This window comes from Chinchilla lanigera, unplaced genomic scaffold, assembly GCF_000276665.1.
Source record: "Chinchilla lanigera isolate Chin_1 unplaced genomic scaffold, ChiLan1.0 scaffold00035, whole genome shotgun sequence".
Taxonomy (NCBI): domain Eukaryota; kingdom Metazoa; phylum Chordata; class Mammalia; order Rodentia; family Chinchillidae; genus Chinchilla; species Chinchilla lanigera.
Window position 1 is genome coordinate 11,229,550 of NW_004955436.1, and position 72,089 is coordinate 11,301,638.

General features: G+C 40.2%; 1 protein-coding gene across 1 annotated transcript; it reads left to right on the forward strand.

The window, feature by feature from the left end:
• Positions 1 to 27,479: 27,479 nt before the first annotated feature.
• On the forward strand, positions 27,480 to 38,618 carry Tmem200a (transmembrane protein 200A). The gene is made up of 3 exons (XM_005389197.2): positions 27,480 to 27,562; positions 36,588 to 38,135; positions 38,249 to 38,618. The coding sequence occupies exon 2, from the start codon at positions 36,603 to 36,605 to the stop codon at positions 38,073 to 38,075; it is 1,473 nt and encodes a 490-aa protein (XP_005389254.1). The 5' UTR covers positions 27,480 to 27,562; positions 36,588 to 36,602; the 3' UTR covers positions 38,076 to 38,135; positions 38,249 to 38,618.
• Positions 38,619 to 72,089: the final 33,471 nt, after the last annotated feature.

Genomic DNA, 72,089 nt, shown 5'->3' on the forward strand with positions numbered 1-72,089 from the left:
TTGCCAAGCAGGCTCTGTGCCACTGAGCTATCTCCCTGGCCCTGAAAAATACAGAATGCTTCATGAATTTGCATGTCATCCTTGCCCAGGGGCCATGTTAATCTTCTCTGTATTGTTTCAATTTTTAGAATATGTGCTGCCAAAACAAGCACTAACGACTGATTTTAAAGACTTCTGTAAATCAGAGGATTCCTTTGCCTGTCAGGTAGATTATAATTTGTCTCTGTTGTCTGTGTTCCAAACTGGACTGTGGTGGGTTTGCTTCACATGTTGATAGCTACATCAAAATGTTAATGGCTTTTTTTTTTTTTTTACTATGACTAAAATTCTCAAAAGAAGGAGGTTATAAAGTGTTTTGATCAGAGAAAAAGTTCTCATTTTTTATCAGAGTAATTTATGTAATAAGTAAGTGGAGGGTTATACAAAAAATACTGTTTCCCAGAATAAATGAAAAAGCCTACATACTTAGAATAATAAAATGATGAAAACAATAAAGTGAAAGAAACACAGCAAGTTTTCTAAGGATAAAATTGAATCACTATATATATAATGGAAAGATTGCAACACTGTGCTTGAAAGTGGAAATACATTGAGTAGGAAGTGATAGATTTAGTAGATCCTAATGAAATAAGCCTAACACTACTGTTGATTTATCTATGTACATATTACTAAGGATTTATTATTAACTAAGTAGGATCTACAAAGGCACTTTTTATTACACTTACGAGAGTTATGTGGATGACCTAATGAACCTAAATAAGCTTAATATTTGAGTTCACTACTTATGTGAACTCAAATATATTTTTATGTCCCTGTCAAATAATTCAATGGGACTAAGGGTGTATGTATTTTTAAGGATTGGATAAGTATTGCAAAGTTGTTTCATGAAATGATTACCTATTATATCTCAAATGGTAATTTGTGAGCAATAATTTTGACTTATTAGATTGATCTGTGCAAAATAGCTGATTTTTTAAAACCTCTTTGAAGCTGCAGTTTTAATGATTTCATCTCGTTCAACCTAGTAGCAACTTATTTTGATCTTTTTCCTGCCTTCTCTACCCACATAGCTCCTAGGAGGAGCCATGGTTCATTTAACTGCCTCAAGAGTCCATAATTTCTTTTCCCTCCTGGGCCCCGGCTGTGTTAATTATCCATCTTTTTGTAGCTTCAATATTTTCTCTTTCCTTTGGCTCCAATTTTTCAGCATAGTCAAGACTTTTCTATTTATCTATGGAAATATACTCCAGAAGCAAAATTGAAATGTACCATGTGGAATTCAGAGGACTCATAACAACTCAAGGAATTTCTGTAAGGTTTAGCTTTTCAGTTTATCTCATTTTATAGAACGTTGACATACAAAGCTTATCATGTGTTAGAGGAAGTAGAGTATTACCTTCTGCTACTAGAAAATTTATTTATGTAGTATATTCTTCAGTTATTATAAAAATACAACCTATTCAAATCATCTACGAATAGCCAAAAGTATTCTCATTTCTTTTCTCTATCCCCACATCACTTTTACCATAATTTTTCTGTCTTGGTTCTTGTTCCTACTCTCCATCCTCTGACTCTGCAGTGGCTTAATTTTGTATTATTTCCTTCACTGGCAGTCTTGCTACTCTCTTTATATCTCTGAGTGCAGCGGCCTTGTGTAAAACCACTTGGGAAAAGCACCCCCCCATTCGGAGAGATTTGTGATGTGACTTCTTTAATGATCACTAATTACTAAGTTGAACTCTGTGGATAAAAATCTAACAAGACATTTACAAAAAGCCATTTAATTAAGTTTGATGACAGATCATAGGGGTTTTTCTTCCTCGGATGTTTAGATAGAATATATGACCGGAAAAGATAACACTGTCATACCAAGTGTCTTAGTTACTTTTCTCATTGCTGGAACCAAATTCTCAACACCTACAAGTTAAAGAAGGAGAGGTTTATTATAGCTCACAGTTGCAGAGGTTTCAGTCCATAGTCTGCTGACTCCAAGGCAGGGCGCCATGGCAGAGGAGAAATAGCCCATGGCATGACAGGCAGGAGGCATCAGAGTAGCAGCACCAAACCTCCCTTTTCTTTTTATCCCATGCAGGCTATAAACCTATTGGTTTGGTGCCACCCATATCCAAGGCGGGCCTTCCCATGTCCATACCCAAAACTGTACGAAACCAATTAGTGGACTAATTTAGCTATCACACACTCCTAACCCATATTCACACATCCTGGATCTAGCCACCTCTGTGAGCACATGAAGCTTTGAGGGGACACCTAGATTGCAAACCGTAAGGCCAGGTGAACTCTAGATACTGTACTGAAAGACTTTTATTTATTATTTTAATTTTGATAAATGATATCCGTAAGAATGTCTTTTTAAAAAATTTTAAAGTGATCATTATTTATATAATAAGCATTAGTAGCAGAAGCAAATTAAATGCTTAACTTCAGAGAAGTTGAATAAGAAATACATAACCTTTGATAGTATATATTTTTCTAATAGAAAGGCATGCATCATTCCATGGTTTTTACAGTAGCTCCTTATTTCAGAAATGCTTAGGAATTATTCTTAGCATTTAAATCCAACTGCTACAGTAGTTTTGTTTTGGTTTCTTCTTACAATTTTCTTCCCATTAGTTGACTTTATGTCAGTCATTCTAACTGGGAGGGAGTAGTTACATGCACTCTAGCCTCACACACAGGTCACTTGCCTTTTTTTCCTCAGCCCACTGCTTTGCTCTGTGCAGCTGGAGGAGAAAATGGTCCAAGTCGGTGAGTTGGTGCCATCACCAGGGGTGTCCAGTCCCTAGTATGCTGTTTCCAGGCCCCAACACTGCTCAGCCGTATCCCTCTCACCTCCTGCTCCAAGTCTCCTACCTCACTGATGAATGGTGCAGACGGAACGCATCCCAATCAAGATGGCAGACACTGCACAGTCACAGCCTTCTACCAGGCTGCTTCTCCACGTGTTGAATGCACTCATGAAATTACCAGTGTTTGATTTTTTTATTAGAAAATGGTAGTTACATCCACTTCAAATGGATGCAAGCTTGTCTTCATCTTTGAACAGTCTCTAATTTTGGGAGTGGATGGCCCTCATCTCCAAAGTTAACCCTTCCCCTCAGAAGCTGTAAATTATTTCTCTTTCAGGATCTGGCTCTATTAGATCCGTTTTTTCATATCTCTGTTATTTAACATTTTTTCTGGGCTACCTCCCATTACTATATAATATAGCAAGTCTTTTTCTGTCTTATTTATATTTGACTTTTAAAATTATATCCAATGTTCCACATATGTAAGGGCTAAATATCAGGTATATGTACAATTTAAACAATAATAAAATAACAAATACTATCCAGCTTAAAACTTCTTAAGCCTTTATGTGTGCTGATCCTCTTTCCCTCCCCCAAATAATATGCTGGGTTTTTATCTATATCACCTTGCTTTTTACATGTTCTTGTCCACTAAAAATCTTTTGTGTAGTCTCATACTTTTTTCCTATGATTAATGTTAATATAACCAAAACTAGGTTTTTCACTCAACATGCTGCTTTTGATATCCATTTCTGCTAATGTGTGGCAATAGTTTTTTTTAATGTGGTGCCCACTTTCCAGACATGCTCTTACAGACTCTACCAGATGTATCATGTCTTGAGTTCCAAAGAAATTCACTTCTCAGTGTCTACTCCTCAGAAATAGTTTATTCAGCCTTACGTTGCTAGCCTTATTGCCAGAAACAAAATTCTTTCATCTTAAACAGAAAAATCAGTCCCTTCTCCTTAATTGTGCATCCATCTCAATTAAAGCCCTTTCTCCTTTCATTTAAGAACAAACTAACAGAAAGTGTCCTTTGCACTGATTGTCTCTGTGTCTTAGACCCCCGTGGGCATTCTTTGATATCTTGAAGGCTGGCTTTCTGTGACTGTTAAACTCTCTCTTGTACTTTCCTTTTTTTCTTGTTTTCGTTTTTAATTTTTTATTTTAAAAATCTAAAAAACTGACAAAACAACAATGAAGACAAACACAAAATGATACATGACCTCACAACAAAATAATAAAAATTTACAATGGTTGCTGTATTACATATTGTTATCTCCAACGAAGTTGCTCAGTCCACTAGACATACGAATATAAGCCTGATCAAACAATCAAAGACAGTAACAAGTAAAAAAATAAAATAAAATAAATAAATAACATTGGAAATGATGCAGAGCTTCACCACAGAAGATGATAGGAGTTCAACAATGGTTCTTACCATGTTTTGAAATTCTGTACCATTTTTATTGCTGTCTATATTGTTTTGTCTATGTATTTGTTTCTGTTATTTTGGTTTTTTTAAATGAAAAACAAAATTTGTATATATAAGGAGAGCTGGAATAGGTGTATTGCTGATTTATGAGGTTTATCAAAAGAAATGGTCAATACTTAAAATTTTCTTTTTTCTTGACCAATTTTGCACGCTTGAATTTGGTAATCAGAATGACTTGTCTGAAAACAATATGCAGTATAAGAGCCATCATTGTACTTTTCTTAACGAAGGTCATCCTGGGCTCTTTTGTTCTCCTCTGCTAGGTGTTAAATACAAGCCTCAAGGACTTTGCAGTCTGATTTTCTTGGTTTTGAGCACGTTAGACCTGATTTTAATGTAGTGTTTATGTTTTTATATAGAGAGACTGAAGCATTCATTTCATAATGTAAAAGGCTCTCAAAATTATAATTATGCTCTGGAATTCTCATGGTGCTGTAATAAACCTGTGCTGATGATGGGATGGAAAAGGCAGAGAAACCTCACCTCTCATCTGAAAATACAGAAATGTATTTTAAACACCTACTGAATGCAGCAGTAGAAGCAGACTTAAGTGGAAGAAATGCAGCCTGATGTCTTCTTTTATCCAGGGATTTGGTTCATGTTGGAATATAATTCGAAATGAAGATAATGAAATCTCACCCTTGCTCTGCGGTGTGATTAATAGCTTCTCATTTAGGCAAAGGGCTTGCTGTAGTAGAAATGCTAATGGTCAGGAGATATATTTTGTCTGCATTTACAAAGTTCAAGGAAAATTTAAATAATTACCTGGGTAATTCAGGACCAAAACTTTTCCTCAGTTATCTCTCTTCAGAATAGTTGTCTCAGTAATTTAGCATTGTTTATCTACACCCCTTTACATCTGTGTCCATGAAGATACTTGATTTGATCAATATCATGAATGCCAGCTATACTTCAAACACTGCAGAGATTTAAGCCTTCAAGTTGCTGTCCATTTAGGAGGGAAAAAAAAACCCAAGTAGACAAGTAATTTATTTTCCAAATCAGACTGCAAGTAACATTTAAGAAATGGAAAGGGCATATAAAGAATCCTGTGAAATTTATTCTCTTTTTAAATTTTTATTGGTGCATTTTAGATACACATAATGATAACATTTATCATAGGGAATTTGTACCTGTACATGGTATATTTTGCTACTTCCTTTTTTTCCCATTCCCCTCCCTTCCCTTCAACCCCTCTGCCCCTCCTTATTTACAAAAGCTTTGTTTCCTTTTTTCCCACTATTCTCTTTTTTCTTATATTTTCCTGCCTTTCCCCTTCCCCCTCCTTTTCTCCCCTCCCCACTTACACATTCTCTTCCCATTTCTCAATATCTATTACACAGTTTGGTCCTTATTTACACTTTCAGTTTTTCATGCCAGAGACATAATGCAGTATTTAAACCTGTGTGTCTGATTTATTTCGCTTAAGAGTATGTTCTCAAGGCATATCCTTTTAGCTAGAAATGTTTCAAGCTTACGCTTCTTCATGGATGAATAGTACTCCATTGTAAATGAAATTTATTCTCTTTGAAGCAGGTTTAGGAGCCTGCATCTCAGACCTGATTTCTCACTTTGCTACCTTCTATCTTCTTTATTTTTATACAACAGATTTACTCGTGTAGTGTTTACATGGCTTGTAAAGCCTGACGAATCATGACTAAGGAGTATGGAGCTATAAGGAGGCAGAAATATAAAGAGAATTCCCAGAGTGGTGTGCCAGGTGGTCCAGAGTACGTAATACAGTGTACCTTCATGGCCTGGAGTTATTAACCCTGTTCAGTGGGGCAGAACAGACTGCATAGGCTTCAGAAACCAGTGGGGGTGTTGAAGGATGAACAGGAATTTTCCAGAAGATTCAGGTGAAAAACATTCCAAGTTTTCTGCCCCATGAGACCCTTGCCCAAGTTTTTCAATAACTACTCTTGGAGGTAGAAAAAGTCTGTAATAAGTCTCTTCCTAGACCAGTGAGTATCTCCAGCATTGATCCTGCCTCTGCCCTTTGTCCTCTAAGCTCAATCTTCTCCTGTCTATTTCTGTGACTGCTGTCCCCAGCCTCTGTATGGCCCTAGAAGCCAGAAGGGATTTTGCCAGTACTGCAGCTTACACTGATTGGGGAATCAGATGCAGACAGGCAAAGAGAGACATGTGAGGAATCCAAAAGGGATGAGGCATGTGCGGAGTTTGAGCTGCTGTGTGGCCTGAGCAGAGGCAGGTATGTGTGAGAAGAGTATGCGATGGTCTTGGCCAGAAAGTCAGGCTCCAGACCATGAAAGGCTGCATGTGCTGGCTGGCAGGCTGGACATGGGAGAACTTAGAAAGACTCTCAGGTAGTCGTAGACTGATATGAAGGACAGGTGTGGTGTGCACATGCTGTTTGCTGGTTGTTTCTGTGTTGGAGCGTTGATGGGGGAATGCTGTTCAGATCTCCCTTCAGGACAGAACCTGCAGTAGGAGGAGCTGGCCAACGGCCTGCAAGTGCCACATGGTCTGACCTGTCGAGCATTCCCACAGACTCACAGTGGCCCTGGGCTGCTGCCAGCCGGTGACTGAGCACGGTGGATGTCTTAAGTCACTTTTTCTGTCTCTGAGACACAATGGCTGACACCCACAGTTTAAAAAACAAGAAGTATTTTGGCTCACATTTCAGTCCATAGTCAGCTGGCTCCAAGGCAGAGCACAATCCAGAGGGGCATGGCGGAGGAGAGCTGCTCACAGTACGGCAGACAGGAAGCAGAGAGGCTTCCTCCTGGGGAGGAGCCAGGAAGAGAGATACAACCTTCCGGGTCGAGCCCATAGTGACCTGTTTCTTCAGACCAGAACCCACAGCCTAACAGCAAGTCAGCTTTAAGCCCCTATCATCCAATCACCCCCACCCGAGGTCCTGTTTATGATTGCATGGGGCTTAGGGCAACATCTAGATATAAACCGCAACAGAGGAACACTAGGGCCAGGCCAGTTCTCCCCTCACAGAACCCTCTGATGGGCCATCTTGTTTGAGACGTTCTCAGACCTATGTGTCTCAGAGGCTCCTCCTCCTCAACTGTTTCTTTCCTGGGTTCCAGGCCTTCATGATGGTCTCAGACTTCCTCAGCCTCTCTCTCCGTATCTATCCCAGTGTTTACCCAATAATCTCCTATTTCTAATTATGTCTTCACATCTGCTTTCCATAAGACATGAAATGATACATGATACCTTGAAGACTATTTTTAATATTTAATATTTAAGTGGTTATTTATGTTTCAGCTTCTCAGCTAACATACCTTCCGCTGCATGAAGTACACTCTTTTATGGAGTCAGAAATCATTTTAAATAAATGAGTTCAAGACAGGGTGGACCCCTGGGCCATGCCACGCTTCTCTGCACAGGTTTGTCACTTACAGCTGCTTGGTCTGACAGGCTTCTGGAGCCAGTGCAGAGGTGCCAGCCCTGCTTAGTTCCCCATGGTAATGTGCCTCCTTCATCCCGTTTGTGGCAGAATTGGCTCAAGTTCAGAGAGTTGATGGACAGGAAATGCCTCAGATATCTCATGACTAGCAGGTGGTTACATAAAAGCATAGGATAATTCAGCATCTTAAAAGCCAGTGACTTAGCATTTGCGAGGCCAACATTAATTATAGTGAATCACTATGTGATTTCTGAGGCAGTGTTTCTCTGTGAAATGTTATACTTTATGTACGAAAGGGTCTCTTTCCCTTTGTTTTTGATAATAACTCACTGCTTCTGTAAAAACAATAAATCATGTTCTGGAAGTAGATTGTAATGTTCAAATATCAGAAAAGTATGGAAGTTAATTTTTAATTTTAGGTTATATCATAATCATTGCCATTCATATAGTATGACTGTAACAGCGAAATTATATAATACATTTTCTTAAAATGCTGCCTGAGTATCATGTATTTCGAAGCTGAATGTGTCTCAGTGAAGTTCAGAGATTGAGTTTCCTCTTATCTCTGGGACAGACTTTTGGGTGTTCCTGGATCAGAGCCTCTGTGTGAGTCCTTCGCGAGCAGGAATTCCCTGGGTGGTCCACACAGGTTAGAGAACAGCTGGAAGCCAACCTTGTGGTTTTGGCATCCCCACTTGGCTCTCATCTTATACTTTAGAAACTCTTCAGTAAGAGACATCTAAAAGCCCGGCAAAAATTCAAATGGACGGGAAAAATGTGTGGAGTGACATAAAGTCCTTTATCATTAACTTTTCATTTTTTTTTTTAAAAGAATATGTTTAAAGTCCCAATGATACTGTGGTAATTCTGGGCATTTTCTAAAGGTTTACCTCGAGAGGGAATACATAGACATCGCTTAAATATAGAAAGAGTCATGCAACAAAGCCTCAAATTTCTATGAAATCATATCATCATCCTCCTCCTCATCATCATCATCATTGCTGGTCTGTTTGGCAAAGGATTCCATGTGCTGTGATGCTGTGGTGTTTAGAACCCATTCATGAGTGAGATGTTGCTCCCATTGAGTGGGCAGGTCTGGTGTTCGAACAAATAATCACCAATATGACAAAAAAGATTACTCCAGAAGCCCAAGTGAAATGTAATGAACTTACATCTTAATTGTGATAAGATTGACTTTGGAGGCCATGACCTTCTTATTTAATTAAATATAAATTAGTAACGTTCTTGTAGTTCTAGGGTGCAGGGATTATAAAATGTAGCTATGAGAGGGAAGCTATCTGCTTTAAGTGGACGCTTTGGAAAATCAATGTTGGCTGCTATTGATACTCAGGTTTGTTCCAAGCCAGTAGTTGACAGTGCTGTGATGAGTGGGTTGAGGTTCTGAGATAAATCAATTGCATTTTTATGTCATGGTTACAGAAATTTTGCAAGCGCTGTACAATGTCTGTTTTCCTAAACCACTTGAAAGTAACTTGCCCTCACTTCAAAGTGTTTTAGTGTGCATTTCTTACAGAAAGATCCTCTATGTAACAATATAACCATCAAATTCAAAACATGTACACTGGTACATTGCTATCATCTAATCATTAGATTCCACTCAAACTTTGCCAGTTGTCCCAATAATGACCCAGCCCCAAGTCATCCTATTTAATGGTCATGTTTTATTGTTATCCCTTAAATCTGGCGTGTTCCTGCTGTCTTCTCCACTTCATGAACTTGGCAGGCCAGTTGTGTCTTAGAGTACCTCTCAATTAGGGTTTGACTGACACTGCCTTGTTGTCAGATTCAGGTTTGGCAGGATGGTCATGGAAGTGGCACTGTGTTCTCATTAAGTCGGGTAGACCATAATACCCGATCCTCCCTGGCCAGAGATGATGTCTTAGATCATGTGATTAAGGAGTGCCTGGCACTGTAACATTTCACATTGTTTTCCGTTTTCAACCACTCAGTGCTTTTGTGAGGGGGTCCTTGGAATTTATGTCCGTATTTCATTCCTTCTTAAGCTTTCAGTTTATACATTGGTTAGTTTATTTGATTATGGCTTCATGGTTTAATTATTTGATGCCTGGTGGCCCCATATTTGACCAGTGGGAGCTCATTGAAGCTGGCCACAGTGACTTTTCCACATACGCTGCCATTCATTATTCTTTTTCATTCTTTGAGCATTTCCTTGCCTGTTTGGTTGGTTTGGTTTGGTTTAGTTTGTCTTGTCTTGTCTTGTCTTGTACCAAGTTGTGAGCTCATCTGTTTTTTTTTTTTGTTTTTGTTTTCCTAATTTAGCTCTGAACTTGCCTTTTTCTCCCAGAAGGCTTATTCCTTATGTAAAATGGTATTTAGAACCCAAAATCTGGGTGACGGGTGTGCTTATTGCTATCAGCCTGTGGTGTTGCTGCTCAGAGGCCTCATCCCACCCACGCACTTCAGGTGCTGCCATCCCTGCTAGGATGCTCTGCAGTGCTGCGCCTTCCTTCAGCCCACACAGGCCACCTTGTCCTCCCCCTTGGGGAATCCATCTCATACCCTTAGCTCCTGACAGCTTGTGCTGGTCCACAACACTATGCAGAAGCACTTCTTACTCACCTTGGACTTAAAAAGCTGGTACTTAGGCACCGTGAAACCCCTCCCTGTGGGAGTGCCCTGTTCCCCATGCTCAGACATGAGCTGAGGACACGTCCCCTCTGAATGGACATCCCCCAGGTGGTGACCCTCCACTCTCAGTCCCTGGGCTCCCTACTCTGCTGTGGATTCTTGTTTCACTCAGCTCCATTAAGTGGCGCCAAGAGTGAACTGTGCCTGAAGAGGATGAGATTCAGTGTTGGCTGTTGGTTTAGAAGTTCCCTGTAATTCTCCACACTCAGAAGATCTGTAGTCAGACTTCTAAACCAAGATTCTGGAACATATAATTAAAGATAAATGGTTTCTCAAGTGTCTTCATGTCGATTTTTTAAATGTGAAGATACATATCTTGAGGCAAAACTTTGATGCTTCATTCATTCTGCATTCAGTGAGAAGTGAACACCTATTTATAGCTTATCCTTTGTACATGTGCATAAATTACTTATGAATAGTTGTCTTCAGAAGATTTTGTTTGCAAAGTAATCCATGATGGAGATTTCAGAATCACATACCAGTAGTTCCTCATTTACATTCCAGGATATCTGTGACCAAAGGCTTAAGGTAATTCCCATTTTGCACACGGAATGTAAAATATAGATGGAAAGTAGAATACCGACGCCTCTGAATCTATATTCCAGCGAAGATCTTGGCCTTGCACTTGCCTTCAAAGCCCTGCACTTTGGATTTCTCTTTTATCTCCGTTGTGTTAAAAATTTGTCATTGCAGTGCCCATGAGACATCAGAACAGAGATGTCAAGTTGGCATTCCTTGGAGTGCATGCTCCCACAGCCAGTGTCTATCTGACTTCTGCAGTTTTGATATTTCACAGGCATCTCAAATTCCACATCCTCATGTCTGGATTCCTGGTTCCTAATACTGTCCCCCAATACCTGTCTTCCTCCTCTTGGTCATCCCTGACCCAATAAATAGCACAGCCATCCTCCCAGCCAGAGACGGAACTGTCCTCCATTTTCCTCCTTTATCCCTTCTGTGGGACATTTTTACTGCATCCAGTGGTCAGTACTGTTCTGTTTTCTTCACAACCTCCTGTCCCAACTCTAGTCCAAGCCACTGATGTCTCTTACCTGGTCCACATCTTACTTGCCTCCTTGTCAGTTTATGGTCCATCATTCTCACAGCTGCCAAAGTAATATGTAGATATTAATGATCACAGAGTGTCATTAACCTGATGAAAAACGTACCGACCGCATCATTCTTCTTTATTTTTTTTTTTTTCCGCATCATTCTTAAGTAGGCTCCACGAACAGCCTCTTGACATCTTTCTAGTCTCCCTCAACTCTCTGTGTCCCGGAAACCTTGGCCTCATTTCTCTATGTGGCCAAAAACCTATCAAGCTTTTTGCTACCTTACAGCTTTGGAACATCAGCTGCTTAGAACACCACTGTATTCTCTCTTCCAATGAGAAACTTTGCATCTTCACATTAGAATCCAATGCTAATTAATGAATGTAACTTGGGGACTAATTTGTGTTCTCTTACAGCATTGTTTATTTTATGCTTCTGGGAGTAGTTCAGTGGCAATAAGTATGGAAAAAACTCTTAAATCTAATTTACTATTAAGAAAGCAATAAGAAATCTTTCTAACTGCTTCTAAAATAAGTCATAATAAAATTAATATAATTATGATACTGGAAATATAAAAAGGCCACAATATCTGGAAAACATTTGCTATATAGACACTTTGAGACCCTGGGAAAAAAATTCAAAGTATTATTATTATCAGATCATTACCAGGTTAATTTTCAGATGACTCATTTCAGTAAAGATGATGAATTTCCATTAATGGTACTTGTAAGTGTTACAATAATTCCTCGCATGCACATAGTACAGTTCAGCATAAAACAGCGTACACATGCACTGTCTTTTGAGATTTCACAAGCTCATGAGAGAATAGAAATTTAATGACTTGGGTAACCTCACTCGGCAAAGTCCAGTTCTCTTGGACTTCACCTTTGTTCAGTAAATACTGTTAGAGTGCTCATTGTGTGCCAGTCACTATGCTAGGAATTTGTGAGCACGGCTGTTCCGCTGGAGTTCATAGTCTAATCAGGAGACACACAATAACTAAGCCAGCAAATACCCATAGGAGGCTAGAAGATATTTTGCTCTTACTCCTCACACATTTTTTTTTTTTTTTTTAGGGCTCCAAACATACTGAGTTTCTAATCCAACCTTTGGACTGAAATATAAAGGAAACAAAGTCAGAGACTCTTTAGCATGTTCACTCGTAGGAAGTGATTTAGTTGGGACTATATAAAAAAGATTCTGTTGCTTTTTTAGAAAATCTACCAGAACTAAAAGCCCTTCCTTAACATCCCATCTAGAATACAATTCCATGGAACAAAAATACTTACAAATGTAGCTCTAGGGCAAGTGGAGAAAAGGTGTTACCCTACAGGAGAGAGCCAGGGAGTTGGGGACATAAAGAGACATAGAAAGAAGAAAGCCTTGGACCCAAGGGCTTAGTTTAATGCCTACCAAGCACAGAATAAGGTGCCATAAAGAGGAGGTGGCAGGATCACAGGAAAAATGACCACCTCCCTATGTATCTGCAAAGACAAAGGTAAAATTCAAACCTGAAGGGATGAATCCTGCCCTGCCCAGTTCTGTATGCTCAGCTTGCCAATAGGCAGCCTCATTACTCATGAGTCACACCATCCCTTGAGGAAGAAATAAGCTCCACATAAAGAAACAAGAACTGTGTGTCAGTAGTTGGTCGGGGGGAGGACTAAAGTCCTCATAACTTGATAGATCTTTACATTTTGAAAAGACATTGGGACCCCTTGGACCCTTGCTTTCACAGTGTATTTAATTATGAGAAATCTGCCCAGGTGTCATGAGCCCCCTCTTTTCCTTTGGCCCACCAGGCCATTTTTGGCAGTACTGGTGGTTGTGCCCATACTTAATTGGAACCCTCTGATCTAAGGTGTAGATGAGTTACCGTGCTATGTGTAGGTAGGGGATATCACAATATTGATAAGCATCATTAGTGAACATCGTCTTTACTAAAGTGAACCATCTGAAAACTAAATTAGAAATAATTCGGTAACAACAACATCTTGAACTCTTTTCTCTTCCAGGGTCTCAGAGGACATTTTCTACTGAATATGTTTGTAGCTACTGTCACATTTTCCCCATTTTACACGTTAAATGTCATAATTACACTGATTTTTGTTAAGACTTTTATTTTGGGATCAGTCTTTTTGTTAATGATGCTTTCTTAGTGGCAAATTAATTAAGTTTGACAGTTATTCCCTATTTGCTACCACAATGCTTTTTTAAGTTATAAAGTAAGTAATACTGTAAGTAAACAGAAATTACTTCTAAAATCACATTCATCAGTCAGCAACTGACTCAAGTGTGAAGATTCAAATATTGCATTTCCCCGAGAAAAACCACATTATTTTGTTTCATTGTCATTACAGCTCATACTTTTTTGGATTAAATGGATTAAACGCTTAGCTTTCAGTTATAGCAGTGCTGTCCTGTGCAAATCTATACATTGCTCTGTATCTTATGTGTATATATATATATGTATATGTGTATATATATATATATATATATATATATATATATATACAATCAATTAATAGTAAGTCTCTAGGAATAAGGACCAACAGTATTCAAAACTAAACTCTTTCTTCAAATAGCTCTGAAAATAAAGTTCAGAGTCCTTGATATGACCTGAGGACTCTCGGGTGACCTTGCCCCTATGACCTTTACTTTCACGTCTCTGTTCAAGCCTCATTGGTTTTGTTCAACTCTTTGAGACCGAGTACTGTATCATTTGAGCCTCGGCACAGCTGTCTTCTCACCTTCTCTAGTTGCTTCCACAATCCGGCGTACTTCCAGACCTTTCTGATTTTCCTTCCCAATACCTCTCACTTCTGTAGTTATTTTTTAGTGTCTGTCTTTCCTGCTCAGGCTTTAGACCCAAAGAGTTGAAGATCAAGTCCAAGTTGTTCATCATTTTACCCTTGGCCCCCTGGGAGAGTCCTTGACCAGGGCAAATAGTCAGTAAATATTTTACCATATGAGTGAAAATAAATAAAAGAAACAAACAAGGGAATGAAGGCAAGACTGATTTGAATTTCACTCAGATACTTTTGATGGTGAGTTAGTCTGACAACCTGACTTTGAAAAAAAAAAATCGAAAATGTGAGCACGAATGATGGTGCTTTTTAAATTAGTATGAAAATATCAACCGTTTTTATCTACCCAAGTTGAAATTGATTTGTCATTGTGTGAGTGCATGTAGAAAGAACGATTCAGATGTGAAGGAATTTAAACATACTGGCAAGTTTGAAATAAGAAAAAAAAAGACTTCATGAAGCTGTATATGGAATATAAAGTCTAGAACAGATATTTTTATTGTATTCATACAGGTCAGAAAACAAGTCAAATAGATGGATTCCCGCAGGCTTCATTCTAACTTTGATGGCTCTTCATTTGCCCAGGATATCAATAAACTTGTTTACTTGGTCATCTGATTTCTAGGGCCATAGAAAAATTAGAAACGTCAAATAAGACCTGGAGAGGGAAGTTGAAGTAGTCCTCTACACTGATGGGGGTGGCCCAGAGGATTCCTCTGTTCCTCCTCTGGGCTCCTGTGGACCTTTGTGAAGCAGCTACATTTGCTTAGTGGCACACCTGCTTCTAAGAAGTCATTTTTTTTTTCCTTCCCTCCTCTCTCCTCCCCTCCCCTCCCCTCCCCTTCTGTTCCCTTCTTGTGCTGGGGGTCGAACCCAGAACCACACACATGCTAAGCGCACACTTTACCACTGAGCTACAATCCCAGCCCAATTTCTTATTCTTGATCATAAACTTCTTCAGGAACCTTGCTTTTCACACAGCTGTCAGAGTATTGCATAAAACCATGTCATAGTTGACATTCATAATCAAAACAAAGCAAAACAACTCTGAGTCATCAAGATAAAATTAAATTAGTGTTTAGTACTGTTTGAAGAGACTGGAATGAAGCATTCCATTCTAAGGAGAATATTTTTAAAATATTTCCATCCCAATTAATGAAAATGAAAGCTTTTCTTCTAAACAAAGTGAATACAAATTCTTGCAGCTTTTTTTTCCTAGAGCCACTCATAAACCAGGGAGTGCCCCAGAGCTGAGGTTTTACTAGGTACTAGTTTTAATTCTATTTATGTATCATTTGCAAACCTTTTAAATTCAGTCTAGGTCATCACAACCTGTGAGGAAGAGAGGACTAATAGTCTCACTTTAGAAAGAAAAATCTAAAGTTATTACAGCTGTTAAGAGTAAAGACCTGAACTCTTAGTTCACGTTTCTTCTGGTCATATTTTGAGTCACATGAGCAATATGTGTAATCTCTAGATGAGCCCAGTTTCTGATCAATTATTAGTCATGAGACATTATTGTGAGTTAATGTGGTGAAGTATGAACTGGAGTGCTGGGAGGGACTCTTTGTGGAATCAGTTAATTTAATTTCCTTTGGCTCTGAAGCAGGAGGACCAGACAATAAACAGAAAGACATTTCCCCAGTGACACCACCTGTTTTAGGACTGCTCTTGCTGCTATAATAAAATACCACAGACTGGGTAATTTATAAAAAACAGAAATTTGTTTCTTACAGCCTGGAGGTTGGCAGGTCCACAACTGAGCGATGTCAGATTCAGTGACTTGGGAGGGCTTGCTCCGTGCTTCCATTTTACTTATGGAAGAGTACAGACATGGCAGAGTGCAGAAGGGCAAAGGGACAAACACTGTGTGAAGCTTAAAGATGTAAGTCCTGTCCATGTGTGTGGAGCCCTCCTGATCCAGCCATCACCTGAAGGTCCCATCTACCAGTACTATCAACATTGGCAGTTAATTTCTATCAGAGTTTTGAGGTGATACATCCTAGCAGCACCTTGCTGTATTTTTGTAAGTTATTTTAACTTCTCTTTCATTTCTTTGCACACAACATTCATACAATACCAGGACCTGTCTGTGTCAGGAAGAATGGGAAATATGCAGGAAGAAACAGCCCTCAAATCGCGGTGTTCTCAAACCACAGAGATGTGCTTCTCACTCATTCCTGTCCATTGTGGCTTGGCCGGTAGCTCCTCTGCTTTGTCCTCCCACGAGTACGTGAGATGACTGGCTCTTTGCCTTCCAGAAGGTTGCTGGTCACCGTGGGGAGGCTCACCTCGGCACATCATTCGCTCGCTCCTGGATGTCTTTGCCAGGAAAGGACCCGTGTGTCTTCACTCATTTCACTGACCACCGCAAGTCAGCTCTCTGTCCCTAACATCACAGCTTTGGGAAGCATTTGTTTTCCCACCTCTTTGCCCTCCTCCCAGAGTCCTTCCTGGATCAGAAGCAGCACACTCTGCAGTCGCCTCCGGCTCTGTTTCATTTGTGCGAGGCTACACCTGTGCTGAAAATTTCTCCAGCTCAGTGGCTCTCGCTCTTCAGCAGCATCAGCATCCCCCGGAGGACCTGCTGCCGAAACAGGTTGCTGGATGCACCTGGGCCAGGGCTTCCGACTCAGTAGGCAGAAGTGGGCCCTTGACTTTGCATTTCTGATAAGCTCACTGGCTAAACCAGCTGCTGGCCCAGTGGTCACGGTGAGCAGTGCAGCAGTATCCAGACTCTTGTTTTCCTTCCTCCCTGCATCCCAGGACTTCCTGATGCTGGTTTCTTTTCAGGTGCTCATTTGGCTTAGCTTTGTTTCTTTGTAAATTGACATTTTATATCCCCATGTGCACAACGTATGACAGTGGCCACATAAAATTGTAATGGAGCTGCCGAGGTCCTATGGCCTGGTGACATCATGTGTTTGTGGTGATGTTGGTATAAATAAATCTACTGCACTCGTAGACATAAAAATAACACATACAACGGTCATGTACAGCGCATCATATGTGATGATAAATGACTTCTACTGATACCTATAGTAACTATAATACACTTTGTTTCACTTTAGAGTATACTTCTATGTGGTTTTATTGTTTTTTTCTCTTTAAAATTAAAAAGTTTAGTCTATAGTATGCCACGTTGTGCTGGAAGCAGGCACATATATCTCCTTTTACCAGTTTTCTTAATTGTATCATTTCTCTTGTGCTTGATTTAGTCTCATATTGTTTTGTTCTTACAGTCCTAGGAGGAAAAGTCTCCTGTACATACCATATATGTGTATATGCACACCATATACCATGTAGGTATATCATATGCATACCGTATAACTACATAGAACCTGAAGGTGTGTCCTACATATACCAGGTTTGTAGTCTGGGTGTGTAGTAGACCATGTCATGTATAGGTTTGTGTCAGCGTGCACTACACTGAGGAAGCCATGTCATAACTTTTCTCACAGCATATGCCTGTCACTGAGTCACTCCTGTATTTCAGGTGCCCAGCATGGTGTTTTGATATATATACACACCTGCATATTGACAGCTCTATACAGTTAAGTGATGTCTTCATAGTTACCTTGTGTGTGTGTGTGTGTGTGTGTGTGATGAGAACATTTAAGATCTACTTTCTTAGCAGATTTGAAGTATTGTGTGGGTCAGGGATATCGCTCAGTGGCACAAGCTACTGCCTGAAGTATTAATAACGTTAGACGCCCTGCTATTTACCAGATCTCTAGAAGGATGATAACTCATTCTACATAACTGAAGCTTTCTGCTCTCCGGAATCTCCAGTTCCCTGTCCCCACCACCACTATACTCTCTACTATGAATTCAACTTTTCCAGATTCTATATGTAAGTGAAATTATGCAGTATATCTCTTTCTGGTTCAGATTTATTTTGCTTAATATGATGCTGTCTGAGTTTATCCATGTTGTAACAAATGGAAAGCTTTCCTTCTCTTTTTTAAGATTGTGTAATATTCCTCTCTGTGTGTCTGTGTACCATATTTGTTTTCCCTGTTCATGTGTCAATGGGTATTTCATTCTATATCTGGACTACTGTGGACAATGCTGTACTGAACGTGGGAATGAAGTTAGCTCTTTGACATAATGATTTTCTTTCCTTTGGATTTATACCCAAAAGTAGGATGGCTGAATCATACAGAAGTTCTATTTTTTATTTTTCAAAGACTTTTTTACTCTTCTTGTAATGGCTTTGCTTATGTCTATTTTCACCAGCAGTATACCAAGGTCCCTTCCTTTCACACCCTTCCCAGCCCATCTTTTACCTTTTTGGTAATAGCAATCCTAACAGCTGCAAAGTGATCTGTTTTGTTTTGTTTTGTTTTGTTTTGTTTTGTTTTGTTTTGTTTTGGTTTTTCTCTGGTACCGGGAACCGAACTCATGACCTTGTGCTTGCCAGGCAGGCGCTTTGCTGCTGAGCTAAATCCCCAGCCCCTCAAAGTGATCTCTTATTGTGGTTTTTAATGTTGCTTCTGAACTGCTAGCAGGATCCTGATTATTCTTCCTTATGGTATCATGATACTAATGTTCTCTTTTATGTGTTTCCCTGAATGTTGTTTTGATTGTTTGTTATGGAATATGAATTCTTGGACAGAGGAACAACTTCAGACCGGAAGAACTTACAGAGAAGACTGAAGGGGTTTCCTGCCTGGGATTTATAAAGACTATTTGAGTAAAATAATAAAGGGGTGGCTTCCTTTGTAGCAAAGAAATTCAGGCTCTTTTAACCAGTTTTCTTAAAAACTTACATGAGTGTTTTTATTATGCTCCTGGAACCTAGTGAACCAGCTGGCTTTTTGAAATCATTAAAAAGTTACTTTATGTGTTAATAGGAGAGAAATTAATGAATCTATAATTTGGCATAAGGAATTTTATCATTTAGCTGATTGACTCAAGCTATAAATATATAATTTTAGCTCTAAGATTGATCTTGACTTAACAACAAAGTAATTTCATCTTTGAGAATAAAGATATACGTGGTTTTGAGAATAAAGATGAACAGGGTTATATTTTAGGTAATCTATTTTTTGATGCTTCATAGATGAGCAACATTAAAATTATATTTAGTTAAACTCAGAGTAAAAAAATAAATATATACATATATTTAGCCTTTATTTGCATGTAGTTAAAATAGGGACATTTGTGTTACTGAATCAGTACTAAAACATAGACAACTGCACCCATACTGGTATCTATTCTGTTCAAGTGTGTGTGTGTGTGTGTGTGTGTGTGTGTGTGTGTGTGCCAGTCTCAAATACATGCAGTGGCTTATCACACTGTGGTTTTTTTTTTTTTAGTACTGAGCACATTTATTGAACATTTTCTCCTGTCAATAGATGATTCCTACATCTTAAAAATAATTACACCATATTCATTTATTTGAATATACCTGAATTAGTTGGGGAAACATGCTATATAATTAAAAGGAAAAAACGAAACACATTGACAAATTACTCTGTAAAAAGAGAAAAAAATTTACATAAACATTGTTAAGAGGATATTGCATTTCCTTAGATTCATCTCCTCATATGACTCTTAGGGGAAAAAATGAAATGTTTGAAACGATTGAGTTTAAAATATTATCAGCCATCTTAAGATTATGTCACTTTTTAATTATTCTCTTAGCTTTAGAGATAGATGGTCCAATCTGTAGCAATAGATAAAATATCAGAAATTGTGTCTTGAACTAGGAAAATACACAAAAAATTTAGTAAGTTGTGTTGCCATCGTCACTCGCTTTTTGCAGTATCTGACTATTCTCTGTGCATTGGGCGGCGTGTGTGTTTGTGTTGTTGTGAGATGTTTGATTATTTCTCACATACAGTTTTGATAATTTTTATAGAACTGAGTCCCTGTAAAGGTTAAAAGTTGAGCTCATTTTCTCACTCTCAACAGTAGCGAGCTATCAAGGGCATGGCACTGTGCTAGGCGATTTAGAGATGCTTCTGATTTCTTCCTGTAAAGACCATTTGTTATTCTTTCTTTAGTTTATTTCTTCTCATTGAATTCTACATTCATCAAAACTTTTCCTTCTTCTCCTCATGTGTTTGTTCTCTCTCAAGGTTTTAAACTGTGCTTCCTTCTCCTAATTCTGTTTTCTGTTAACGTGAAGTGTAGTGAAGAAAGTATAGCTTGTTCTTTCAGCTGCACGGAGCTGGGTTTGAAACCTCCCCCGTCCATCCTGCCTATTTGACATTGAGTTACTGACCCTCTTTGAGTCTCAATGAAGTGAGAGGATTTTTGGCAGTTTTTCGTACGTCTTTTTGAAGACTGTGTACAATAATATATATTGAGTTCCTGAAAAATAATCAGGGATCAATAAACATGAATTCCCTTTTCTTTTTTCATTTCTCTTTTCCTTTATGTATTTCCCCTCAGTCTCCAGATGAGTAATTTGAACTTCTTGGCAGTTGTCTTTGGAAAGATTCAATATAAAACTTTGTTATTTCTTTCTTTCTGGAGTTCATCATTATTAAAAGGTCACCATTTAACTAATATTTACTTTGATCTCACCAAGGCTGTACACCATAGTTTCATCAACTTTATTCCATTTAAATCTGAACCAATCCCAAAATGACCTTTTAAGTAGTTGATAGTCCTTAGCTTATTTTGGGGGAAGGAACTGCTATTCCATCACCACCAAGGACTCAGTGGGGATGGTGATGGTGACGATGTTCCCATCCAATAGAACCTAGACATTTTTCCACTGAATTCTGCCTTTGGGTTGAGAATTACTGGTAGGAAGTTGTGCTTCTTAAGTCTAAATCTCATTGAGCCTGGCTCTAGCTAAATCAGAGTTATAGTTTATCTTTCTTGTTTTCCCTGCTCAGAATTATTTTCTGTTTCTCTGCATTTCTTCCTCCCCTTTTTGAAAATACCCTCAGTATCATGTACTTTATGAAATCCGTGCAGATCATTCCCTCCCCTCCAGTGTCCCCAGAGGTTCCTGCCTCCTTTTACCCTTCTCTGTACTCCTTGAATACTTCCATGCTGTGCCCAGGATACTTTTTAATCCTTACTGCCAAGTACTCAAGCCTAGTAAAAGCACAGAGGGTGTCAGACTCAGTTACAGAGCTCGGGCACATGGTTGGTGTTCAACAGAGATCCAGAAATATATGTAAAACATAATCAGAGTTTAGGACAAAAACCATGGATCTCTAAGGTAAAAGAGCATGGAGGGTTGAAATTATTGTAACTGTTGATTTGAATTTGAAGCAACATGAGCAGAGCTAAATAGAAATGAGTAGGATGTTGTCCTTTCCAATCAAAATAAGCTAGAAATCTGAATCCATTATGAACATTGCTCAAAAGAATTGAGAGTGTTATTTGATTTACTTAATTATGTGATTTCATTTCTTATGCAGATTTAAGGAGAAAGAAGAGTCCTTTTAGTTACTCAGAAGGGAACACAAAAATAATCCGAATGCCTTAGAAGTATAGTTTAATGCAAAAGACATTGGAACCTGTATGGGTTGACCAATTAATTTTCAACATCATTTTCATTTTGAAGACACATCCAATTTAGAAGTTGTGGGATGACTACAGACATTATATAGTCAGAATTTGAGCTAGAAAACTTGTTCCAACAGCTACTTATATACAAATTCCAGGTCCCCCACCCCTTAGCTCATCTGTTTAAAGAGATGTTGAGTACACCTTCTCAAGGGGAGTTGCACTTAGTGAGCTGGTGTATGAATAAGTCAACAGAAGTTTGATTAATCTCCAAACAACTAAAAGAAAAATTTGCAGTCTAGTATGTAACTTCAGTAAATGTAAAAAATATGTAAAGCCTTACAGTAAGCCAGGGCTGTCTTGGGTCTGATACCACAGGAGATTGAAAAATGTAAAAACAATGCTAAGTAGATGTTTACAATTTTATACATACAAATTCATCATTCTAACCATATGAGTATTTGATTTTGATGAAAAATATCAAGATAAGAGAAATTTTTAAAATTAGGGTGGAAGGGCCTGAATTTATAGGATAATTTGTAAACTCATTTTAAATAAATCCCAAGGACTTTAATGCCTTAAAACAAAGTCAGACATAACCTTGATTCTTCAGGTTGAGATGAAGCAGAGAAAAGCCTGGGAAGAGGGTGGTCACCTGCTCATCATCCTGTCCAGCTCCTGCAGTGAGACCCACCAGAAAGATCCTCGCCGAGGGCGTGTTCTGCACCAGGCTGTGTAGAAACAGCTGTGCAGCACATGAAGGATGAAGAAGGTACATAGAAGCAGGGAACGCTCACTTCATTTCAGGACATGAAGGCTGAATACAGTGCAATCTTGCTCTGTCATCTCTGTGAGAGGATGGGTACAAGTCAGGTGAAGTGGAAGAACCTCGAGGCCCCACTCAAAACTGAGGCCTCTGTCTTGGGTCTGTGGCTGCATGCAGGCTCTAGAATCACCATTCTGAAACTACAGGGTGTGCGCAAAATCAAGCCTGTTTCCATCTGTGAATCAGAGTTGTAAGGTTAGAGCTGCAGACGTTCCTGGACAGACTGGCACAAAGGAAGACAAGAAAACAGCGAGGACTTCTCTTGGAGTGAGAAAATAAGCAGCACCCCCTGTGGAGACCAGGAAGGAGCCTTTGAACAAGTCCGGAAGACCCAGGGCAAGGCAGCCAGTCTCCCAGAGGAGGAGCTCACGCTTCCTGTGTGCATCGCCCACCACTAGCCTTAGGCAGACTCCACATCATCAACATCTCAAAGGCTGAAACCAGTTCTCAGAGTGTTCTTGATTTCACCTTACAGCCAACAACTGCAGGTGTTGCTAAGTGGGCACAATTGTTTTCTGTGTTTCAACTACGGTATACTATGAGTTAGTCTTTCTCTCCTGTGCTTATGTGACTTGGCTAGGAATCCGGTTACTGACTTCAGCCATTGCCTATTTCCTCTAATCTTGAATTCGTGCCTCCAGGGCTGCACTACTCTTGTTCTTAAGTTAGCAAGCACACCTGAGTCTCCAAGTATGGGCTAATTTGAGCTGTCTTTTTACCCTTATTGTCCAGCCTTCAATATCCTTTTCCTTTTGCCCTGGATTTCACTACCATTTCAAGGTGGAAATGAATTTAAAACAGTGCACATTCCTTGCCAGTAGGTCAGTAGTACAGTTATATGCTATAGAGCGGGTGTTCTGAGACCTACCACTGACAATCCTCTCTTTAAGCATCAGCCTAGTTAAGTTTGATGTTAGCCTCCAGATTATCTTAGTGTATATCTGAGCACACTCTGCATGCTTTGCATCAATGGAAACTTACGCTCTAGATCTCTTTGGAAATCTTACAAAATATGATGTGGACATTTTCCTTCTTCGAATATATTACTCCTTTTAAGTCTCAGTGTAATAGTCCACTATACACCAGCATTACTGATGTAGCCAGACTTTGGATGCTGGGCATTTACATTGCTTCTGCTGTGTAACCATTACTGCTATAGGCTGCACTGAACATCTTCACCCACGTTATGTGTATCGGTCTGGTCGGTCTCTTTCTAAAGGAGGTATTTGTAGAACGAAAAAAGGAAATGGTTGTTTCTTTTAAAAAAACATAAAATGACTTTATTCTTTTCTTTTAATATTTAAAAATATTTCTTATTGGTACATGTTCGTAGTGCATGATTTTGCATTCTTTGTGTGAAGCTGGGGCGCGTACACAACACATCTTCCTTTTTTCATCCCTTCCTGTCGCCTCCGTCCCTCTTCCTCCCTCTCTTAGTCCCCTTCCGATTTAAGAAAGGTCTAACCCCCTACTTCCTGTTAGCTTTTATTCTACTCTGTATATTTTGAGTTTCTTATAGTAGAGAAAGGGAATGAGTGTTTCAACCTGAGAAAATCATTCTCCAATTAACGTCAAAAGCTCTTATTATTTTGTCCTCTCATTGATAGTTTATGAGAGCTTACTTTATCCCCTTTTAATAGTGGGCAAAATTAATCCCTCTTGTCTCACATTTGTCAATTAGTGAAGTTATATTTTTACTCCTGAAGTTTTTTTTAGTTTGAAATACTTTGCTCATTACTCTTTTATCATTTGTGAGCTGGATATCGATGTTTTATCTTACACTTTGGCTACGCATGTCTTCTGTCCACTTTTCTCTAGGATTTCCACCTTTCATGGGAAATCACCAGTGAAATAAACCATTATAAAGTATAGCAGATATTTGAACTTAAAAATATTTTGAGCCTAATCCAAAACTACACTTGTAAAAAGTGGTAACATGCATGTCTGATGATTTTAGAAACGTGGCTTCTTTCGTCCGTTACTTTTATGTTAGGTTTTCCTTAAAGTCTGAGCTTTCTGTCCAATCATTTCCTCTCATTTTTTTCCCTTTGTGCTCATATACTTGGTAAATGATTCAGTAGTCCGAACAATCCCAGGAGAAAAATTCCTGTCTCTACATAAATGTTTTTTAAAGAGGTGGAAAGAAATAAGGACATTTAAGAAATCATACAATTATTATTCATGCTTCCAGCTATTTAACATTGTTATTAATAAATCATCATTTTCTCCCCTGTGGAACTTTCTTCTTCTGACTTTACCCTCCACTTTCTTTTTTCCCTAATTCTTTTCTCCTCTTCTCACCTACTCTGTCTTCTTCTCCAGAAGTGCTTCCTCCCCAGCAGCGACTCTGAGGCAATGAATTTTATTCCCTAGGATTCTAGGTAGAAACTCTTCATCGAACGGGCAGTGACGAGTTCCTCTTCTGCAGTGGAGCAGTAGAGGCTCCAAAAGTGAGGCCAGCATGCCCGCGTTTTCCTGTTGCCTGCCTTTGTGCTGGTGTTCCTGAGTGACACGGTGGGAAAGAAGAACTTGTAGGTTTAAAATGGGAAAATGAGAGGCCAAAATGTTGGTGCTATAACTGCATTTACAGGACCTGTAAGAATAAATACTTTTAAAACTTTATCAAGTTTACTGAAGTAGCTTAGTACAAAATTAGTGCACAAAATCAGACATCCAACCAATCCCTTGAGGATAGAAATGATAGTGAAAGAAAGCATGCCAGGGTGTAATGACAGTACTCAAGAATAAGGGGAATAAGAAATGAGAAAATTCTTTGTTAAAAAACTATGACATAAAGTAAAACTTCTTTTAAATAAACTACTGCAACAGTATAATGTCAGTTCTTCCTATATTTAGGAATGGATTTGCTACGATCCCAATAAAAATTAGTGAAAAGATTTTTAAAAATCACATTCTAAAGTTCATTTGTAGCATAAACAATATAAAAATAGACAAGAACTTTTGACAAAGAGTCATAGTTAGAATAGATTAGTCTTACCAGATATTCAAGTATGTAGTACAATGCTAAAGTAATATCAATTTAGGTCTGTCAGAGACACATTAATATAACAGAGTGGTAAGTCTTTATATTGACCCAAATGCATAGTAGATGTGTTATCAAGTACCAATATATGAAATTAATGATGTTACAAAGGTATTTCAAACTAAGGGAAGCAAGATTGATTATCTCTGAATAGCAGTTAAATCTCTACTTTGAATCTTACAAGAAAAGAAATTCCAGATGCAAAGCATTAAATCTAAAATTGCTGAAAGGAAACAGATTTCTCATAAATAATTTTAGATTGCAGAAAGTGTTTTCAATGATTACTTAAAGCTATCCGTGAACCTGAGGAGATTATAAGGTTAACCACATAAAACTGAAATTTTCTGTAGGCTAAAAGATACAATAAAAACGTTTTAAAAATTTAAGCATTTTCCAGATATTTCTTTATGAGAAGGCTGACTTTCTCAATATATAAAGAGCCTGTGTAAATCTGTTCTAAAACAGAAAGAAAAAAGCCAGAAGATGCTCTGAAAATACCTACAAGAAATCCAACCTCATGCTTACCTCTCAGAAGATAAACTAGGGAGGCTATAGCTCAGGTAAACTGCTCTACCTTGTACTGCTGGGTTTTTGTTTTTGTTTTTTTTTTCTGTAACAAAATAATGTAGATTTTATGGATAAAAACAAGAATTTACATGCACAGTTCTGGAAGCTGGGAGCTGATAGTCAGGCACCAGCAGGTCCAGTAACTCATGAGCCTGCTGCCTGGTTCATAGATTCTGTGGTCTCGTTGGGTCTTCACATGGTACCATGGGTGAGGGGCACCTTGGGGTCTCTCATATACGATGTTATGGTTTAAACATGTATAGCAGAGATGCATGTGCTAGAAACTTAATTCCTAAGTGCAAAGGCTGCTGGTATTTTAAAGTAGGGACATCACAGTACCTGGGGTTAAATGAGTTCATGGGACTTGTGGCTTTGTAAGAAGAGGAGGAAAGACCTGAGTTAGTGTGTGATCTCTGCTGCCTGGTCAGGATGCAGCAAGATACAACACCTTGGTCGTGGGCGACTCAGCCCGTAGAAATGCAATAACAAATGCCCCTTCTTTATAAATTACCCAGGCTCAGGTTTGTAGCAACACAAAACTAATAAATAATAACTAATTCTCATCATAAGGGCTCTTCCATTCTAAACCCCCACCTTGAGAACTAGGATTTCAATGTATGAATTTGGGCTCGGGGACACAAATTCAGTGTATGGCAAGTAGCTTTCAAATAAATAAGAGACAAAATATTTTGGACAAATACTTTTCTAGAATGGGAACTCTAAAAATGTGCATTTCCCTCAATTCACCTTGCTGCTGCTAACGTGTACTTGAAGAAAAAGAGAAAGAAAATGAAAACAGAGATAGTGACTTGCACTCCACAGCCTCCCTATTTTCTTTTTTTTTCCTTTTCTTGTCTTGTCTTGTGTTGTCTTTTCTTTTCTCCAATACGTTCACCATTGGGTTTTTACCAGTGAGATTTTTCTGGTAACTGTACTCATGAAATATTTCCCTTAAATACTAAAGGGCTTTTGTATTTCTAAACCTAAAAGATTGGTCCTTTTTGTGAACGATGGGGAATTTAGTCTAACCTTCCCTCCCAAGGCCCCACTCTGTACCTCTCTGCACCATGCTTTATGGGCAATTCTGCTTTGATTTTCTTTATGGGATGCAGAGGGGTTAAAATTCTCCAGTAGAAATTGTATAATTTGAACCATTTCCTAGTGGTTCAGTGGTTTTTATGGGGATTTTTAAAAGGCTTTATTATTAATTGAGCTTCCAAAGGCTAGAAAATGTCCTAAGAAATTTAATGAACAGCATGGTACTGTGGAATAAAAGATGGCACAACTCAGTGGTAATCAGATGGTGGATTTTGTTCTGCTGACGGATGGTTTCCTCTTTGCAGCAGAGAAGAGTATAAGACCTTCAGCACCTTTAACAGTATCGACACAGATGTGTTGCTTGCAGAACTGGGATACTTACACAGGCATTCGATAGTAAGTGGAGCAACTGTAGTTGAAAGTACTCTTGGCCTTCAACTTATTGCCTGGTCCCCCACGATGTCAACAGTATGTTCAGTATTTTTCAGGAATAAAATCATTGTGAAGAGTATCAATACTTATTAGAGTATCGCTTTCCAATGTTGTCTGCAAAAATGCAGTCACCTTCTCTCTAAGTGAGGTACCGTGTGTTCTTCTGTAGTACAGGGGGCTTAGTTAAAAAGTCCAAATGTGATTTTTTTATGCCTCAACTCTTTATCTCGGACATCTCAGCTAATATCCCTCATTTTGATAAATCACAGACTTCTTTAGCAGTAGCTTCTTTGCACCAGGGTGAGTGGCCTTCCTGTGGGGAATGTGACAGTTACTGTTAAGAGCATGTCCAGATTTGAAAAGTTGTGATGCAGGGTGGGAAGCATATTTCTACTTTGGGGAAAATAGGCTCCTAATTTCTTCTGTTCCTGCAGAAAACGTCTCCCACAGGGTCCCAGCAGGGTGTTTTCTGAGCTCATTATGGATCTGTTATTTGCTCTTCTGGAGACTTCTGTGTTCAGGGCTTCATGGCTTTTAGTCCTTGGAGAGCAGTTGTTCCATGTCATTGTTGCATAGCTCATGATTGGTTTGAGCCCATATTTTACAGTGTTCCAGGCTGGCAGGTTTGAGGGCATTACTCACAGTGAACATGTACAGATCTCCAAGTGCTTTGTCTGTTTCCAGCACTGTCTGCGTGCTCAGGATGAGCTTGCCCATAAAGTTATATCTAATGACCTGAGAATCATTCTGCTAATTACCTAGACTTTTGAGTATTTCTTCTTTGCCCTAACACTCATAGGAATATAAGGCTATACTGAATATTAAGAAACCATTCTCTCCAAAGGAAGACTAACAAAGATTTTCATACTGTACATAAACCTCCTGCCACAGAATTAACATTTTGCAAATTTAAAAATTTTTACATTAGATCACCCTTATGACATGTCCCCAGGCCTCCTATCCTCGGGCTGCCTATTCCTCTTTTTTTACGGTTTTATTCCTAAGTATCCCAGTGGCAACAGAATTATGCTTGCAGAACTGATCAGAGCACTCATTCGTTTGATCCAGTTGCATTATTAAGATACATAAAACATTACATGCATTGGTCTGGGTTTTCCTACCTTGTTTTTATTATGGTTATTATGTCTTAAGACATCTGCAGTTCTGAAGAAATAAAATAGGTTGAATTTAAAAAGTAAACTGTGCTTTATTCTTTCTATAATGTATCTCTTATGGCAACTCAATTTGCAACTATCAAATTGTATTACTATTTCTGCCACTAACATGCACTTTCTCCATCCAGATACATTTTGTGCTGGGGATTGAACCCAGGGCCTTTGCACGGAACTATATATCCCCAGCACCTATTTATTTATGTATTTATTTATTTACTTATAGGCAGAGTCTTGCTAATTCGTTAAATTGCTCAGGCTGTACTCGAAAGTTCTGGGATGACAGAAATGCACCACCATGCCTGGCTTTCCATTCAATTTTTCACTCTAAATCCATGGACAAATTTTCAGTGATCACTTCCTCGTCAGGCACAGAGAACCATTATGAATTACTTAATTTAATGTATCAATATATGTGTATTCATAGATGGATTGGGTGCAAGGGATCAAACCCATGGCCTTGCACATGGTAGGCAAGTGCTCTGCCACTGAGCTGCGTCTCCAGCTCAAATGTATTTCTGGTTTGCCTTACTTGAGCAATGAAAGAGTTAATGATATGAACAATGAGGAGTTAACAACACCCACTGGTTGCTGAGAACTTTTTACAGTCAAGACTGTCGGAAACACGTTACTTCATTTTTTCCTTAAAAAACACCTTATAATCAGTCACAGCTGACGTCACTAACACAGACATTAATTACCAGACACAGAGCTGCACTTTGTCTTCGGTGTTTCTGTTGCTTCACAACAGTGCTGCGAGTGTTGTTCCTATCCCCATTTTACAGATGAGTAAAATGAGGTTATAAGAGTTTGATTAGTTATTCAAGTACAATTATTAAGTGGTGTATATGTTTAAGATCCTCAGGTCTTCTGCCACCGGTGTACTATATACTGTGTATTCTATTTTATTTGTTTTGTTTTGTTTTTTGTTTTTTGAGACAGGGCCTCGCTATGTAGTTCAGGCTAGTTTTGACCACACTTGATAGTGCAGCCTGGCCTCAAATTTGCAGTGATCCTCCTGCCTCAGCCTCCTGAGTGCTGGGGTCACAGGTACGCACCATCATGCTTGGCTTTATATTGTATATTTTTAAAAGCCTCTGCCATTTATAGATGGAGGAACTGAAATAAATGTGTAAAACAGTTTGTCCAAGGTTGCATGGGGTGAAGAAAGGATGTGGGCACCTGTCTTTCTTGTTGCAGTGTCCAAACCATTGTGCTACCCTTTAAAAGATTGTTTCTATTCTTGTCATTTTTGAAGTTCCTATGATTAAACTATTTATTATTCATAGGAATTTTCTCTTTCAACTCTAATAAGGATACAGGTTCAAAATCCTATTCTGAAAGTTTAAAATGTTTCCACTGGGAAGAAAGTCCTAAAACTGTTGTAGCTTGAACGGAAAATATTTCCATCTGTCACATTTGTGGATACCACATGGAGTCTTATATAATGTTTTTGTTTGGTCCTGAGGCATAGATTAATTTTTACTTCCTTTGGATGAAGTCTTGCATTCTGGTGAGGTTTCAAATCTCTGAATAAAGATAAAAATTCAAATAATTTAATAGGCTAGTGTTGATTATATAAAAACAGTAGGCACACTACAAGTGAGAAGATGATGAAAATCAAAGGGTAAGGACAGTCAGGAGCAAGGATCAGTTAAAATCTGTTGCATTACAGACTCCAGCTATTGGCCCAAGTCTCCATGGCCTATCACTGCTTCTTGGAAACTGCTCCTTTTTCTTCCAGATACTGTGGAAGAGATTTCCAAGAGGTATTCCCAGAAATCCATCCTAGCTGTTAGTCAGTTTCATTATAAATATTTACTTTGACTGCTTTCCCACCAGACTCCATAATTGTTGAAATCAGGGACCAAGTTTTATTAGCTTTGTGTCCCTAATGCCTCAGACATTTCAATCGTGTTCAAATATTCATCACACCAGTTTCTGGTCAACAGATACTTACTGAGCGTTTATTACATCACATACACTCGGCCAGGCACTGCGCTTATGTAGAAAACGAGTGAAAAAGGATCGTATAGCCGAGAATGGACACTGGGCTGAGAGTCTGAGAAGCTCAGTTCTCACTCTGTTGTTTCTGCTAATTCAGTGACTGATCTTAGACAACATTCCAGCTCCTTAGTTGTCTAAAAGGAATATCTGAGTTTAAAGACTTCTAGAGTCTCTCAGCTTTGCAGGTCTGCTTAATTATTGTTGTCTCACGTGTAAGTGTGTGTATGCGTAGAGAACCACGTCTGGTATCTGCTAGTCTTGCAGTGAGGCCAGAATAGTGGTCAAGGGAGATGATAAATGTACAGGAATACATTTCTAGGAAGATGAGAATTCTGAAAAGCTATATGGATTAGGACCAAGAAAAGCACATTCCAGAACGTACTTAGGCCTATAAAAAGGGTGAGAGACAGCAATGAGGCCTTGAAAATCACTAGCAGAATGAAAAGAGGAGAGGATAGCCCTGACATTAGAGCAGACTATGCATGGTGTAGTGTTACACATGGTGCGCAAATCAGGAATCTTCTCCATGGAGGGGGCAGAGGTTTTGCTGGAAGCATAGAATAAACAAGCATAAGGGTTAGGCAGTATCAGAGCACATGGGTGAACGCAAGAGTCTGCATCTCTCTATAGCAAGAAAAATGGCATTGAGATCCACAGTGAATCTCTGGTTCTTACAGGAGAGCAAAGGCCTGGAGAAAGCCCACCAGTCGTGCTTCGTACAGTGGGGTAGAAGGTGGATTTTGTGGATTTTAAACTGGTGATCGTGATGCATCTTGCTGGTCAAATTGTGGCTGATTTATGAGCTCCAGCAATGGAAAAACAGATGATCGATGGCTACCCAAAAGTTAGAATACATACAATATTTCTTTTCCTAACTTGACTCTTGACAAAAATCCTAGCGTCTTTTGGAGAATATGGAAATATGCAGTGTTCCTTACTTCCCAGTGAGGTTTACTTATAGCTAGTTGAACGACCCCATGAAAGAGACACACACTGTTCACTCTCTTCTCGAGGCCAGGAAACCTATGTGGAGCCCTCTTACTGCAATGCAGGGTATCTGTTTTTAGAATTGCATGAATGAATACATGAACTGGTAAACAGTGAATTACACTGGTAAACAGTAGATTGAAATCAGGGACCGAGTTTTATTAGCTTTGTGTCCCTAATGCCTCAGACATTTCAATCATGTTCCAATATTCATCACGTCAGTTTCTGGTCAACAGATACTTCCTGAGCATTTATTATATCCCATACACTCAGCCAGTGTATGGGGGAAGGGTTAGGTAGTATCAGAGTACGTGTGATTACACTGGTAAACCAAGGAGGCTGTCTGGAATAGAACAGCACAAGGCTTTGCTCAGTGCCTTCTTCAGCTTCCAGAAGCCTGGGTGCAGTGTTGGAGGTCAGGTTTACAATATATGCAGAGTAACAGAGACTGGGAAACACAACACAGGGTATGGAAAGCAGATTCAGGATCCAAAGAGGTTGGTAAGTGCAGACTCTGCCCAAGTTAACAAGATGACACGCGGTGTTGTGAAACTCTCCAGTTGGATTGGGAAGGAAATGAGTCCTCTCTCTTCCTGCCAAGGGTGATAGCAAAGAGGGAGAGAGTGGAAGGGTTGAGTGACCTTCCTGTTGCATCTGCGGGTGCCGAAAGGGATTTAGACAGATGTGCGAGACCAGCTGCTTCCCCAAAGTTAGACCTGCAGTCTTATGCACATTCTGTGGCTTTTCTCAGATGGTCATGCTAATTTGAGAAATGGAAGTTTTAAAGGCAGAAAAGCATTCTGGAGGGTATGACTGAAATAGGAATAATAAGAAGAAAAAAGACAGAAAAAGAAAACCTCTAGTGGAAGAAAATAGGAATAAGAAGAAGAAAAAAGACAGAAAAAGAAAACCTCTAGTGGAAGAAAATAAGCAGGCCCATCCCACACTTTCATAGACTGAGTCAGAACACGGGTCAGGAATCAGCCCCCACCCACCCCAGCTGTGTGACCCGCAGTAAGTTACCTAAACTCAGAGCCTCAACTTTCTCATCTGCAAAACAGGGACTCACATTATTAGATCCACCTCCTGGGTTATTGTGAGAATGTTTTTACACCTAAAGCACTTAGATCAGTACCTGACCATAGGAAGTATGGGATAGCTAATCCTATTTTTATTATTTTCTTCTTCTTTTTTTTGAGACAGGGTTTCACTATGTAGTTCAGACTAGCCTTGAACTCCCTTTGTAGCCCAGGATGGCCTTGATCTCACAGCAGTCCTCCTGACCCAGCCTTGCAGTGCTAGGATTACAGGTGTGTGCCACAGCACCCCCCGCTATTTTCCTTCTTAAAATGTAGAAGTTTGCTGTGCCTTGTTGCAAGGAGGAAGCTAGTTTACTACAACCCCCACCACCAAAACACACAAAATAAAGCAAGGATAGAACCGTATGTAAGATGGAGGCCGTGTAGCTCCATAGCATAAATAATAGAAGAGATTTTGGCAGGTTTTGCGTATGCTGAGCACTTCTACCAACTGGCACTGCAGTGTAAAGATAAAGGCCGAGGACAGACTCACTCCGATTTCATGGTTTCTCTAGGTTTCAGTGAAGCTGCCTCTGTATCCTTGTGTGGTTCCCCAATATCTCCTTCACTACTGCTTTCATCTACTGATTGAGATTGATTTTCCCAAACTGATGACAACAGTATTCACATCATACTCCAACTCCACTGCACATGAGCGTGAAAGCCAAGCATTTAGCGATGGTGCATCCCCCTGTCCAGCTTGCGTTCCTTCCCTGGACCATGCTGGAAAAGATGCCAGCTTGACTGTCCACTGTGATAAGTGTGAAGACACTGCCTCCTACATGGAGCCTGCTGGGAGGGTCCTTCCTGACGAAACTTCCATCCCAGGAGTCAGCTCATTCCGTTCTACATAGGGGCACCAGCTCTTTCATGAGGTTTTAAACTCTGAAAGCAGTGACTGAATGTGTTCACCTTTGCTTTTCCCTTGAGCTGTAGTTTGGGGCCCTGAGAGATAATCAAGGCTCTTGTCCAGCATTGAATATCATGAATCCTATTGAAGGAGTCAACCCGTTCGGTGACTTGTGGGAGTCTTGGCCAGGTAAGACTCCCTACAGAAACTGGTGACTCCCTCACTCCTCCTGTTCTCTTCTTTATTTCTGAACTGCTCTGGCTCTCATTTTCTATGAAGTTTTTCACTGGTCAGCTACCCTGCATCTTCTTCCTGGCTAGTCCACTTTCCTTACAGAGCAGGCTCACACAGAAGCCCAGCCCCTGCCCACTCCCCAGCTATCTGTACTCAAATCATTCTTAAAATAATTTCTTCTCTTCCGGCCCACTTTCCTCTGTCCACCTCAGGAGTGGAAAGTGGCAGTGCCAGTAGGAAATATTTTAGCAAGTGGTAGAGGACTGGAATTCCTTGTGGAATGCAAGTCCTCGTGGTTGCTTTTCAACCAAAGGAAAGGCATTTTTCTCTGTTTCCGTTTCTTTCTGAAATCCATCTATTCAGAAAGATTTCAGAGCAAATCCTCATCCTGTCATATGGAAATAATTGGGCTAGATGGCTGCTATCTAATTAAAGTATTTTCTTCAAACATTTGGAACTGGTTTGGGTTCAGAAAAGTATAGGTTAACATGACACTTCATTTTAGCCAAGTTTTGAAAGAGATTCTAAGCTGTGGCATGCATACTCTGATAAATTTCATAGACTGGAGCTATGAGTTAGAGCTTTGCTTGTCCTTCCAACATTAACTGTTTTAAACCTTGTTATAATTCCACTGAAGACTGGTTTCACTCCCCAGCTTGCTGTAACTGTACCTACCATCCACAGCCCTGTTATTTATTAAATTCAGAAATCAGAAGTAGAAATTCAAAAGGAGAGCTTGATTCTGCAAGATGAGATTTGATGCCCTCTCAGAAATGTGTAGGTCTTAAAATATCCTTTGTTTCCCTGTCAACCGAACTTGGAAGTCTGTGGATTACTCATGATAAAACAAGACACTATCACTCACAAAATGTCGCTTTTTGTTTGAGAATTAATTTTGTTCACTATTATTTTTAACTGGAAAAGTGAGTATAGTAGCATGATGGTCATCAAGCAAATTCTAGGGAAAAAATGATTCCTTTATTCAGAATTCTAGCAAATACTTCTTGAGTGCTGGCTGTGTGCAAGGTGCAATAGTGAATGTTTCTGATAATAAAATATGAATTACACTTGATGTTTGACCACAAATGTGAAAAAAATTAAAACATTATAATATGTCAATTGCCATAAAAAAAATCAAGCTCAAATGCTCGGAGGAATGAGAATCTGCATGGGATGTGGGATGTGAGTCATGCAGAGGATCTTGCAAAGGAAGTGGAGTTTGAGGTTTCTAGCCAGAAGTCAAGATGCAAAGATGGTGGCTGATGGGGAGCAATACGGACAGGACAGCTGGAACATTCTTAACAAAGTCTCAGAGGTGGTACAGAGCAGAGTATGAAGGAGAAGCAGTAAATGCTGAATGGTTTCAGTTGTATGCAATTAAAGCAAACAGAGAGAGGGTTAAACTCTGGGTCTGGAACCCCAGATTAAACTCAGGTAGTGTGAAATGTTTCCTCCGTTATTACACTCTTTGAACCGTTTCAGATGTGTGTGATAGGACAATTAATCCACTCTGTGCTTATCAGCTTGATTTTAAAAGAAGAGAAACTGCAGTTTGGAAGCGTTATTTTTGAGAGGTTCAGAAGTTATTCTGACAGTCATCGCAGAGTTAATAAAAGCTGCACTAGGCTGGGAAGAGCAAGATTGGAACAGAGGTGGGACCTGCTTGGAAGAGGAGAGACGTGGAAGAAGAGGAATTAAGGATAACTGTGATTAGCCTAGCCTGGGACCTGACCCCATTAAGAGTCAGACAAGGCAGGAGGGACCGCGGGTGGAAGCTGCATTCAACTTTGCTGGTGGTGCATGGATATTCATGTGTTCTCCAGGGAGCAGTTGAAAATGTGAAAATTGAAACTCAGGATATGACCTGGACTGTAGACATGGGACTCGTCAGCATAAAGAAAGTAGTAGAAGGTGCAGGAGCAGATATGAATGCAGAGGACAGCGGGGCCCAGAAGGGTGGGCCTGTTGGGGAGAGGTGGTTTATATCGAGGTGAGGGGAAAAGAGCCAAACCTGAAATCAAGTCTTCTGGGAGTTCAGGGTAGAACCAGGGCTCAGTGCCAGCCCACTCTGGGGAAGAGTGTTTGAAGAGAGGAGGGCTGGTCATATGCATGGGAGCAGAGAAATAGAAAGATGAAAATGGGGGCAGGAGACAGAGGCACGAAGAGTTCACTGATGACTTTCCCGGAAGCCCAGATGGCTGGGGTGCATCCTCTTTGTAAGTGTGGGGTTCACATTTTGCCTGTTAAATACTCTATATTGTTCCATTTTTTTAAATAACAGAAATGATTATGGTGTGTGTGTGTGTGTGTGTGTGTGTGTGTGTGTGTGTGTGACAAGACAGAGAAAGAGAGATAGACTTGTGACTAGGCCACTACTTTATATAATGTGATAAAATTATTTAAACAAAATATACCTTGAGCTCACATTTCATCAATACTAGGAACACTTCATTCAGCCAAACAATGAACTCTCCAGAATTTTACAGTAGTCCATTAACAAAATGTCTATCAGAGCTGTGTCTCTGAAAGAGATATTTTTCTGTCCCATTTAATCACATGAAACAATAGCAACAGAAATCCCGTGTAAGTAGTTCTTGAACTGAACCATGAGTCTACCCCCGGGCCATATTCTGATCATCACCCATCTTCTTTGTTTTCAGAGCAAAGGCCGAGCTATGATAGCCACTGGCGGAGTGATCACTGGCCTGGCGGCCCTGAAAAGACAAGACTCTGCCCGATCCCAGCACCAGGTCAACCTCAGCCCCTCACCTGCCACCGAGGAGAAGAAACCCATCAGGAGGCGGCCCCGGGCTGATGTGGTGATCGTTCGTGGCAAGATCCGGCTTTATTCTCCATCTGGTTTCTTCCTCATTTTAGGAGTGCTTATCTCCATCATAGGGATAGCAATGGCCGTCCTTGGGTACTGGCCGCAGAAAGAACATTTCATCGATGCTGAAACAACGCTGTCAACCAATGAAACTCAGGTCATCCGGAACCAGGGCGGAGTGGTGGTTCGCTTCTTTGAGCAGCATTTGCATTCTGATAAGATGAAAATGCTCGGCCCTTTCACCATGGGGATTGGCATTTTCATTTTTATCTGTGCGAATGCCATTCTGCATGAAAACCGCGACAAGGAAACCAAAATCATACACATGAGGGACATCTATTCCACAGTCATTGATATCCACACGCTGAGGATCAAGGAGCAGAAGCATCTGAATGGCGTGTACTCTGGCTTGATGGGGGAACCGGAAGTGAAGCAGAACGGGAGCTCCTGCGCTTCCAGACTGGCAGCAAACACAGTCACCCCTTTCTCGGGTTTGCGGGGCAGCTTTCGGATGGACAGCTCTGTGGAAGAGGATGAACTCATGCTCAGCGAAAGTAAGAGTTTGGGCCATCTCATGCCCCCTCTGCTCTCTGACAGCTCTGTCTCTGTCTTTGGCCTTTATCCAACTCCTTCCAAGACAGCTGACGATAAGACCAGTGGCTCTAAGAAATGCGAAACCAAGTCAATTGTGTCATCCTCTATCAGTGCTTTTACACTGCCTGTCATCAAACTCAATAACTGTGTCATTGATGAGCCCAGTATAGATAACATCACCGAGGATGCTGATAACCCCAAGGGCAGGTCGAGGAATTTGTCAATGGATTCCCTTGTGGTTCCTCAGCCCAACATGGGTGAATCCTTTCAGCCTGTCAGCATGGGGCTCCCAAGGAATAATTCCATTGGGGAGTCGCTGTCCAGTCAGTACAAGTCCTCTGTGGCCCTTGGACCTCGGGCTGGACAGCTCTTGTCACCTGGGGCTGCTAGAAGACAGTTTGGGTCCAACACTTCCTTGCATTTGCTCTCCTCACACTCCAAATCCCTAGACTTAGACCGGTCCTCCACTCTAACCGTTCAGGCTGAACAACGAAAACATCCCAGCTGGCCTCGGCTGGACCGGAGCAACAGCAAGGGATACATGAAACTGGAGAACAAAGAGGACCCAATGGATAGGCTGCTTGTGCCCCAAGCAGCAATCAAAAAAGACTTTACCCATAAGGAGAAGCTTCTTATGATTTCGAGATCGCATAATAACTTGAGTTTTGAACATGATGAGTTTTTGAGTAACAATCTAAAGCGAGGAACTTCTGAAACAAGGTTTTAATGTTTAGAAAATATCGTTTTCCAAGGGTATACATTTTAAAACTATTTTCACCAGAGCTTCCTTCTTATTTTTTTTTTTTGGTTTTTCTCCGGTACCGGGAACCGAACTTATGACCTTGTGCTTGCCAGGCAGGCGCTTTGCCGTTGAGCTAAATCCCCAGCCCCTAGAGCTTCCTTCTTAAACCATTGGTTGTAACCTTTCTAACACAAATGTTTTCTGGTGTACTAGAGCTGGCTGCTTTGTTCTGTAATGAAGATGGTTGTATGTTTAGGATGTGGTTTTATTTTTCCACCTTTGGAAAGCATGATCTCTTTTTTTGATATGAATACAAAACTGTTTGCATTGCAGTTAAAACTTTGCTTTACTTTTAAGTTCTCCTGTTCATTGTCATAGTGAGAGAAAGATTCAGTAGGGAAAACACAGAGTATCACAGTGTAGACTAGATGTACCAAATTCAGGCCCAGTACTCAATATATATTTATAAATGAGTATTAAAGCAATTCTTTTTCTATTTTAAAGAGAATAAAAAAATAACAGAAATGTCAAAATGGATCAAAGATCTAAATATTAGAACAGAAACAACAAATCTATTGGAAGAGAAAGTAGTTAGAAATCTTGAAGACATAAGGGTAGGCAAAGAGTTCATGAACAAAAACCAAACTGCATAGGAAATACTTTAAAAAATTAATGCAGTTCTTAAAATGCAATTTTGTGAATAATTGCTTTACTATTGAATTGGTTACATTACTGTGAAGGAAAAATATCAGATCATGTGAATTGGCCAAATTGGTTTAGTTGTATGTGAGCGCAGTTGTAAGGATTGGGTAAGTTGGTTGTGGCTGTTACTATGAGCTCCAGGTAGATAGTATTTTTTCAAAATGAGTTTTGTTTTAGTGATGTTTTTATCAAGAAATTATGTATTCAAGAACCACGGCTGAGAAAGCCAGACATACTTAATGGATAAATATTTTTAAAAATCCATTAAATAACTTTAGATATTCAGAATTATAAATTGTTTGCATACTGACTTAAAATGAATGAGCCAGTGTAGTTTGTAGAAATGCTATCTTAAAGTCATTATGTACTGGAAGAAAATGTTGACTAATGGGTGAAGACCCATTTTGTGCTGGTTAATCGTAGTTAATTTCAATACTTTTTTCCAGCCATCTGTTACCATGCAATATCCACTCATGCCCACATCTTTAATCTCCCGCAATATGCTTAGATCCTGTTATTTGGAAAATAGCGGGCTAACCTTGACGTTTCCTTTTATCTTCCATACCACCAGAAAATGTAGTCCTTGATCTATCGCCTTGAAACTAACCTTGTGCTAGAAAGCCTTCTGTCCACCCCAAAGACTTGTGGTGTAATGAAACTTAGAATTGTAGTTTTCAGTTATTAAAGATGCTAAATACTAAAATGGATACATCCATTAGAATCTTTCATGTTTTCCATTAAGCTAACATATTTTTAAGAATTGTTGAGCGTATTACTCAGGAAATATTACAGGTTTTTCCCGAGGCCTAAACATCTCTGACCTTCAGTATTGCATTGGTGGGAAAGCAGAAGGCAGATGCGTTTGCACATGAAGCTCCCCACAGCTCCACCCTGTGATGCCAACGTGAGCTTCCCTCAGCTGCTGTGCTACTTATTAGAACATCAAGCCTGTATATTGTAATAGAGTGGGCTCAATATTTTACTATGAAGCATTTAATAAAAATCTCTTCTTAATAGAATTTTCTGTTCTTCATACATTTGCTGTTATTTTTAAAATGAAGCGTACAGTTCTGCTTGCAGTACTGTTTTCCAAACTTTCACATACATTTCACTGAGTCGCTTAACACCCTAGTAGTTGTACGCAGAGCCTTGGTTTTTTAATTTTGCTTCTGTTAGGTTCAAGAGCTAGATCTAGTCACTTGTTTTATGAGGCTATTTTCATATTTTGTTGACTTTCAGGAAAATAACTAAACACAGCATTCAGCAAATGTCAGCAACACTCCCAGGTTTGAAAACAATGGCTCTCAACACCACTTGTGTGACAAAGGACTAAGGCTGTGTAATCTGCTCAGTATTCCACCCAAAGAGCTCCAAAAACTTGAAGGGGATTAAGCAGCATGGGTCTTGGAAGATTCAAATAAAGAAATTAGGGGCTTAGATCAGTGGTTCCTACTCAAATTGCTCTTTATCAGAACGCCTGAGTTTTTATTTACCAGAAAAATCAATTCTATTATTAAGTGATAAATAATTTCCATATGTTTTAATTGATCAAAATCACAAATGGCTAATTAACCTTTCAGATTAATGTGAGATAGCTTGTGCTACTGTATTGATTTGATGTAATTCTACTTAGAAGGAAAAAAAAAATGAAACTTGAAGTTTTTGTTAGACCATATTTTTGTGCACCTTCCTTAGGTTTTTATGAATATTGAAAATTATTTAAGAAAGTTTATAGCTTCCTCTAGGAAACACCAGGAATCTCGATCATGGGCTAGCTGACTCCTCCCCAAGCAGCCCATAATTCATCTGAGGTGGATTACTTTCCTAGGTCTGCAGTAAGAAAATACCACAGATTGTCCAGTTTAAACAACCGACATTATTTTCTCACCATTTTGGAGTCTACAGGACCCAGATCAAGGTGTCACCAAGACTGGTCTCATCTGGAAGCTCTCCTTGGCTTGCATATGGCTGCCTATCACTGTGACCTCACATGGCCTTTCTTCCGTGCATGCCCATCCCTGACCACTCTTTTTATAGGACACCCGCTATATTGGATTAGAGCCCTCCCCTAAGACTCACTTAGCTTTAATTACCTCTTTAAAGAGCCTGTCTCCAAATATGGCCACCCTCTGAGGTTGGGACTTTACCATAGGAATTTTAAGGGGACACAATTCAACCTATGATGTCACGTTGTGGAGGGTTTTTAGACTACAGTAGGAGAGAACCACAATATGCCACCAAGGGCTTTGCCATCTCTGTTACATAGCCTTGAGTGAGTCATTTAATTTCTCAGTTTCAATTTATTTCGTAATGTCAAGGTAGACCTTGGATTTCTCAATTTTGACATGAGATGAAAAAAAAAAAAAAAAAAAACTCTTCATAACCCCTATAGTCCAAAGTCTCTTCATGCCCTCAGATGAAGATCCACTGCCTGTCAATGTCTCTTTGCAGCAGAAACTGCATTACAGGAGAGTGGTTAACCTTGTAGTCGGTGAAGACAGATTCTGTGGGCATAAATCCCAGCTCTGCTATTTCGGTTGAGTGGCCTAGGGCATGGCAGTGATCAAATGTGCTGGGAGCTTCTGCAGCAGTCCTTTCAGTGGGTACCAAGGCATTCCTGCCCTATTCTTGGACAATAAATTAAATGAATTGATGCGTGTAGAGGGCCCAAAAGGTTGCCATGGTAGGTGCATAGTGAACATTACCACAGAAATGCTGCTACTATCTGAAAGTGTCTCCTGTGAGCCTTCCCAACCTTGGCCCCAACCTAACTTCCCCAAGTATATCACCTGTAGTAGAATGAATAATGGCCCCCAAAACATGTCCATCTCTCAATCCTTGGAGTGCGTGAATGCCACCTTATATGGCAAAGTAGACTTGCAGCTGTGGTGACACTAAGGATCTTGATATGGGGAGAGGATCTCAGATTACTCCAGTGAGCCCAGTGTGAACACAAGGATGCTGGTGAAAGGGAGATGGAGGGGATATCGACTACCACGGTGGCAGTGTGACCAAAGAAAAATGGGAGATGTTAGGCCTCTGACTTTGAAGATGGAGAAAGTGGCCATGAGTCAAGAGATAGAAACTACAAACTGGAGGCAGTAAGGCAACACACTGGCCTCACCACCTCTAGAGGGACCAACCCTGCTGATACTTTGACTTTAACCCAGGGAAACAGATTTGGGCTTCTGGCTTCTAAAACTGTAAGAGAATAACTGTGTGTTGTTTTAATCCATTAAGTGTATAGTAGTTTGTTATAGTAACTGTAAAAATCTAATTCAAGACATGGTCAAAATATGTGATGAATGTTTAAATTTTTAAAATTTATTACAGTGCAAGGCACACTGTCATTAATCCCTGTCAAAATACTCCCCCTCACTTGGAATATGTTTGTCCCATTGCTCTTGCCACTTTCAGGAGCAGTTCTCAAGTCCTCTGTCTCATATCTTTACGAAGTGTGATCAAAAACATGGTGAGTGCTGTTGTTGAGCACCCTCCAGTACAAAGGCAGGTTCGTAAGAAGGTTCTTGTATGTCTTCATCCACCTTATTCACCAGATCTTGTACCATGTAACTTCTGGATCTTCCCCAAAGTCAAAATGACCATGAAAGGTAGGTGTTTTGAATCATTTCAGGACATTGAGGCAGCCAGGGCACCACAACTAAAGATACTTGCTAAAGAGGACTTCCAGAACTGCTTCAGAAAGTGGCAAGAACAACGGAATGTGGTTTGAAGTGATGGGGAGAATCCTGAGGGAGGTTAGTGGCAATGCGTCTTTTACTGTGCAGTTTTTAAAATGTAAACATGAACTATAGATTTCTGTCACACCTCATACATCTCCCTTCAGAGGAGCTTCTTCAGAATGCTGAACCAGCCCTTGGGCGGGGTCAAAGGCATCCAAAATGGGAGACGGTATGTGACTTCAACAGAATGCCTGATCAGCTGTAAATTTACTTTTTTGCTGATAATCTCTTTATAGCACTGACCATCTTAATGTGAGTATCTCAATTTTGTAAGAGAAGTGTATTTTGTCTGAAGCAAGAAATGTTAATTTTAGAGAGATGGTAAAATAGATAAAACCCCATGTTCAGTTTAAGAAGAGCCATCAACTGTTTACTAGGTAAAGGTAAATCTTGAGTTCACTTGTTTTAGTAGCTCAAATATAACCTTTTAAACCCACCACAGAAATATATGTATCAGGCATGACTAAAAAAGAGAAAAACTCTTGAACCTTTTAAACCTTTTAAACCTTTTATAACCTTTTAAACCCAACACAGAAATATATGTATCATGCATGACTAAAAAAGAGAAAATAACATTTTTAAAAAGTAAAAGAAAAGATCTCTCAGTTTACAGATACATCTCTTACAACATTTAAATATTACTGAGGAGCAAGGCTCATAAGCTTGAGTCCAACCTGGGCAACTTAAACAACTTAGAAAGATCCTGTCTCAAAATTAACAAGGTGGTTGGGGATGTAGCTCAGTGCCAAAGTCCTAGGTTTAATCCCTAGTACTAAAAACTAAATATTAATGGTTAGGCCTGGCCAGTGATATCCACCCATTATGATATTCAGGTTGTTTAAAGATCTTAATCAGTTGTTCTCCAGTACTGCTTATAAGGAGGGTATGGATTATCCTGCCTCTTACTTTCAATGAATTTTAGTGCTACCCCTTACTCCCTTGATGTAGTACCATTTTAGACCTTATATCAAGTTTTCCCAATGTACAACCTTGGTATTCGATTATTAGAAAGCTGTCTAATCCTGTAATCAATAATTAAAGTTACTTGTGATCTGATTTCAAACTGAAATAACTCATTGATTCCTTTCCATATGCTACTTCTTCCTGTGTACAAGGTACAAGAGAAAAGTCTACTTCACAAAAGTGCCTTTTACTTAACAGATAATGTCTTAGGTTTTATTAATATTGAAAAAGATTGGAAACTTCATTTCTTTGCCAGGGAAATTCTAGGAATCTGGAACATGGGCTACCTACTTCACTCTAGGTCATTCATAAGGCCTATATATTACTGCACCTCAGGTGTATTAGTTTTCTAGGGCTTCTTTAACAAAATATCTTGTTGGGTAGCTGAATAACACAGTCTGCTTGTCACAGCTCTGAAGTTGGAAGTCCAGGGTTAGTGTATCAGTTGCTTTGGTTTCTCCCAAAGCCCTTCTTCCTGGGTGCCACATGGCCACGTTCTTACCGTGTGCCCATGTAGTCTTGCCCATTCCTGGTGTTTCTTTGAGTGTCTAAATTTCCTCTTCCCATTAGGGCCCAACATAATAGCCTCATTTTAAACCCAGTCACTTTGCTGATGTCCCTGTCTCCAAATTCAGTCACATTCTGGTGACTGAATGTTCGGGTGTCAGCGCAGGAATGAGGAGTGGCGTACACAATTCAGCCCAACACCACTGCAATTTAAAAACTCCATGTCTGTCTGAGCATAGGGCTTGTGAAAGTGACAGAATTAGGTCAAACTTTAACTGGCAGCTGACTGATTTCCTCTTCTTGAAACATACTTTAGATAAAATAGTTTACATATTTATATTTCAACTATTTTACCACCAGTATATGTGAAGAGAAAATAAGTAATAAAGAGGATGTAGGGAATGGCTACACTCGGGACCTTGTCATTCCACACCCAAAGGTGATCTTCAGCACACTGAACAGAATGTATCATCTTCAACCTGATGCATTCTTTTTATTACTTCCCTTCACTGCTCGTTCATTAGTTTTATTACAGAAATGACTAAGAAAATTACTTTCACTTTTGTTTCTTCCTTTATTAATTTGTAATTTATAATGAATTCCTATTTTTTTCTCATCACAAAAATAGCCTATATTGTGTCCCTGGCAACATGTGTTGTTTAAAGATTTATATTTAGAGATATTTTGTTTGAAATGCAGTTGTTGATAATGTAAATAGGACCACAACATTTGTAGCACAAAAGGTAGAATAATTTGCTAATAGAAACATAGGCATCTGGAATTCAGAAGCAGTAGGATGTTTTTTACCAGCAAATGACTGGCAGGAGCAGAACCTGCATCCACATCTCCTCGTTCCCATCTACAACTTATTTGCAAGAGTCAAACCTGGTTTTACAAAAACATTATGTTCAGAATCTGCTAATTATATTTCAGCTTTCTTAGAGCTGGTACAGACAGAAATATCCATAATTTCAGGTGGTAAGCATGGTATTGGGATTTTGAACACCACTTGGAAATATTAGGGTTTGAGGACCAGAGACACAGCTCAGTGGTAGAGCACCTGTCTAGCATGTATGAGATACCAGGCTTGATCCCCAGCACCTCAAAAAATAAAAAACAAAAAGGAAATACAGAAAAAGTAAAAGGGTATACTGTGTACCAATATTAAAGAAGGCACATGTGTTGGAATGGGAATTTCCTCTTCCAAATTATTCCATAAAACCCTCTCACGTAGTCATCTTTCAACAAGAAATATTGCAAATGAGACAGTTCCATCCATGTTCAGTAAACTCAGATGCAGAAGGAGACAAGGAGTGTGGGATTTGGTAGATTAGGAGAGCAAGGGAGAGTGCCATATGTTTCCCTGCTTGTTGAAACCTATGCATAGCAAAAGACATTCCATTTAGACTTACTTTGGAATAAAACAAAGCTCATAATTTTAATGATTAAGGTGAGAAATTATTCTTTGTTGATTTTAAAATACACTTCAGCTGGCATTAGCAAGGTTGATTATCCAGCTCGTTGGATAAATCACCCTGAGTTTATGTAAAATAATCACTAATTCAGAGTTATAAACTAATAAATCATCAATAGCTCAAAGCTGTGCAGACGTTATTTTAAAACAATAATAAAATCACTTCTTTCTGCAATCAGATATTTTCTATGTTCATTAGGTATATTTTTTCCCAAAGCTTTGCCAAATTCCAAATGTGTTATCTTGTGTTATCACTTACATGTTGGTAACCAGAGACACCAAATCAACTTTCAGTCAGTTAGCTAGAGTTAAGGAAATACTTTTCAGAGACTCTTGAATTTTATGAGTTTCTTATTATACAATACTACTGTCTCAAGGCCTTAAGAAGGTTCAATAAAAAGTAAATGAGCAAAAAATCTGGAGGGCATGTAGGGCCAGAACCACATTTCAATATAAGACATAATTATCCCTTACTGTGTAGCATTCACATTACCATTTTCTTAAAAACATGACAAAAGTCTCTTATGAAATAATGTAAATAAAATATTTTCTCATTGGCATGTGAACACCACATTGTTTTATATTAGCTAGCAAAATGTTTAGCAATTCACAACTTAATATAAACCATCCTTCTCTTACTCTAGACTTCTTCTGAAACTCTAGACTTCTTCTTATACACTAAGAAATTATGATACAAAATGAGTGCATTTTTGCAAAACTCCACCGATTGTCTAGTTCTAAAAGTATAGCCTGGTCTCGGAAATTTAAATACTTATTATTTAATCTGTGATTCATTCATGTTCTCCTCTTTCAACTTTGTTTATTCTTTCTTGCTAACTCAATTTTATAACTATAGTCTCTGATAGGCTAAAGGGAGGTAAAATTAAGTATTGACCATTCTGCAGTGCAATGGTAACACTGAATGTGTATTTACAATGCAGAGAAACGAAGAAGGTGAGGGGAAGAGTTTATCTAAGTATTTTGTGTGCTGCTTTTTTTCTCTTAATCCTATTATCATACTCAGCCAAGATGTGACTCATGAGACAGAGCACATTTTGCTGCCAATCCAGGTATGTCAGTGAGTTAGTTGTATACTGGGAAGTCCAAGAAATTCTGGACTAAAAGGGTTTTACACAGCACTGGTACACTCAGGTTCCCAATGAAAGTTGCTGGAAGTTGTCACTTATTTCATAGGAGAAACTGTAGACTAAACTCCATAAGCATTTACTTACAGATCAGTTGGCCAAAGACTCTGATAAAAAGGGGTGAACGTGTGGCTGCTTATAAAATTTTAAGTTTTACTGGGCTATAAGCCATTGACTGGCAGTAAACCACTGCAGGGAGTTAAGAGAAAGACGAACGTGATGGTGTTTTTGTCCATCTGATCCGAGAATAAAAGAGGAAAGCAATTTCGGACGTTGTGAATAATTTTTTGAAAATCAAAGGCAGGAAAAACAACCCCACACTCAATATTTGAGGAATTGGTCAATGGCCTTTTGAAACATTATATTTTTTGTTCCATATATGCCTTTCATCCTTAAGGCCCCAAGCTTTATTTGAAATAGAGATCACTTCATTTCATCAATGAAACAATTACCCAAGTACATTTGGTTTTTGAATTTCATGACTTTACAAATCAAAATGATCATCTTCAGTACGTTTCTTGAGAGTTGCTGATTACATTCTGTTCACCAAGGTGTTATAATTGGTACAGCATATATCCCTCTTTCTCTAGTCTCCCAGGAATTCCAATGTTACCTGTGCATGCAAATTACCTTCATTTCCTAGATGTAAACCTGAAATAGAAACTTGTTCTAAATGAAATTTGACATATTTGAGCCAAAAGCAGATACCAGGAGAGTGGGAAAATAAAATTTTTAAATGTAAATATTCCCTCTTCTAAGTAGAGTAGGAAAAACTCCTGAAAATACTAATCTTAGTTAAATAAATCAGTTGTTAAAAGACCCCTGGGTACTTTATACCCACTCATGCAATTTCTGTTTATGAAACTGGGACCAACTATGAGACCTGCATTATCCTTGACACCCTGAAGGGATCCTAAAAAGAGATAATGTTCAGGATAGAACAACTTGAAGTATGTATGAATCAAGGAACTATTTCATCTTATACAGAGAAATGGCAGCCAAAGGGAAGACCTCAAAGCAAACCATTTCTTTCAGAATGGACACGTGGTCTGCCTGGAGTACAGAGGGGTAGAGAAGATAACATTGGAAACCTATTTGGAGACCAGATCAGTGATAACTATAAAAGCCTGACTGAAAAGCACCGTCCTATCCTGGTGGTAAGACTTCCTACATATAAAACAAATATATCAAGAAGGTTTACTAGGAATATAAACTTGGTGGTGATCTGCAAAGTGATTTGGGAAATACTGGAAGCAAGAGAAAAATAAAATGTAGTTGAGACCTGGATCAAAATATTAGGGAAGAGAATGGTAATACGTCTTGCTCTCACTTGTCATTTTAATGTACCTGCTGTCTTGTCATTCTTTTCCTTGGTTTTGGTTTCCAGGACACTAAATCCTTTTGGGATTTTTTTTGTACTTCACTAGTTTCTTCCTAATCTGTGTGGCTATTCTCCCTTTTTCTCGCCATCACTTTTCACTGGAAGCTCCTGGGCTCCATTCTTTGTTCTCTCTTCTGAATTTACACTCACATGCTGTGATCTAATGACTTTAAAAGTAATGTATTTCATGCCTGCAGTTCTCAGATTTTTTCCTTTATCCCAGACTCTGCCTTTTCCAGTAGGATGGCTAATTGACCAATGAAATTAAACATATCAAAAGCTGATCCCCAGACCTTTCCTTCCAAACCTGGTCCATTTCATCATCTTCTGCTCAGAGATGGCATCCTCACCATGCCAACTCTCAGTCCTGTATCCTGTACATTATCAGCTCTAGACTTTATTTCTCACTCCACATTTAATCTTCCCATGAACTGTTCCCTGTCTGTTGATCCACTCAGCCATGTTTAGGTTTTCCTTTTGATTTGAAATTCAAAGTTATTCCTTCACCTTTGCTCCCAATACCTTGTGTAATTATTTTAAATACATTGAAATTTGTATGATTTTACTGTTTATGAAAATACTAATATGTGGTCACTATATTAAAAAACCCATCAAAACAAAATGGAATTATACACCTTAGAAAGTGAAATGCCCCTCATGATTCTACAGTCAGACAGCCACTGCCACAATCACTTTCTGAAAGCCTGTTTTTTATTTAACAAGTTGCAAAAACAAAAACAATAAGATGTTGCCCTATCTTTCAAGGATCTTGCAAAACTTAACATACCCTGCTGTGCTATATGACATGACTACTGTGCTACTGGTATGACCTTAGCTCAGTCGCTGCTCCGGACAACAACCATCCACTTGGGCATAGGTCATTTTCCTGCCCCTGTGGCTGGCTCCAGACTATGGGTGCAGAGAGCACCCTGCATGAGGTACAAGGAAGTGAAAACAGTGGACGCAGAACAGAGAGACTCGATTAGGCCAGGAAGACCTAAAGCAAACAATTTTGAAAAGGTCATTTCTGAGATAAACCAGAAACACAAAAATTATTAAGTCATGTCCCTTGTAAATTAATAGATTTGAGTATATTCCAAGATTTTGCCTTCTCAGTAGATCTGCAAACTAAAATTATCATTGCAAAGCAAAAAGAGAGAGGAGAAAGAAAGGAAAAAAGGAAAGAAGGAAGGAGGGAAGGAGGGAAGGAAGGAAGGAAGGAAGGAGGGAAGGAAGGAGGGAAGGAAGGAAGGAGGGAAGGAAGGAAGGAGGAAAGGCAATAAAGGAGAAGTTCCCCCAAATGAGCATATTTTCTCGGCTACACATGCAAACCCTGCCTGGGAAAGGAAGCAGATTTAACCCAGGCCAGTGGAAGCCCTAGAACAATTTTAATGTGTACTGGTTTGCACTACAGCCTCCCCTTCTCTCCTCTTCACCTCTCTGTCTTCATCCTTTAACAGCAATGTCCCGCATCCCCTCATTTCCCAGGAAAGAGATCTCTATGGTGGCCATTCATGCACGTTCATTAATTAATTGATTACACTTTGATTTTAGGTGTGGAATCTCTCTAAATGTAGAATGAACGTCTTTGTTCTACAGTAAATCATCACAGGCTTTGCAGGAAAAGGTAAGGGGAACTATACTTCTTGGAATTCTATTTCCTTTATTGAAAACCTGTTTTCTCAAGTAGGAAAATCCAGGACTGTCCTGTGTAGAGCACCACCTGTGCAACTGTCATTGAAAGAGGAGCGATTGTCTCCATTTTGGCTAACCTGGCCCCCTTTCCATGTTTTGTTATGTACAAAGCTGGCTAGGACTTTTCCTTATCCCTTCAATTGGCTTTAAGCAATTCATATCGGTCCAGCCAAAGTGCTGATGGTGGTCTTTGAAGACAGCATGCGTGTTTCCCTGGCCTCTGTTCCCTGTGTGAGCCACGCCAAGGTGGGATGAAGAGCCAATACTCCATGCTGTTGGCTGGGTTCTGCTTTTGTTTGTTTGTTTATTTATTTGTTTGTTTTTTTGTCCATGCTCTTGGCTGGGATTGAGCCTCGAGATAGAGGCTATGACTTCCCAGGGCTTGAAAGAGTGCACATCAGAGCTGAAGCACCAACCCCAAAGCACTACATACTATCTCAGCTGTGTTTTGCAGAGTACTCTCTGCATATTGCAGAGGTGATTTCAGACCTCCTATCTAGCCCAGCTCGTGGCACTCACCTTCCTGCCATTGTCACAGTCACTCATCCCAAGCCACTCCCCTCTTCATGAATTACTATAACCCAGGTTCAGCCCCAAGCGGAGGCCTTTGTTCTGGATAGCCATCATCGTGGCTGGACTTAGGACCCCCGGGCTCCCCATAACTACAAATACGCCTTAGTGTCTTTATTCTCGCCATGGGTCGCACTAGAAGTGGTAGACTGTAATTAACTCACTAGAATTCTAATAGCTTTTCCATGGGATTACAAATATAAAGTCCCTTGTCCTTGATGAGAACCAGGAAGGGCTCTCTATAGTCCTGGGTGGTAGCCAGAGAACTATTTTCAGGAACTGCTAGGAATAGAGAAGAGCCTAAGTTCCCCATCCCTACATCTCCATTCTGTACATACCAGACCTTGCCCAGCCCTGCCTCCTCCCTTGTCTGCCTAAACTTGGATTCTGTTCTTTCTTCAGATCCATTAGCTTTAATCCTTCTCCAGCTTTCTGATCCCCAATTCTAAGTTCCCTGAGCTACACTCTATCATTTTCTTGGCTCGTATGAACTGAGTTAAGCCAGTTTCATCCCAAAGAATCACCGAGTTCTTTTTGGTTGATTTTAATGTTCACACATGGTCGCAGACGGATGTCGCCAGTCTGGTAGGTTATGTTAAATAAAAGGGATAGAGGTCATTGATTGAACTGAGCTCTTGCTCCAAGCCTCCGGGAACCAAACCAAAATGGAGTCATTCATACTAAAGTACCACATCGCAAAACTAAAACTGAGCTATTTATCCAATTTTCTGAGAAATTAAGAGTCAGGGAAAACAAAATACTCAAACAAACCAGTGTTAGCCTGTATGATTAGGAGGTTCCCTCTGATGTAGCACTCTAAGGAAAGTAATTTTGAAATGGCTTGCTTTTACCTGTTACTGCTTTCTTCAATCCTTCCCTGCCTATAAAACCACCTTCCCTTAGGCAGGGCATGGTGGTGCAGGCCTATAATCCCAGCAGTTGGTGAGAGGGCAGTGGAGGGGTGCAGAGGCAGGAGGATCACTGGGAGTTCGAGGCCAGCCTGAACTGCATAGTGAAACCCTGTCTCAAAAAGAGAAAAATAAGTAAATAAATAAAATAAAACAACCCTCCCTGCTCAACTTGTGTGAGAAAATTTTATAATCTATTTTTATTTCTATTCTTTTAATTTTTATTTTTATTCATACACGTTTGTAGTACGCAACAATTACATTCCTTGTGGGGAGTTGGTACAGAAATGCTACCCTAATTCGTAAATCTCAAATAAAAGCCAATTAGATCACTTAACTAAACGTATTGGATTTTGGTCTTTTGACATTAATAATGAAGGCAAGGCTCCTACCAAGTATTGTGGCAATATAGATATTTTATTAGTAATATAGACATTTAATTAACAAGCAAGTTTTTAAAAGTTGGTTCCATATGCATGATAAACCCTAATTCTCCAAAAATGTATGTCTTCCTAGTATACCTTGCATACCTGTGCTGGGGACCAGGCTATGTAAGGATGAAGTTGCTGATCACCTTGCTCTCTAGATGTATTGGGAAGCTCATATTCACCATCCTTAAAGGCAGGATGAGGCTGCAGCTGCAGTGCTGCCACTTCCTGTTCCAGAGCTATAAACTGCCAGCCATAGAGACCACACAGTTCTTTTAATTGACAGAATTTATTGCTGGAAAAGTCTTTGTTCTAACTTCTCAAGGCCCTGCTCATTTTCTCACCTTTACCTCAGCTTTTCCCTTCATTTTCTCTTCCCTACCCAATTTGTTTCAAATTTAATAAATATAGGCAATCCAGAGAAGTCTGTCTTAGCACCAAGAGAGTTCTGAGTTTGCTGGACGCCCCACAAACCATATTTGCATTGTCTTCATTTAATCCTTCTCCATAAACTTGTCTCTAAGATCTGGAGCCTAGATGTCACCAGCTCCCAATATACCAGAGTTACATAAGGCAGACAAGATAACAATCTAAAATAGTAATTCTCCGGAAATACACTTTTCACTGAGAACTCCAAAGAGATGGCATCTCTATGTTTTATACTTATAGATATTTAATGTATTGGAAAAAACTCCAAAAACTTTTAAAATCAGAAACATCCATCCCACAGAGGATGTCACATTTTCATATATCATATATGAGCCTCTGGAAAACTCCATTGTAGACTCATGGAAGAATGAGTGAGAAAAAAATCAAACACAACCTCAGTATCATTAGGAAAATAATTTTAACCTCATAGATCCCTTTTAGCTCCTGGGGAAACCCAGAGATCCCCGAGCCGTACTTAAGAGGATCACTCATCTAGAGTTTGAATTTAGTTATTTGAAAATGAGCAGAGGCAACCTCTGAGCCAATATTTGGATATTCAGTACTTTAAGAATAAGGCTTTAGGTACCATCCCTCAGGGTAAAAGATGAAGAATGAAATCAAAGGGACCCTAAGACTTTATTTTTTATTTTAAAAATAAAAGATGGAAAACATTAACAAACAGACAACCATTTACAAAATAGCAAAAGAACAATACAGAGTTACAGAAAAAGTGGTAGGAAATTAACAATGCTTGTTGTATTACATATTGATATCTTGAAAGTGGTTTCTCAAGAAAACAAATAGAGACATGCAAGATTGATCAATCAAGGAACCATTAACTGTTTCTTTCAGCAAAGAAATAGAAGACAGTAGTTCAGCTATGTTAGTTATCCTGTACATACATACATACATGCAAAATTTCTCCTTCTTTCCTTCTCTTTTCCCATACCCCAGTTGCCCTTTACCCTTGAACATTTTCCCTTTGTTTCACAATGTCTATCATACCTCCTAGTTTTTATTCACTCTTTCAGGTTTTACGCTAGTGAGACAATGTGGTGCTTGCACATGCAGGTCTGATTTATTTCACTTATGAATATGGTCTCTAGTTGTGACTATTTACCTGTGACCCTAAGACTTTAAAACCTGTACATATGAATAAAATGGTCATGCCTAAAGACTGTTCAATCCACTCATTGGATATTCTAGATGTCACCAACGGAAGAAGATCACTCAAGTCTAGTTTGCCTTTAAAGCTTGCTTTTGTTTTGTTTTTTGGTTTGTGTGTGTGTGTGTGTGTGTGTGTTTGTACAGGGAATCAAACTCAGGACCTGGCAGTTGCCAGGCAGGTGCTGTGCTGCTGAGCTATATCTGTGGCTAGTTTGCCTTCAGAAAGCACTAGTTTTAACAAATTCATTTTTAATACATATTAGCAAAGCCTCTGTTGTTTATGAGAGATGTTTCTAAAAAATAATGGCCCTCACCTCCATGGCTACTGTACCCTGAACTAGTCCAAGGCATGCCATTTTATCTGTAAATATCTCAACATTTGTTTCTAGGTGCCTTCTTTCATTTTAATCTAATTACAATACTCTTATCCGACCAAAAATAACATTAACTCTTCAGTATTATCCAACACCCACTTGGTATTCCCCAGTTGTTTCATAAACCTTTATCTGTTGTGGTGGTACTGATTTCTTCATATCAGGATGTAAATAAGGTCCACATGTTATGTTTGGTTAATTTGTCTCTTAAGAATCTCTTGGGTTCCTCGTCCTTTTTTTATATATATATTGCAGTTTTTGTGAAGGAAAACAGACCTTTTGTCCTGTATCATTTTTCACATTCTGGAATTAGCTGATTCCATCCATCTGGTGTTGTTTGACAATTCTTCTGTCTCATATGGATATGGTCATATGATCATATGGATCAGCTCCCAATATACTAGTGTTACTTAAAGCAGAGATGATAAACTGCATATGTCCTGCAGATGGATCATTGATCAGTTAGGTTCTTTGGCAAAAATATTTTATGGATGGTATTGTGCATTTTTCACTGGATCTCCATAAGAGGCACATGGCCTCTAGCTGTGATGCTGATATTGGTAAATGAAATGTCATATTAGATTCATTGGAATTGGAAAATATTTTTTATTAAATTAAACCTCTAATATCTCCAGGAATTTTCTGTTGCAGTGACCAAATTATTCAGCATTACTGATACATATATAGTAACATGACTTTATCCAGGAAAAGGTGTTGCAAAGTAAATTACAAACATTAAAACAATCATCTTTGGCATTATTCAATTTTAATATCTTTATACGTAACCCTGTCGGAAAAGCATAGCTATTTTTTTATTATTTTTCCCTTTAATATTAAATTCTCTGAGGAAAGAGTGGCATTGGGACAGTTTGTTTGTTGATAATGATTTTATTGTCTTTTAAAACCAGGACACCTTCATCACTACCCATACCATGTAACAAAAATATTTTTATTGTCTGTACGTGTAACTAAGCTCTCTTTTGCTTATGCACTAATAATTTCTTTCTAGTCAATAGCAGACTATCTCACTAATAGTATCATGCATTTGATGATTTGCAGCACTTTCTTAAGCAAGGAAATCTCTCTAACAGCTATAAATACTTAAAACATCAAATAATCTAGAGTCACGGTCTCTCAAATGATCGAGACCCATAACAACAAAAATTAGAAAAATTTTAAAAAGAGCTTATTATTTTACAAAATAGACTTTTCTTGTCAAACCTTCCCTACTGCAACCCACGAGAGAAATTCAGGATCTCTAACAATAGATCTAGTAAAAAGTTGTTCAGGAAATGAAAATGCAACTATTTCCTGGGAGAATCCTCTACACACAGATAACAAACTTCGATAATAATTCTAACTAAAAGACTTTGGCTCTTGTCCATTTATAAATACATTTGCTGTTCTTTGATTTGTCCTGATTCAGCCAGAAACAATGTAACTGCAACCTCCACTGTTATCCTTACCGGTATTAATCATCTCTAAGGTGATTTCAGTTTCCATGGCAACTGCGATATTTATTTTTGTGCTATAGCACTGGCTGGTCTCTAATGGTTGAGATGGCAAAGTAATCCTGAAATGTTAACCTGCAGTCAGAAATTCTCCTATCACTGGTGTTTAGAATCACATTTCACCAGTTTCAAGTATTAAACTAACCTATATTCAGAAAACTGGATTACGAAAGTGTTCTTAGCCAACCTGTCCTTTGGTTCCAGCTTACTAGGCTTTAAATTCCAAAGACTTTCACTGACTAAAGACGCCCTTTGTGTTTTCATCAAAATTTTCATAATAATTTTACAAATACATTATATATGTATATACACACACATATAGACTGAAGAGGCTTAGGTATAACTCCTTCAAGAAAAAGAAATATTAAGTACAACTTTATATATTCTTTAAATCAAAGATACTAATCAAGCTTAACTGACATTAAATTCAATTTTGTGAATTTCATTAAAATTAATAAAATTCAAGAGTGAGTTGTAAATGAGAAGTCTCTGATCTTTCCTGTCTTCATCAGAAGTCATAAATATTAGAACAGACATCAAGACTTCCCTAGAAAGAGTGTCCAGAACAATGGGGGAGAGCATGTTGAAAGAGAAAGTCATTTCTGAAAAATGCCCTGGGGAAACTGCGGGGTTTTTCCTGCCCTGAATTAGCACTGTCTCCATCTTTGGTATGTTTCTCCAGGTTGTTTTCATCCTGCAAGTCTTTTAAAAATTGGATTAAGTGTATTGGAGTGATACCCTTTAAAAGCCAACTCTTCTAGGGTTTTCAAAAAATCACGCCGTGTGTAGGTTGTCTCTTCACTCTGGGGATTGTTTCCTTCACGGTGCAGAAGCTTTCAATTTGATGTAATCCCCATTTGTCGATGCTCAGTATTATTTCTTCTACTGGTCGGATTCTGCACAGGAAGTCCTTGCCTGTGCCCATGACTTCCAGTCTTCCCCTATGTTGTCTTCCAGCAATTTTAAAGTTTCTGTTTTTCCTAAGTCTTTGTCTCATTTTGACTTGAGTTTAGTATAGGATGAGACATATGGCTCTAGTTTGACTTTTGCCAGCTACTCATCTGATAGAGCAGTAATGTCTAGAATATATAAAGATTTTTAAAAAATGAACTCCTCCCATAACAAATGACCCAATCAAAAATGGTCAAATTAGCTGAATCTACCCTTCTCAAAAGAAAAAGTACAAACGGCCAATATGGACATGAAAAACACGTTCATCATCATTAGCCATTAAGGAAATGCAAATCAAAACAACAAATCACTACAACCCTGAGACTCCATCTTAGTCCAGTCCAAATGGCTATCAAGAAAACAAAAAAACAACGAATCCTGGCAAAAAGGTGTGGAAAAAGAAACCTTTTCTACATTGTTGGTGGGGATGTAAACTAGTACCAGCACTCACAAAATTAAGTCTGGCAATTCCACTGGACCCAGCTGCACCTCTTCTGAGTATCCTCAGAGTGTCTCCTCAGGACAGGCAGGATTCTCAAGGGCTGCTAAGCAGCAAAGTGCTTTCTAAACATCCTTTCCTCAGCGCTCTCTCCCTGCTCCTCAAGTAAATAAATACATGAGCATTTGACCTATGCTCACATCTTGGTGTCAGTCACTAAAACACAGGCAATCTAAAGAGATGGGATGGGGAGCTGGGGGAAATAGTGACAAATGTGGAGCCTGGAAGGTTGTGGAGTTCGGCTGTAGTCCCATGAGATAGTAAACAGGCAGGGCCCTGAGAGTCATCTCTCCTCCAGTGTAGTGCCTTGGCATAAGTAGCTGTCTTTGAAATTTAAACTAAAACCAGTAATATAGTTCACCACTTTTGTAGACCTCTGACTCTGAATCTGGGGCCTAACCTTGTGAAATGTGGGGTCATCCTCAGAGCTTCCTAAAAGATAGAGTTGAAGATACTGCAACATAGTCATACATGCATACCCATGTTTACGGCAGTGTAACTCACAATAGCTAAGCCCTGGGAACAGCCTGTATGGATCTCCACCAACAGATGAATGGATAAAGAGAATGTGGAACAGATACACAGCAGAGAGTTATTCAGACATAAAGAGGACGGAAGTCATGCCATTGGCAGAAAAACAGATGGCTCTGGAGACCGTAATGTTACGCGAAATAATTGAGACACAGAAAGTTAAATATCATGTGCTTTCTCCTACAGGAAAATTTAAACTAGTGATAAATTCATGAGTAAAATAAAGGGGAGAGGAAAGAGAAAGTGATCAGTGGAAAAGGCGAGAGATGTTAGGAAAGAGAGTAATTCCCCGCAAATGTAACTATTACGTATTATAAACTGTACTACTTTTTGAAAAATCATGCCACATAGGCATATTGATTGGCCTCATCTCTTTCTCTTGCCAAGGACACGAAGGGCCCCACACAGGGGCACTAGGTGCTCTTAGAAACCTGTGCTCGTAGTAGCTGGGGCAGGAGGCAGGGAAAGATGTGAGCAAGGCACATGGGCGAGGTGGGGGCCATGGGCTAAGTCCCCCATGCTAAACTAGCCCATGTCAGGTCACACAGCTGTGTGTGGGGGACCTCTACTCTGTCACTCTTGTGAGAGCCTGCCCCACTGAGCTCTTAAGTGCTGACACCTGGTATCCGATCTCACACAGGACGAGAAGTTTAGGGAAGATGAGCAAACATGAGATGTTCGAAGCATACTCGGCAAGCAGACGAAAGGAGAAAAAAAGTAAGCAAGATTTTACCCTATTTCCTGCTCAAGGGCACAATGTAAAGCAAAGAGCAACCTCTTAGCTTACACATATCCATCTTTGAACTCTTTCTACTTCATTCCTTAATTCAGAAGCAGTGGATATCTCAAGATAGGAAAATATGACCCCACAGACTGAATTTTATCCCAAATCCCAATTCCTCCAAAATTTGAAGCACCACAATGAAGTTATTCTGCTTTTAATTTTAACACTTCTAATACAAAGGGGAGTATTGGACACAGAAATTAGGTTTGCTCTACTGTCGCATCCTGTCTAGGAAAATTCCATAGAACTTTCACAGTTCATTGTTCACAAGACAAAAGGAAACAGTTGAATAAGACACGAATGTAATTAGCTCAGTCCTCTTGAAGGGAGCACTTTATCTCTGGGGTGGCCGTTCAGAGTGGACACTCCCATGGGGAAGGCTTTGAGATGGAAAAGACCAGAGGATTCTTTAGAACCAAATCATTTTATGAAAGCAAGTGACAGCATCAGGGTTTCTGGAGGCGGCTGCTCTCTATTGGGTGAATGGAAATTTGAGTTTCCTTCCTGTCAGTTTGTCTTTTCTTTGTCTGGAACATGAGTCCCTTTAGGTGGAAACAAGGGACCTTCTGCTTCCTTTGTTCCCCATTATCTTTGAGCATCTTTCTTCTCATAGTACATGTTTCCATATTTCTCTTTCCCAGACTCGGCGGTCACCAGGAACACTCCACATCCATTGGAGTGGGGAGCTGACAAAGCACAGGGCAGTGTAGCCTGGCACAAAATCTTCCCTGCTGATGTGCCCCCAGCACGGGTACAAGTGGCTCAATTAGAACCCAAAATTCTGCCCCCAGAGGAGTGCAGGTGTACTGCCTTGCTACCGAAAGAGATCCCAAAGCAACCGCACAGTGAGCCTTGCGTTGCAGGAGGATTGTAGGAATTGCAGATGTTCCGCAGGATGACCTTGGGAGGACGGACGGACAGGAGGAGCAGTATCGGATATGCAACATCAGCCTTGCAGGCCCGCTTTGTTTGTCCTGGCGGGGTCCCTGTGCAGGCCCACGATGCCTTTGGAAGGCCAACCACAGTTTGATTTTATGTTCTCACTAGCATTTCTGTGTGCTTTGGAGAACTGAATTTTGGGGTTACCTACCATGTACTACAAGGTGCTGGCAATTACAAGTCACCTCGCTTTCTTTGTGCCCGGCCTCTAGAGGAACCATATGTTCCAGACCAGGTGAGGAGGAAGAGCCAAAGCAAAGGAATGAAAACATTTCAAAGACAGAATCATGGAAGCCCAGAGTAGACCAGTTGAAGCAAATCTTAATATTAATCTACTTGATTGGACATGAAATTGCATGGCCCAGTCAGAATGCTATGTGGTCCTATTACCTCCCTCCCTCCGTCTCTTTGTCCCTCCCTCTACCCGCTCATCGTACCTCCTCCTCTCTCCCTTTCTTCCTCCCTTGCCCTAAGCAAAGCAATCATGCTGCCTCTCCAGACAGCCTCTCTTCCAGCCCTGACCTTCCGTTCCCCATGGTGACTAAAGGACTCCCCCAGGGCCCTGGAGCCTATGCCTTCCCTGTGGAAGCAGGGAAGGAAGAAGTCACTTTGAATAGTTCCCTTCTTGTCCCTTTTATTTTAAGTGAATGAATTCAGATGAAAGAGAATATTTTAGTGGAGAAAGCCAAAGGCACTAGAAAGAACTCCATCGGAGGCTCTGAACTGCTTAAAAGGTTCCGGTCTCCACTGGGCCAGCAGGAGAACAGCCTCCTCTGCCCCTGGGGTGCTGGTCCCTGCTGTCCTGCTGGACTCCCGGTCCCACTGACTTAACCCATGCTCTACCCAGGCCCTACTCTCCTGGGGACCCTACACCTCAACACTGCAGCCCACCAAGACCATGGTGGGCAGACAGAACCTTGAGCAGGGAGAAATTCAACTGTGAACTCAATCAAAGCCTTTCTCACAGAATAGATTGTAGAAGCCTGTATGAATCTTTGTTCCCATAGTGCATTTTCCTAGGGAATTCTTTGAAATCCAGGCAGCTCATACTGTCAGAGAGGAGAGGCATGCATTCTGATGGTGGCTCTGCCTGGAGTCTTCCCATAGCAATGGAGGAGAAACAGTGCACCTCCTTTCTGGAGCTGGTGAGAGGACTCGGTGAGACAATGCCCATCCAGGGTGTAGTAAGTGCCTTACAAACATTAGCTCTTGTTCCTGGCAGAATCAGCCTTCAGCAGAATTTTAAGGCAGGCTCTGTTAAATTTTAGGGTCCTTTTGCTCCTCATTTCTTATTGGAGGTTTCAGACTTCCAGGCCCTAGGGACCCATTATCAACAGCCCACACATCCTGTAGCCACCTCCACCCACACTCTGACAACAGTTAAATCCCATCCCCAAGTTCGCCAAGCACATAGAGCCCATGAATCATGCACTCCATGAAGCAGAGAATGTTAAGACCAAAGATGCTTCCACAGAAATATCTTAAGAGGCTGTCTAGCTAGGAAAAAAAATCTTACTTTATATTTAAAACCCAGACACCATCTCATCCTCCATCTAAATTTAAATGTCTACTTACCATTCCTTCACACACTATGCTAGGACTAACCTTAAAATGAAGAGGTACGTAGGTGTAAAGGGCTTCCTCTCCCAGGTAGAGCATTGGCATAATAATAATGGTTTTCTTTGCCCGAACTTGCATGAATGACAAATGCTAGGACTGCCCAAACTGTGCTTGCCAACTGGGGTTAAAGGGACATTAATCAGTGCAGGAAGGACATCCGTATGATACCCATACTTTATCTTGAAAAACACTATAGTAAGTGTCTATGCAAGGGTTGGTTATGATCTCAACAAGCCCTATCCTTCAGGACATGGGGGAGACCTTTCTTTAAACATATTCTGTACTTCAAAGAAATTCATTAAAATAGTTTCATACTCACAGACATGAGTATAAAATGCCTGGATTTTAAGTAGAAATGCCTGGATTTCAAGTAGAAATGCCTGGATTTCAAGTAGAAATGCCTGGATTTCAAAGAAATTCACTTGCAAAACACACAGTAGGAGCAAAGATTCATACAGGCTTCCACAGATGGAGCATCAGTCTATTCTGTGAGGTGGGCTTTGATTTAGTTCACAGTTGAAGCTTCTTGCTGCTCAGGGTTCTCTCTTCCCACTGTGGTCTTGGTGGGCTGTGGTGTGGAGGAGTAGGGATCCCCAGAGAAGTAGGGACAGGGTAGAACAGGGGCGGAGTGGGACCAGGATTCCAGCAGATAGCCACATATGGAAAACAAAGATCCCTGTTCTAACAATCAGGGAAGACAGTGGCTTGAAAGCCTCATGTCAGCAAAGGCCAGAAGCTCCTGCAGGTTAAAGGGGAAGACTTTCTTGGAATTCTCATGACATACAAATGCTGGTCTCCAGGTGATTTGGGGATGGCCCCTAGGACCTGCATCTTAATGAGCTTATTCAGTGATTTAAAAATAATCCATCAAGGAAAACCACTGTAAACACATTCCTTATAGAAATTGTTCACAACTGGGGACAGATGTGCCACCAGGGAACATTTTCCAACATCTGGAGATATTTTTAGCTGTCACAACTTGTGGGGAGGGAATTGCTACCGGCATCTAGTGAGTGCCGCATATGCTCCAATGCACAAGACCATACGCCACAATAAATCTGACCCAAAATGTCATTGTTGGGGAAGCTGACAAAACCTTTTCCTAAGGCTGAGATGACCCAGTCAGACCCAGGTCCACCATGAAAATAGTCTGTGTTTAGTCTACCATTTCCCCATCTGTTAGGACTGTGAGTGGAACCCAGTAATCAGGTACCCCAGCTCCTGGTTGGCTCCATCCTAAGAATTACTACAGAGCCTTCTGACAACCTTAGTTCAAACACTTAGGGGGGAAAAATGCCAGTTCGTCTCAGAGACTTCAGAGGCAACAAGGCTCCCAGGCTTGGAGGATGATTGGCTGCCAAGAGGCCACCTCTGAATCACCAGTCTTTGGCAGACACGCTGGTGCTGGAGAGATTTCTCTGTGGATTTCCATGCTGCTTGCAGTTCTCAAACGCTGGAGTTGGACTCAAGAAGATGATAGAAAAGCATGGCTAAACTAGAAAGCTGTGGAGGCTTTGCTGACCAATTACGTCTGTCTGGTTTTAACTCAACAGTTCAACAAACAGTTCAGTGCCAAGCAAGGCGGAAGGCACAGGGAAGGATTCAGAATTGGATAAGGCAGGCCCTTCCTCAAGAAATCACAGCCTCAGCTGCCTTCACCTTTGTCTGTCTGCTCTCCACATGCTCTTCCTTCTATTTATGACCCACTTCTATTTATCGGCTGCTTAGAACTTGAGAGAGTAAAAGGACCCAAAGAGACCAATCTAGGAGTCCCAGAAAAGGCAACAGAACGATATTCCTCTTTAGAGGAAGGTTCTGCTCACTTATCATGGATAAACTTAACAGGCTTCGATGGGGCTATTAAATACTGGATTTCTACAAACAAGCACCATCTCAGTTAGTGCCTCTAATTTGTAGGATGTGCCCAGTGGCAGGAGAGGTTACTTGGCTGGCTCAGTGGTAATGACCATAGGGTGGGCTTATTCAGTACAGGAGACACCAACGTGTAACATGTTGGGGTCAGACTCACGGGACCACTCAGTGGCCTCCGCGGAAGGATGGTGGAGGTCATGCTGAGTATGTAGACAGCTGTGAAATTTCTCCCTAGGAAGAAAAGTTGCTCAGTGAAACCCCACCCATTCTCCCTTCATCCACGCCATGTTTTCTCCTTTGCATTCTTTTTAAATGAAACCTCACAGATCTAGGCTCTAAGTTTAGGATAATAAAGATCCTAGTGGTGGGGGGAGCTGGCAAAAGGAGCAGGGAGCGTCCACAGTGGGCAGTGTTTGTTTCCTAAGCTGGAGAAGGGTGCGAGTTTTAAGGATATCTGATCTATCGGAAGGCAGTAACCTTTAAATACTGTATATGCTAACGGTTTTCTTGGCTATATAAACAATTGCATCGTAATGAATGAAGCTCCCCAGGTAATACTCACAGTCAACCAGATTGTATATTTACCATTGTTTCATTGTTAATTCTGAATCTGTAATCTCCTCTCTCCTGAAGTCAGTCTCTCTTCCTCTCTCTCTCTCTCTCTTCTTCTCTCTCTCTCTCTCTCTCTCTCTCTCTCTCTCTCTCTCTCTCTCTCTCATGTTCTCTCTCTCCCCTGACTCCCCATCCTGCATGTCCACCTGCTACTTCCTCCCACAGCCTCCCCTTCCCTTCTGGTTTGGCGTCCCATTTCTGCAAAACCTCCTCCTCTTCTCTCCCACAGCCTGGGCATCTGTGAGCAGGGAGGGGCTGGTGTGAGCCGACAGTCAGGTTAATTCTAGACCACGATTTCACTTTGAGATTGTCCACATGGTCCCTAAACCTTCAGCTGTTTTCATAGCCGTGCTTCTTTAACAGTGCCTGATACCTAACTGACTGCACCAAGGATTTCAGGTTTTATGCGGGGCACAGACAATAGAAGAACTGAGTGGGAGGCGAGGGAGGAAAACGAAGGTCTCGTCAATGTGTCGAGTGGTGTTTTTCTATTACTGAAATTGTCCTATTACCAACCTGATTAAACTAGGCCTGTGTTTCCTCAAATCTGTGTCCTTGATTGGTTCTGGGTAAAGAAGCAAGCAGAAAAGAAACTTGTGCAGGATTTGGGAAGCAGAATTAAGAGCAGCCACCTTTTCTGAAGGTCACCTTAAATTCCTTTGCTTCTTCTAAACGTTGTCCTTGACTTCTAACCCTGACACCAACAGCAGCTCCAAGTCCATCCTCAAATCCGTGAATCAACAAATTTCAGAGATTCCATCTCTCCATCAGCTCCCCTTGGCAGCCCACCTCCATGGTAGGATGGTTTTTGTTTCTCTGATTAACCGGTTCCAGGCTTCTTGGATCCTCCAGATCCCCTATCAGGCCATCAGTTCCTTAGTGCCCTTGTCCAGCACACAACTGTGACAGGTCTAACTCCTGTAATAAAGCCATTCACTTGTGATTCTTAGAGGCTCAGCTTCCTGGATTGAGACCGTGATAACCAGCGCTGAGAACCAACAAGACAATGCAAAGCAGACGCTCTCTTTGCAGTCCTGTGAGCTCTGGAGGTGATCTGTTCACCCACTGCCTTGGACAGATGGTGAAGCGGAAGGACAGAGGTATGAAGTACAAGTTGTTACCAAGGTCACTCGACTAATCTTTTATTTAACAATTACTATATTGTTAAAAGAGTGCTCCTAAATTAGTTTACTTACTAGAAAATGTGTCAAAGCAGTAATAAGTACTTCGCCATTGCACAGACCATATTTTAAAAGACAGAAAACTGTTATGATTATTTTGTTTAATGTCTAAAAGAAAGCTAGATGGGATATCAAACAAGGTCTGAATTTTGCTTCCTTTAAAAAAATCAATAATGAAAGACGATTAGGATTTTTTTAAAAAGCAGGGACATAAAGAACATCACAGTCAAGCCTGAATTTGAAGTTACTATGGCAACAGTACTACCAAATCTTTGTTATTAATTTTGTGGTTCACTGAAGATATCAGCATCTTCAGTATTTAAAAATAAACACTAGTTTCAAGATGTTTATATTTATATTTTTAACAAGTAGATATGTCGACTATGGAGTATATCTTAGCCATCCTTGACCCAGGCATACAAATGTTGGAATTTCCTCACTTCCAGCTTAGAACTTTTCCTTTTTTTTTTTTGTTCTGGTACCAGGAATCAAACTCACGACCTTGCACTTGCCAGGCAGGCGCTGTGCCACTGAGCTAAATCCCCAGCCCCGAACTTTTCCTTCTTAACATCAAATTTGCATTTATTAAAAATATAAATAAAATATGTGTTGATGGAAACAGTCAGAGTTGTGTGAAATTATTTTCTGAGTGTGACAGAAAAGAGAGACTATTTGAACTGCTATCTGGGTGACCAGAGGCAGGACCCCTTGGTAAATATGGAACCCCAGCACACCTGATGCTTGTTCTGGGGCTGGCCTGGGAGGAAGCCAGCCATGCTGTGTCACTCACCAGCTGTAAGCCTAGGTAAGTCCTGTCACCACTGCCCTGGCTAGCTTCCTCATCTGCAAATAAGAAAGTGAAGTCAGGGGGCTGGGGATTTAGCTCAGCGGCAAAGCGCCTGCCTGGCAAGCACAAGGTCGTGAGTTCGGTTCCTGGTACCAGAGAAAAAAACAAAAAACAAAACAAGAAAGTGAAGTCAGGAAATCTCTGCAGCATTTTCCTGTCCTTACATTCTTTTCGTTCTTTGATAGCACTGCATCATATTATAATAAAATGGTATGAATGAAATTTTGTTAGGGATATTATCTTGGTATAAATACACTCTACTTTTCTGAATCCATTGAATTGTAATTCTGACAAATATCCAGGTACTGTGGCAATCATTAGCAAGCCTGACTTTTTTGGGGGCCCTTTGATGCATGCCTGATCCAGCTTCAGAGTCGCTTACCTGGCTCCTTCAGATAATGAAGGGTTTCATTAGCTCAAGCATGCAAGGTTCCCAGTCATGCCATCCTAGAGCAGATTGCTCTAGGGCCATGGCCCAGCCACCTGGAATCACTCACAATCTCCTCTTCCCTTGTTTTCCTCTCCCTCTAGACTCCAAAAGGCTCAATCACTCAATTCCCCAAGCTTTCTTATTTCTGCAGCAACAACACGCCTTCAACACCGAAGAAGTTCAGGCCAAGTCCTGAGAAGGAGTCTGGTTACAGAAGAGACAGCAAGCTGGCCCTTCTGTCTTCTGGCTCATCTGCTTTCTACCTAAGATACGGGCTGGATGTGAAGAGGTACAGTAGCACTCAGCTGCTGCAAGGCCAAGACTGCATGCAAAGGCAGCCAGAGCAGCTGGCAGGAATCTGGACCTGATGGCAACTCTGAGTCGCTGCCCAGCTAAACACAGCCCAGATTCCTCCCTGGATGGGACAGAGGCCTGATTGGCTTGAACTTTGGGAATTGTGCTGCAAGGAGCCAGCTTCAGTCTGAGCACATACACGTGGACGCTCTTGGAGCAGTGCTAAATAGGGCGCTAACGTGTACAATCGAAAGTAGGAACAGGCACAAAGAAATTCAACCATGATGCCTCAACGCCATCATGCAGAGCCACAGATTGTGCACACACACAGCAAAAGCTAGAGCAAGAGCGGCTGCAGACAGAACTGCACAGGAGTGCGGCTGCCTTGCAGAAAGTCAAGGAGCAAAGCACAGTGCCGTGGAGTGGAGAGATGGGAGCAGAGACAGGGGTCATCCTGAGGGAGGCAGAAGTTTCCTCTCTCCCCTCCTTTGTGAACTGGACCTAAAAATGGCAGAGCAACCAGAGAAGCATGTGCTTTTCAAATCACTGGTCAAAAGAAAAAGCAAGTTTTTAAAACTTTGTCATAGTAATTACTCTCTAACCTTTCTATTGTGTAGAGTGTTAGTATTACCTATTGAGCACTATGACAATTCTCATGTCTCACACAAAACAGTGCAGACAATTTTCAATCTTTGTGATCGTGGGGCAGGAGATTGAATTTATAACCTCTTAGATTTTTATTATTTTGGTAGCTGAATAATGACCTTCCTAAACGTCCACATCCAAATGCTCAGAGGTGTGAATGTGGTCTCTTACATAGTCAAAGGGACTTTGCAGCTATGACTAAATTAGGGAGTCTGAGATGCAGAGAGACCATTACACCATTGTGTGAACCCAGTGCAATTGCAAGGGTCCTTCGAGGAGGAAAACCATATGGTCACAGTGAGAAAATCAGGTGATATGATGGTAGAACAGAGAACAACTGGAAGATGCTACATAGTTGGTTTTGAAACTGTGGGACTCAGTGGTCTCTTGGTGGTCCCCGAGAGAAAATGGTGAGAAGATTTAGAAAATAAAGACAAGAGACAGTAGCTAGGGTCAGGTGGAATTAGTTCTTACCTGATTAGCAAGAGGACTGACTTCAACAGTAAGGGCATTTATTTTATACTCTTTCAAAGTTAGTATCAGGAGAAAATGTTGCCTAGCAACTAATGACTGTAATTGTCCAGGCAGGATGCCTTTTTCAATACTGAGGTAGCGTGACTGCTTGAGGCACTCTGGCTCTGTCCTGCTCTCACACATATGACCAATAACCAACTCCAGCAGTTCCCAACAGAAACAAGGGATAGAGCCATGAGCCAAGGAATGCAGGTGGTCTTTAGAAACCAGAAAGGCCAAGCAAGTGGATTCTTTCCCAAGAGTCTCCAGGGAAAAACACAACTGTCCCAACACTTTAATATAGAATTCTGACCCCAGAAACTATAGGATAATACATGTGTGTTGTTGTAAGTCACTAAGTTTGTGCAGCTTTGTGAAATGGCTGTAGGGAGCTAACATGCTGTGGTTTTTCACCTCAGAAGAGTCTACCTAGACCAGTGGTTGCAAACCTATGGTGTAGCTGACTGTTATCCTTGAAAGCACTAAGAGGTTCACCATCACTGACCTAGACCATCCTGAGTTGGCAGAACCCAGCTCTACCCAGGGCCAAACCCTAGACAGCTTTAAAGTAACAACCAGGTGGACAGCTGCAGAGCTTTCCCTTTCTATGTACTGGGCCTCTCCCTGCCTTGTCCCTCTCCTTCTCCCATGTTACAGGCCTCTCACTTCCCACTATTGATGCACATTCTCTGTCTGGACTATGGGCTGTTTCTTGTACACTCTAATTTGTAAATGAGCCTATCAGTCTAAAGAAACCTTTACAAGTCCAGGCTTGGGAGCTGCATAACTAGGATTCAGCTGCTTAATAATTTTGTGGCCTTACTCAAAATAATTTAGTTCATTTTCTCACTTGGGAAAGAGGGATAACAACAAGTACCTTATAGAGATAGAACTGAGATTTGACTATTGGCCAAGTGTTTAGCATAGGCTCATAATCATACTCAGTGAACGTTAATAGTGAATACTGATGGTTTGGTGCTACTGCTTTCAAGTCATTTGGAGTTTCAGAAAGCCTTTCTCAAAATACCACTGAAATATAAATTAGTTTGGGTGATACTGGTCCATGACCTTTCTTGGCCCATCATATCAACCTGTCAGTCTATAACTGTGCAGTAGGCATCTAACTGCTCAGTGAAGTTGTAAACTCTCTGTGTGTGTATGTGTGTGTGTGTATGTGTGTTAAGGGGCACAGGTGGAGTAGCTTCCTTTAGGATTTCATGGTGTCACAGGCACATGGGCTGTTTGCTCCAGACCTGAGTTACCTTAGCCAGACAGGCCATCTAGTGCCCAGGCAGGGTGGTGGTGATACACTGGGCTGCAGTGTAGCTGTTGAAAAAGAGCTCCAGGATTTGGGGACAAGATGGTAGGAATGCAAATGTCTCTGTTTTGTGCAGGTCAACTTCATTGTCTACCTACTATGAAACCATGAAAGGACTCCTCAGATTCTCTTAAATAGCCCCCTCCCACAAGAGCAAGGCATTTTCTGAAGTCCATAATGTAATTATCTATGTTCTTAGCCTGTGACACTCCCTCTACCATTAAGGTGATTTTCCAGTACTAACTGTCCTAAGTTTTTGTCCAACCAATTTAACATGCCATAGGAGGTAGGTTGGGGGTGGAAGTACGGATTAAGAATCAAAAGCAGGACCATTTCCAGTGACATCAAGCAGGAGTGACAAACAGGTAATTAAGGCTCGTATGTTTCTAATTAAAACTCTAATTGCGTCAATCTTTTCTGACCCGAATAGCAAATCACAATTCCTGCTGCTAAATGAAAGCAAAATTCTTACCAATCGATGCTCAACTCTAAGGCTCATTCATTTCTGTAAAGGTCAATTGCCACATAACATCCACTGCTGATTGCCGCCCACAGAAAAAGTGGTGGGAGGGAAAAGCCCATGTGATGTTAGTTACTCTTGGAGTTTTCCAGCTTTTTAAAATGCTGGTATTTAGTGTTGACCACGTCAGGATGCCTTGATTGCAGCCTGTTTTTATATAATGAATTAGAAAAGACATTGCTTTTTAAATGTTATAATATTGGCGTGTACCTACAGGACAGCAAGTCCTTTATTTGTTGTCGTTATCATCACAGTTAGTCATACAGAGAGTACAAAAGCACATCTAGTTCAGTTCTTAAAATGGCCCTATTACTCATTGAAAAAGCATTGTCAAACACGATTCATGTTCCCACCCATCAAATAGTCATATTTTCAAACACTATGGAACAGGATAACATACCATTAACCAAGTCAGGAAAACATCTAAAGTCTCCAGGAAACCAGAAGTCAAATCATGAAGTTGAACACTCCCTAACAATGCTTACCTGATTCCCACCCTGGACATTTTAGCTGTCCTGCTCATTAGCTGACCATGAACAGAAAAATAATGTCATATCACCCAAGAAAGGAAAGGAAAACCCTATGGAAAGTAATGTAAGGAAATATTTTCTAATAAAAAAAGAAACACAAAGTCATTGATGGGACAGGTTTAGTAATGAGATGACATATTTATGTTTGGGGCAAGTTCCAAACATCAGAAAAAAATATTTTTAAGGTGCTTTTCTGAAAAGCAAAAGGAAAGTTGTACCCCAAAGCACGTGTGTCTCTGTGAACCAGAGTGAAGCAATATTCTGGGACACAGGGAACTAATCAGAGGTTTTCCTATGATACTAAGGTCGCCAATAGATATAGTCAGTCCCGCTGGGTGAAGGCAGTGTGTAGATTCATGCCCATGGAAATACTGGATGTTACACTTCTCACCTGACTCTCTGGGATCAGGTTTCATTTCCTACCTGGAGTCCGTTGTCAGGTTGAATTGGCTCTCACTTCAGGTACCTCCTTCTCTCTTCCCATCCCCTACCTGTCATGGTTTCACAATATGGCACACTTAGACCTTTCTTTATCCAAGACTTACTTCTGTCTTATGTCTCTCAACAAATGCTCTTTCATTACTAACTCAGGGAATCCATTCTGCCTAAAGCCTTGGGGTCCCTAATGAACTCTCTCTGCCTTCATTCCTCCTCCCACTGGATTACCTGTGGGAAGTTAAAGAGGAGCTTTCTCAAAATAATGCTGTAATGTCACCATATCTTCAAAGAGAATCTTGGGTATGGATTCTCCTGTGAGCAATCACTGTCCCACCAGAGCTCATACCAAGGGCTGCACAAAGCACCACAGACCTACACCCTGCACACACAGCGAGCAGCAGGATTCTGTCGTTGAGATGATCACAGCCAATCACTGTTCATATCTATCTCATGGCTGTAGGTGTATTAAAGTTGGGGACTGTAAACGGGAGAAGCACTTAAAGCTATGGGCTGAAAAAGATTTCAAATCCCTCAGATCTGCTTCAGCCTCTTATGGTACAGATTTGCATATGTATAAGTGTGCTCAATTTTCTTTCATGTTCCTTTATATATTGCAAAGAACTTTTAAGATGGATTTGTTGCTCTTTGTTAAAAGCCAGAATGACCTTTCAGAAATGAAAACTTGATCATGTCACTAGTTGGCTTAGAACTCTTCAATGCCTTTCCATTCTCTTTGAACAGAGGCTGAAATCTTTAATACGGTCCCATTTATCTTTGATTCCTTTCCCGCTGCTTCCTCTTCTTCAAGCTCCTCCTACACCCCCACTCTGCTCTTGCAGTAGATGTCAAGACCATCACAATAAGACAGATTGAGCCTTACCTCAAATACAACAAGGACAAGGGGCGATTTGTAGCCAGCAAACAGATTTGACATCAGTGGTGGTAAATTATTAAGAGGAGGCTTCAAGTGTAGGGGGATTCTTGCTGATGGCAAGCCAGAGTAGTCAGATCCCAAAAGCAGGGGATTTGGGGATAAGCAGGCCAAAAAGAGAAGGGGGGAAGTTCAAGGCTTAGTTAAGAAGAGAAGTCAGAAGAGCCTGGCTAAAGTTCTGTGCAGGAACAACCTTTGTCTCTCCCCAACATTGTTCCTCCCAAGTCACCTGCTCGTGGGCTCCAGCCTCCCTCTCACCACGCCCCCTCCTCACTCAGCTCACAATCTGCTCCCCTTCCCTCAGAAGCCTTCCTGGGCCCCTACAGCCCCCAAATCAGGTCTTCCTAACTAAGAGCACCAGGAAACGTCAGATTTGTCTCTGCGAGCAAAGATGGACTCTCTTCATCACACAGTAGTCCTGTTTTCACAAGACATCGTCTCCCGCACAGAGAACACATCAGCATCAGGCTCCTGGAAACCTGCTTGGGTATTTGTTTAAAAATCTTAACCCTGCAATAAAAATCAGTTATTACGCTATTTTGCAACTTAAAGATAAGGTACTAAAAAATGATATCTCAGACTCAACATTTTGAAGAGATTAATACAAAGTGAATGGGTAACACTGAACTAGTTCTTTAGCTGGCTCCTAACCATTTCAAGTCTGCATACTTTAAGTAGGACTCCTGGATGGTTTCCCACATTTCACATAGAAGGCAGAGTTTGAGCTTTTCCTTTAAAAGGAAAACAGTCAAATTAATGTTAAGGCACACTGTAATATTTTCTAGACTATTTGATAGTACTTTCATCTATATTTAATGGTATATTCATATAACCGTGACTCCCTGGATTAATTTATAACTTTTTTCTGAAACAGGTGATCCAGTGTGGTCTCCAATTTTATTTTTCTACTGTTAGCTCAATTTCTGAGCCTTCTTAATTAACAAATAACTAAAGACATCAGAAAGGTCCTATACTGGGTGATTTTAGAATTGTAAATACTTTATCACGGATTTTCTACTAAGTGAAGGTGGGTGTTTGACATCATTCATTTGTCCTTTTGTTACAGAGCCTTCACTTAATATCCTAACTTTGAGAACACTTAATTATTTTGACTGATGTGACATATTTCCTATCCAAGCCGTGAGATGACACATGGGTGATTTTGGTTAAACAACTCAGTTCTAAAATGGCTATTTGTCTGATTTGTTGAGCTAGGATGAAAAGGATCTTGTATATTTCTTTCAGTGTGAAAACAATCTAATTCTGACACCACAGTAATGCCCCGATACAGACAGAGTTAGCTTACATAGTCATTGCTACCCACTGTTAGGGCTCAGAAAACAATACCCTTAAAGTATGTTTTTTTTGCATGCTGAGTGCCTGTGTATTAAAAGTAATTGGAAGATCTTAAAAATTGCTATACAATTATATCTCACACAGATACAAGGTTGAAATGCTATTCTGTTCTCTACCTCATTATGTTCCAAAGAGACTAATTGACAAACTATTGTTTTTGCACTGGGCCTTTTCAACTCTTCTAAAAAATA

Excerpts from the sequence above, each read along its gene's own strand:
- Tmem200a (XM_005389197.2), top strand. The coding sequence starts at position 36,603 with ATGATAGCCACTGGCGGAGTGATCACTGGCCTGGCGGCCCTGAAAAGA.